Source organism: Camellia sinensis, chromosome 1, assembly GCF_055761805.1.
Source record: "Camellia sinensis isolate YWXY chromosome 1, ASM5576180v1, whole genome shotgun sequence".
In the NCBI taxonomy this organism is placed as follows: Eukaryota; Viridiplantae; Streptophyta; class Magnoliopsida; order Ericales; family Theaceae; genus Camellia; species Camellia sinensis.
Genome location: NC_138961.1, coordinates 109,115,360 through 109,187,448, shown reverse-complemented (window position 1 = coordinate 109,187,448; position 72,089 = coordinate 109,115,360). Strand labels below are relative to the sequence as shown.

At 40.9% G+C, this 72,089-nt stretch overlaps 2 protein-coding genes across 2 annotated transcripts; one reads left to right on the top strand and one right to left on the bottom strand.

Moving 5' to 3' along the window:
* Nucleotides 1-14,648: 14,648 nt before the first annotated feature.
* On the bottom strand, nucleotides 14,649-15,713 carry LOC145816182 (uncharacterized). Its single transcript, XM_082912496.1, has one exon. It carries the CDS (start codon nucleotides 15,711-15,713, stop codon nucleotides 14,649-14,651), a length of 1,065 nt encoding a protein of 354 aa, XP_082768622.1.
* Nucleotides 15,714-34,058: 18,345 nt separating this feature from the next.
* On the top strand, nucleotides 34,059-39,591 carry LOC145816158 (uncharacterized). Its single transcript, XM_082912435.1, has 5 exons — nucleotides 34,059-34,609; nucleotides 34,728-35,849; nucleotides 35,932-37,234; nucleotides 37,284-38,639; nucleotides 38,722-39,591. Exons 1-5 carry the CDS (start codon nucleotides 34,059-34,061, stop codon nucleotides 39,589-39,591), a joined length of 5,202 nt encoding a protein of 1,733 aa, XP_082768561.1.
* The last annotated feature ends 32,498 nt before the right edge of the window (nucleotides 39,592-72,089 follow it).

The window sequence follows — 72,089 nt, the reverse complement described above, 5'->3', positions numbered from 1 at the left end:
GTCAAGCTTCTTGGAGAAGCTAAAAAGGGTCAAAAGGTTCAAGCTTCTTGGAGAAGCTAAAAAAAGGGTCAAGCTTCTTGTAGAAGCTAAAAAAAGGTTCAAAAGGGTCAAGCTCCCTCAAGAAAAGGTCTCGGTCAGGACAAGTGGCCAATTGATCAAAAACAGTGGCCGCCCGACCAAACATAATGCCGACCGACCATCAATAGTGCCGACCGGCCATCACCAATGGGCGGTGGCAAGGAAACTAGGCCGGTGGCCTCAAGCCATGGCCGGTGAGGTGTGGGGATGGCCTACAAGCTACTTCCCACCCTCAGAAGCAAAACAACAAGTGTTTGGTGAAAAACTAGACACAAAACAGTCGAGTCGAGAGATCCTGAGGCAAGGGCGCGTAGCTGAGACCTCCGGGAACTCAAGACGAACACGAACAAGGATGATCACCGAGTGTTCAAACGATGACGTCCAAGTCTTAAGGACGGTCAAAAATGGGGTGTCTACACTGGGTATATATCTGTCCCACGGTTTTGTCTCAAAACCAGCACATGGTTTTAGTTTAATGGTTTTTGATTTTAGGTGGGTGCTTTACACGTGGAGCTTGAAAGGAAATTTATTTTGCTCATAAACTGATATTGTGGTTGACCCACGGAATATTTTTTTGGGCCAATTATGTTGTACCCGAACTATAGTGCAAGGGTTGGCAAAATGTGGGCTGTATGCTTTGAACATAGTTCGGATGGGCTTTGGGTTGTAACTGGTTTTAATTTCTAGCCACTTTTGTTTTATTGTCCATATATCTCCCCAAGTATCCATCTATTATTTATTGATGGTAGAGAGTACTTGGGGACAAAACTGATATATCGACAATCTTGAACTTTATGTTTTAATTATTTTATTTAATAGTTTCCCCTTTGGGGACTATGAGATTTGTTGTAATTACCTGGGGTATGCCCCTTGTAAATGTGTAATTTTTTGTCTTTAATTTATGACTTACCCACCAAAAAAAAAAAAAAACTAATCTTGCTTAGCCTCAAAGATAGAGAATTTACTGAGTAATTATCGATATTAGTTTGACTTAAGCACGTCATTTAAGGTTTTCCAAATCACCTAAGTGTTCAATTCTCAAATCCAAAAGGATGAATTTGAATTCCCATTGATTTTCTTCCTCTTTCTGTTTCTTTTCTTTAACTGTCTCTTCTAGCTCTCAAGAAAAAGGTTTCTCTATAACTTCTCAGCGCTTCTCCATCATTCTCTCTGTTTTGTTCGAGAAACTAATTAGCCTCGGCCCCCTAATTGTTTCATTTGTTCAAGTGGCGAAGTTTTTTTTGGGTAAGTAAGTAATAAAATAAAAACAATGAAATTTACAAGTTTACAAGGGGCATACCCCAGGCACGCCCAAACAACAAATAAAAACATATATAACCAACAAAACTACCACGACACCCCTAAGAAAGGGGGTAAACAAGAAACTAAAACTAAAAACACAATAACCCAACTTGGCCCATATATTCTTTTTGTCCTCAAGTAACCCCTACCATCAGAGATAATAGAAGGGAACTTGAGGTGAATATATGGGCAAAAAATACAAAACATCACAAAGTTTAAGAAACAAAACACACACACTGACAAAGCAACAACCCTCAAGCCGAAACAAAGATGATGATCAACCCCACAAGCCCCCAGTCTCTACTGCAGATAAAAGCATGGAATCCAATAAGCGTCCCACTCCTCTCAGCCGTGACATCCAAGCCACTTAACCAAAGCCAAGACGGAGGAAAAGATATACCCCAAAAGAAATCCCAGCAAAGTCACATGAAGCTAGCACGATTAAAAACCATATGCCACGGACTAGAGAGTTGAAGTAAAAGATAATAACCCCTTAGCAACGAACCAATCCACAGCCAACAAAATCATGAAATCAATCATCACATCCACCAGTCCCTACCTTGGTAGATCACAAGCCTCAAACCCCACGGCAGTGTGACCAGCACTCCATGTCAGGCGTGGCAATACGATCAATTAGGACGGGTCACATGAAGACAAGAAGCGACCAGAAAACCGGTAGCTATCCTCCCGCTCATCTCCCAGTCTCTAACTCGGCTGGTTATTGAACCACTATTCCCCATAGCAGTGACTCCCCAATCACTCTTGGCGGAGATGGCTCAAAACCACCCTCATATCGAGTCACATGAGGATCACACGATCAATCACCATAAAATAATCAACTATAAAAGATCCACTGCAAAGAGGTTAAACAAAATTTCCAAAATAACCCAATATGACTACAAGACCACGAGCACCATAAAAAGAGGCCCACGGACTGTCCACAGTGGGAAAACCAAGCTCACCGCCCACTGAAAGTGAACCCAAAATTATATAGTATAGTGGGCCCAAAACAAATACCCGTGGGTCAGAAAAACCCCACTTTGCAGCTCAACGCATGCAATATAATATGCACACCCATATAATCCACATATCCTTCAAAACTTCACGTTGTGGCGAGCCCATCACTAAAGCTGGAACCTGCTACATAAAATAGAAGCCCACACGTGGCCAAACAAGATATAATCCAATTGGGCCCCACCAATTTCTTCACAAAACCAAGTTTGCCGTGGACCAAAACAAAACAAATCAAATATCCATGAAGTAAGGTTTTGTCGGGCCCACCTCAAACCAAACACCCACTGAGTTACAAATATATTATATAAATAATATATATACCAAAACCAAAACCGTGGGCCACACAATAAAAAAATGAAACCACGTGGGTCCACCCACTCCACCTCAAAACCACGGCCAACCAAACCCACTTCCTTACAGCTCACACCAAGTTGCATTCCCTCCAAAACTTAGCCACGTGATGGAACAACAATCTATACATACATCTCGCAGAGAAGTACCAGGCTACCAGCTACATTCTGTCACCACAAGCAAGGCTAGGACAGCAACTTGACAGCACCATCCACGCCACTCGCCCATGGCGCGTCACAACTGGAGCAAAACGGACTTATCGGAGAATGACGAAGACTCACATCAAAACACATCACCGGCGCTGTACAAAAAAAAGCGCCATAACTACCGCTGGCGTAAAAACCAGGCCAATGCTCTCAATGGCTACTCTGCAAATAAAGCAAAATAGCTAGTGACAGCCAGAGATTACACAGACACGACGGCGTTGGACAGCAACCCAAACGCCGGGTAACACAGAATCGGCAAAAAAGGCCGACCATGCACTGTCAAGCCACACAAACCCAATAACCTGTAGCTACGCCAGCACAGCCACAAAAACTCAGAAACACCTGGCATAAAAGCCACTCCGACGTGAACAGATCAGTTCACACAGAACGACAGTGAGCTCGGAGTCAATGAGAGAGAGAACCGGCGAAGCTAACAACACAGCCACTCCCATGAAAGATGTGAACAACTTCATGGAGCACAAACAGAGCACCACGGTGGGAGGAGGATTCCACAGCCAAAAACGGCGAGACCACCTGCAAAACCACCACAACCAGACTACTGAGAACATACTTGACCAGTCACTTACCGGAAAGATGTCCAGCAGGAACCACAACAAGAACGAATCCCAGAGTAACATCAACGACCCATGATCTGAACACCATCCACTGGCCGAAGCTTAATCAGAAGACAGCAACGACCCAGAAAACTTCAAACCCTCCTAAATCTGGATAAAAATAAGACCAGATTCAGCAACAACACAAAAACAACCCAAACCAGACCAAGAATCTGATAAGGAACCCTCAAAACTCCATGGGTAACAACGGAGAGAGCTTTCTCTCTCTAGATTGTAGAGAGAGAAGCTCTCAACCTAATCCCCTATGTTAAACCCCAAGTGGCGAAGTTTAAATCAAACTAATCTTGCTTAGCCTCTAACAAAGAGAATTTACTGAGTAATTGTAACTTAATTTATTCACCCAAAAATTGTAACTTAACAACCATTAGTTTAACTTAAACACCTCATTTAAGGTTTTCGAAATCTCCTAACTGTTCAATTCTCATGTCCAAAAGGTTGAAGTTGAATTCCGCCTGAGAATTTACTAAGTCATTGTTGCATAACGATCTTAGTTTAACATTAAACACCTCATTTAAGCTTTCTGAAATCAATTAAGCGTTTAATTCTCAAGTCTAAAACGATGAATTTGAATTCCCTTTAATTTTCTTCCTATTTCTCTGTCTTTTCTTTTTAACTTTCTCGTCTACCTCTCAAGAAGATAGTTTTATCTCCAACTTTCTCTGTGCTTCTCCATCCTTCTATCTTTTGTTCTAGGAAACTAATTCGCTTGGGACCCTAACTGTTCCATTAGCTTAAGTGGCCAAGTTTAACTCCAACAAATCTTGCTTAGTATCTAAGAAAGAGAATTTATTGAGTAATTGCCACTTAACGATATTAGTTAAACATAAGCACCGCATTTAAGGTTATCTAAATTCCATAACTGTTCAATTCTCAAGCCCAAAAGGACGAATGTGAATTCCCTATGATTTTTTTTCCCGTTTCTCTTTCTTTCCTCTAATTGTCGCTTCTATCTCTCAAGAAAAAAGTTTCTCTCTAACGTTCTCTGCACTTCTCCGTCCTTCTCCCTTTTGTTCTAGGAACTTATTAGCATGGCCCCCTAATTGTTCCATTAGTTTAAGTGGCCAAGTTTAACTCAAACTAATCCTGCTTTGCCTCTGAGAAAGAGAATTTACTGAGTAACTGTAACTGAACGATATTAGTTTAACTTAAACACCTCATTTATGATTTTCCAAATCACATAAGTGTTCAATTCTCAACTCCAGAAGGATGAATGTGAATTCCCTTTGATTTTCTTCCTACTTCTCTTTCTTTTCTCTAACTTTCTCTTCTTCTAGCTCTCAAGATAAAAGTCACCCTCTAACTTTCTCTGTGCTTCTCCATCCTTCTCTCTTTCGTTCAAGGAACTAATTAGCTTGGGACCCTAATTGTTCCATTAGCTTAAGTGGCCAAGTTTAAGTCAAACTAATCTTGCTCAGCCTCAAAGATAGAGAATTTACTGAGTAATTATCGATATTAGTTTGACTTAAGCACGTCATTTAAGGTTTTCCAAGTCACCTAAGTGTTCAATTCTCGAATCCAAAAGGATGAATTTGAATTCCCATTGATTTTCTTCCTTTTTCTGTTTCTTTTCTTTAACTGTCTCTTCTCGCTCTCAAGAAAAAGGTTTCTCTCTAACTTCTCGGCGCTTCTCCATCATTCTCTCTTTTTTTTCGAGAAACTAATTAGCCTCGGCCCCCTAATTGTTTCATTTGTTCAAGGGGCGAAGTTTAAATCAAACTAATCTTGCTTAGCCTCTAACAAAGAGAATTTACTGAGTAATTGTAACTTAATTTATTCACCCAAAAATTGTAACTTAACAACAATTAGTTTAACTTAAACACCTCATTTAAGGTTTTCGAAATCTCCTAACTGTTCAATTCTCATGTCCAAAAGGTTGAATTTGAATTCTGCCTGATTTTCTTCCTATTTCTCTTTTTTTTTTTTTTTTTCTCTAACATTCTTATCTAGCTCTCAAGAAGATAGTATCTCTCTAACATTCTCTGTGCTTCTCCATCCTTCTCTCTTTCGTTCGAGGAACTAATTAGCTTGGGCTCCCTAATTGTTTTATTTCTTCAAGCGGCGAAGTTTATATCAAACTAATCTTGCTTAGCCTCTAACAAAGAGAACTTACTGAGTAATTGTAACTTAACAACATTAGTTTAACTTAAGCACCTCGTTTAAGGTTTTCGAAATCTCCTAAGTGTTCAATTCTCAAGTCCAAAAAGGTTGAATTTGAGTTCCGTTTGATTTTCTTCCTATTTCTCTTTCTTTTCTCTAACTTTCTTGTCTAGCTCTCAAGAAGATAGTTTCTCTCTAACTTTCTCTGTGCTTCTCCATCCTTCTCTCTTACGTTTGAGGAACTAATTAGCTTGGGCCCCCCTAATTGTTTCATTTGTTCAAGCAGCGAAGTTTATATCAAACTAATCTTGCTTAGCCTCTAACAAAGAGAACTTACTGAGTAATTGTAACTTAACAACATTAGTTTAACTTAAGCACCTCGTTTATGCTTATTGGTTTGTTGATAAACCCAAGTGGGTGAGTGATTTTTGTTTGGAAATTGGGAGGCCTTTATGCATTCTGCTATCTACTATACTTGGCTTTTCCGCTATTTGGTTGATGATCTGTACATATTCATGTGATTCGGCTTAGCGCAGTTCTCTGACCTCTTCTGGTGTGGAGTGAGGGGGACACTGCCATGGGGAATTGAGGTGTGGAATTTGCCATGGCTGGAACTGGGAGATGGGTGGTGAGTTAATTGGATGTTGATTGGCTTTTTTGTGTGGACATCTGTTTTGCATGGGCTATGCTTCTCTGTTTGGTCTTGTTGGGTATTTAGTTAGTTACATTGTATTGTGTGTTTTGTCTGTTTTGTTCTCGAGTCTGTGGTGTGTTTTGTTTAATTGCCCATATATCCATCCCAAGTTCCCATCTATTATCTTTGATGGTAGGGGTAACTTGGGGACAAAAAGGATATATGGGCAAAGTGGGGTTCTGTTCTTCTTTTCTTTTCTATTGATCTTTCGCTTTTGCGAGTGTGGTAATATGTTGTCGTATGTCCTGTGGTAGTTTGTGATGTTTTTTTTGTTCTTCATTATTGGTTGTAGGGCGTACCTGGGGTATGCCCCTTGTAAACTTGTACATTTTACGGTCTTTATTTTATGACTTACTTACCCAAAAAAAAAAAGCACCTCGTTTAAGGTTTTCGAAATCTCCTAAGTGTTCAATTCTCAAGTCCAAAAGGTTTTTTTTTTTGGGTGAATAAGAAATAAATAGAACAGAAAAAAAGGCTGAATTTGAGTTCCGTTTGATTTTCTTCCTATTTCTCTTTCTTTTCTCTGACTTTCTTGTCTAGCTCTCAAGAAGATAGTTTCTCCCTGACTTTCTCTGTGCTTCTCCATCCTTCTCTCATTCGTTCTAGGAACTAATTAGCTTGGGCCCCTAATTGTTTCATTAGCTTAAGTGGCCAGGTTGAAATCAAACTAATCTTGCTTAGCCTCTAAGAAAATGAATTTACGGGGTAACTGTAGCTTAAAATTTTAGTTCAATTTAAACATCTCATCTGAGGTTTTCAAAATCACCCAAGTGTTCAATTCTCAAGTCCGAAAGGATCAATTTGAATTCCCTATAATTTTCTTCGTATTTCTTTTTTTTTTTTTTTTTGGGTGGGTAAGTCATAAATTAAAGACAAAAAACTTACACATTTACAAGGGGCATACCACACGTAATACAATAAAACCTCACGCCCCCCAAAAGTTGGGGGGGGGGGGACTAAAGCAAATAAAAAAAAAACTAATTATTAACAACACTACAACATTATCCAACAAGATTGCTAAACAATAAATTTAAATTTGCCCATATATCATTTTTTAATCCCAAGTAACCCCTATCATCAAAAAAATAGATGAAAACTTGGAAATGATACATAGGCAAATAAACAAAAAAAACTTACTATTTATTAACCAAGTCAGCTCATAACAATGGCTGAACACGAAAAGGATTGGGCACCAATTGAAAAGTGGCTGCCACCATCTCAAAACACACCCCACCATTTGTAACAAAACCGTGGGCCAAATATAAATGGCCCCACAGATTTCTTCATATAAACCGATTACGCGTGGGCCCAAAATTCCACTTTCAACACATATATTTGCCAAAACTCACCCACGTGTGAAAAGTTGAGTTTCCCACCCAAATCAGCCACTCTTTCATTTTCTCTAACTTGGTCTTCTAGCTCCCAAGAAGAAAGTTTCTCTCTAACTTTATCTGCGCTTCTCCATGCTTCTCCGTTCTGTTCTAGTAACTACATATCTTGGGTCCCGTAAATGTGTCATTCGCTTAATTGGCCAAGTTTAACTCAACCTAATCTTGCTTAGCCATTGAGCAATAGAATTTACTGAATATTTGTACCTTAACGATATCAATTTAACATAAGCATCACATTTATGGTTTCTTAAATCATTTAAGTGTTAAATTCTCAAGCCCAGAAGGATGAATTTGAATTCCCGTTGACTCCAATTCCTCTTTCTTTTCTCTTATACTTTCTCTTCTGGCTCTCAAAGCAAAAAGTTTCTATCTTTCTCTGTGCCTCCCAATCCTTCTCTCTTTTGTTCCAGGGACAAATTAGCTTGCGCTCTTAATTGTTTCATTTGCCCGAGTGGCCAAGTTTAAATTAAACTAATCTTGCTTAGCCTCTCAGCAAGAGAATATACTGAGTCATTGTCGCATAACGATCGTAGTTTAACATTAAACACCTCATTTAAGTTTTCCGAAATCACTTAAGCGTTTAATTCTTAAGTCTAAAACGATGAATTTTTATTCCCTTTAATTGTCTTCCTATTTCTCTTTCTTTTCTTTTAACTTTCTCGTCTAGCTCTCAAGAAGATAGTTTTCTCTCCAACTTTCTCTGTGCTTCTCCATCCTTCTATCTTTTGTTCTAGGAAACTAATTCGCTTGGGACCCTAACTGTTCCATTAGCTTAAGTGGCCAAGTTTAACTCCAACAAATCTTGCTTAGCATCTAAGAAAGAGAATTTACTGAGTAGTTGCCACTTAACGATATTAATTAAACATAAGCACTGCATTTAAGGTATTCCAAATTCCCCAACTGTTCAATTCTCAAGCCCAAAAGGACGAATGTGAATTCCCTATGATTTTTTTTCCCGTTTCTCTTTCTTTTCTCTAACTGTCTCTTCTATCTCTCAAGAAAAAAGTTTCTCTCTAACTTTCTCTGTGTTTCTCCGTCCTTCTCTCTTTTAATTAGCTTGGCCCCTAATTGTTCCATTAGTTTAAGTGGCCAAGTTTAACTCAAACTAATCTTGCTTATCCTCTGAGAAAGAGAATTTACTGAGTAACTGTAGCTGAACGATATTAGTTAAAGTTAAACACCTCATTTATGATTTTCCAAATCACCTAAGTGGTCAATTCTCAACTCCAAAAGGATGAATGTGAATTCCCTTTGATTTTCTTCCTACTTCTCTTTCTTTTCTCTAACTTTCCCTTCTTCTAGCTCTCAAGATAAAAGTCTTCCTCTAACTTTCTCTGTGCTTCTCCATCCTTCTCTCTTTCGTTCAAGGAACTAATTAGCTTGGGACCCTAATTGTTCCATTAGCTTAAGTGGCCAAGTTTAAGTCAAACTAATCTTGCTTAGCCTCAAAGATAGAGAATTTACTGAGTAATTATCGATATTAGTTTGACTTAAGCACGTCATTTAAGGTTTTCCAAGTCACCTAAGTGTTCAATTCTAAAATCCAAAAGGATGAATTTGAATTCCCTTTTTTTTTTGGGTAAGTAAGTCATAAAATAAAGACAATGAAATTTACACGTTTACAAGGGGCATACCCCAGGCACGCCCAACAACAAATAAAAAAAACAAATATAACCAATATAAACTACCACTGCAACCCCTAAAAATAGGGAGGACAAGCAAGAACAATAAAAATACAGAAAAAACCCCAACTCTGCCCATATATCCTCTTTGTCCTCAAGTAACCCCTACCATCAGAGATAATAGATGGGAACTTGAGGTGGATATATGGGCAGAGATACACACAAAATAACACCACTAAGCTAATAAACAAAAGCAGATACAGACCAAACAACAACCCTCAAGCCGAGTCAAAGATAATAATCAACCCCACAAGCCCCCAGTCTCTGTTGCAGATAAAACATGGAATCCAATAAGCAACCCACTCCTCACAGCCGTGACATCCAAGCCACTTATCCCAAGCCATGACAGAGGATAAGATCTACCCCATGAGAAATCCCAGCAGAGTCACATGAAGCTAGCACGATCATAAAAACCATAAGCCACGGACCAGGGAGTTGAAGTGAAAAGACAGTAGCCCCTCAGCAACAAAACCAATACACAGCCAGCAAAATCATGAGATCAATCATCACATCCCCCAGTCCCATCCTTAGTAGATCACAAGCCTCAAACCCCACGGCAGTGGGCCCACACTCCATGTCAGGCGTGGCAATACGATCAATTAGGACGGGTCACATGAAAATAAGAAGCAACCAGAAAACCGGTAGCTATCCTCCCGCTCATTTCCCAGTCTCTAACTCGGTTGGTTATCAAACCACTGTTCCCCATAGCAGTGACTCCCCAATCACTCTTGGCGGAGATGGCTCAAAACCACCCTCATATCGAGTCACATGAAGATCACACAATCAATCATCATAAAATCACGAACTATAAATGATTCGCTGCCAAGAGTCTAAACAAAATAATAACCAAAATTAACCCAATAATAGAGCCCATCTGCCCCAAATATAGTAGCCCAAAAATGGCCACTAATATCGCCCAAGAGAAGGCCACGGACTGCCCATAGTGGGAAACAAGGGGCCCACCGCCCATTACCAAGATAATAGCCAGCCCAAGTCAACGAAAAGCCACTGAAAAGTTGGCCATCCCACATGCTTCTCACCGAATGACATCATCAAAAGCCACTTAAACATGCCCAGCCAATATATTAATATATATTAAGATATTTATATATGTAGAAGGCTACAGAAAGACCAACGGCTCACAAAGACAGCCCACGGTCCCACATGCCCATGTGCTGCCGAACATAGGTGATAGAAAAGAGAACCACGTGGGGCCCACCAACACCACCAATTTCCAAATTTGCGGCAAAAACACAACTCAAACCAAAAAATATATATAAAATATATAATGCTAATCAAGCAATTACCTTCCCAATACACATCATGCACTATCACCTTTCACTAGGTCTGTGCAGCCCATGCCGATGAACACATCTTTTGCAGGGCCTCAAAATTGCACCAACGCGTCTTCCATACTGTGAGGTAAACGCGCCAACTGCAGAACCAAAGAAACACCCGCTCACGGACAGCAAATCACCTCCTTACACACAGTAGCAACGACGCCGGAAATGAAGACCTGCATCGGAATAAACCATCTCACGTCGGAGTAAACCATCATCGGTGGACCAGAAAAGAACCAGCACACGCCGAATAAGCCATCGCCGACGAGAGCACACGATACACCCAGCTACAAATAGACGTAGCAAATACACAGGTCTGGCAGGAGCCAACATTAACAACAAAAGCTAGGCTAGCTTCGCCACCGTCGTTGGACTCCCAGAACTTGGATTACCAACCACAAACAACACACCAATATAAACAAACGGACTTGCCAGCAAGTGGTAGACCCAGCTCCGGAAAATGAAACCAGCACCATCTACACAAGCAATCCAGAAGGCATCCACTCTGAAAACTTACAACCCATGCAACTACACATTTGAAAAAGCCAGAGATGACCACGACCCCGGCAACGCAAAACCAGAGGACTACGCCGGAAATCAGGCTAGAATCCAGAATACAGTCACCGGAGACACAAACGAAATAGTGCACATGTTGACAACAAGGATACATTTCACCACAGCTAGATAGAACCCAACTATGGCAAAAGAAACTCATCCATGGAGGCCGAAGTTAACTGGGACAAGAATACCTCCAGAAACAACCGAAGAACTCCAAACAAAATTAAAACCATGAACATAGATCCTCAAGACCCAAAACCAGGGCTTAATAGATCATAATCAAACTCACTCACCCGCAAAATCTGGGTAGAGGAGCTAAACAAGCTGGCCAGAACAGCACCAGTCATTCACCATTGTGATACACCACCGGGGGGAGCTTTCTCTCTCTAGAATCTAGAGAGAGAAGCTCTGCTTTCTTCCCCTTTTCTCTAACTTTCTCTTCTACATCTCAAGAGAAGCTCTGCTTTCTTCACCATTTTCTTCCTCTTTCTGTTTCTTTTCTTTAACTGTTTCTTCTGGCTCTCAAGAAAAAGGTTTCTCTCTAACTTCTCGGCGCTTCTCCATCCTTCTCTCTTTTTTGTTCGAGAAACTAATCAGCCTCGGCCCCCTAATTGTTTCATTTGTTCAAGTGGCGAAGTTTAAATCAAACTAATCTTGCTTAGCCTCTAACAAAGAGTATTTACTGAGTAATTGTAACTTAATTTATTCACCCAAAAATTGTAACTTAACAACCATTAGTTTAACTTAAACACCTCATTTAAGGTTTTCGAAATCTCCTAACTGTTCAATTCTCAAGAAGATAGTTTCTCTCTAACTTTCTCTGTGCTTCTCCATCCTTCTCTCTTTCGTTCGAGGAACTAATTAGCTTGGCCCCCCTAATTGTTTCATTTGTTCAAGCGACGAAGTTTATATCATACTAATCTTGCTTTGCCTCTAACAATGAGAACTTACTGAGTAATTGTAACTTAACAACATTAGTTTAACATAAGCACCTCGTTTAAGGTTTTCGAAATCTCCAAAGTGTTCAATTCTCAAGTCCAAAATGTTGAATTTGAGTTCCGTTTGATTTTCTTCCTATTTCACTTTCTTTTCTCTAACTTTCTTGTCTAGCTCTCAAGAAGTTAGTTTCTCCCTGACTTTCTCTGTGCTTCTCCATCCTTCTCTCATTCGTTCTAGGAACTAATTAGCTTGGGCCCCTAATTGTTTCACTAGCTTAAGTGGCCAGGTTGAAATCAAACTAATCTTGCTTAGCCTCTAAGAAAACGAATTTACGGGGTAACTGTAGCTTAAAGATATTAGTTCAAGTTAAACATCTCATCTGAGGTTTTCAAAATCACCCAAGTGTTCAATTCTCAAGTCCGAAAGGATCAATTTGAATTCCCTATAATTTTCTTCGTATTTCTTTTTTTTTTTTTTTTTGGGTGGGTAAGCCATAAATTAAAGACAAAAAACTTAAACATTTACAAGGGGCATACCCCAGGTAATACAACAATACCTCACGAGCCCCAAAAGTGGAGGGGGGGGGGACTAAAGCAAATAAAAAAAAAAACTAACTATAAACAACACTACAACATTTTTTTTTTTTGGGTAAGCAAGTCATAAAATAAAGACAATGAAATTTACAAGTTTACAAGGGGCATGCATACCCAACAACAAATAAATAAACGAATACATAACCAACAAAACCTACCACTGCACCCCTAAGATTGGGGGAGAAACACAAGAACAACAGAAAAAAACAAAATAACCCAACTTTGCCCATATATCCTTTTGTCCCCAAGTAACTCCTACCATCAGAGATAATAGACAGAAACTTGGGAGGGATATATGGGCAAAGATACAAACAAACACCAAAAAACTTAAAAACCACAACAAGCATACTCACAAAGCAACAACCCTCAAGACAAATCAAAAATGATAACCAACCCCATTCGCCCCAGTCTCTACCGTAAATCAACACATGGAATCCAGTAAGCATCCCACTCCTCACAGCCGTGACATCCTGGCCACAATCCAGTAAGCCATAACAACACTACAACATTATCCAACAAGATTGCTAAACAACAAATTTAAATTTGCCCATATATCATTTTTTAATCCCAAGTAACCCCTATCATCAAAATATATATATATATATATATTTTTTTTTTTGGGTGAATAAGACATAAATTAAAGACAAAGGATATACAAGATTACAAGGGGAATACCCCAGGCCCTACAACAACTATACAGGAAGATCAGTAACCCAGAAAACCAAAAAGCTAACGCAAAGAGAAACCAAAATCTAAAAAAAAAATACACACTGTTCAGCAGCCATATCAAGAGAGATAGGGATAATGAACACTGCGAAGGACAGCTAAAAACCGAGACCAAAACAAACCCATAGCATCACTAAACATCGGCACCAAAACCGAGAAACAGGTTTGGTGAACAAAACAAAACCTACGCAATACATATCTAGGTGCAAGCCGCAAAGCTAAATCAAAACCAGCACCAAACAGAAAATCAAAAGTAAAGACAAAAGAATAGTCCAACATGGACTATATAATTCCTAGCACATCCCACTAGGATAGGTAAAGTAACTAACATGCGAAAGAATAGCCCAAAGCCGAGGGATGAACAGTCCCATAATAGCAAAACGAAATATAGCCTGTGGACTACCTAATCCAGAACCAACAGTAAAGCAATAAAAACAAAATAGGTCAAAGATGGACCACTTAATTCCTAGCACACCCCGCTAGGATAGGTAAAATAGCTAAAGTTGTTAAAACAGAAATGAAAACAGCTTATATCCCTGATGAAACAACCAGCGGCGCATTCAGCAGCCAGCTTCGAGCCAAATATCCCAAGAATCAAAACCAAGATGTAGACCTCCACTAGACAATATAGAACTTCCTGCCAGAATTGAGTAAACAAATCCATTAGTGATCCTGAAGGATTCCAGTAAAAACAGATAACCACAATATATGTCTCACATCACTAAACCCACAATAATCTCGCATCACTCAGTAGAATTTGGAATTTAGCACACAATATATAAGCTCTCATCACTCAACCCACACAGCAAAGCATTACTCCATAGCCTGCACATAATGCTTACAATATATATAAACATTAGATAAAACATTTGTGAGAAGCTATTTCACTCAACCCACAATTCTGTCTGTTGTAAATTTTTGGACTCACAACACTCAACCTTGACTGATCCAAGCACTTCTCATTACTACACATGAAGAAAACAGTTAGGAAAGAACACTCTGTTTGCTTACAATCACTCAACCCTCATATAGTGAACTCACATCACTCAGCAGCCCTCCCAGTGCCGAGAGCATGGGGCTTCAGGACAGTAGCAGGCAAATTCCAATGGTCAATGTACCAGTTGTCACCTGCATTTCTAGGAACATTTGTGATAGACAACAATCTACCCCGAATCAGTTGGACAATTATTTTAACCACCACTTCTTCTGGCTTGAATTCTTTGTTGAAAATTCTGTTATTCCTTTCAAGCCAGATTATATAAACAGAGCACAACAATGACAATTTGATGATTATGGATCTTAATGATCTTCTCTTAGTCTCTCTAGTAGCAAAGGGAATAATGCCAGGCCACTGAAAGTCAGGCCACTGCACATTACATTTAGCTTTGATTTCAGTCCAGATTTTAGTAGAGAAGACACAATCAAAAAAGAGGTGAGAATGAGTTTCGGTAACATGTTGGCAAAATGGGCAGGTTGGTGTAGGAGAGATGCCAAATAGCTGAAGCCTGTCACCAGTATTAAGCCTCTCCTGGACAGTCATCCAAACAACAAAACTAGCCCTAGGGATATGGTAAGCCCCCCAGATTAGTTTATGCCAAACAACTTTATCAAGCTTAAGCCTCCAATGATTCCAAACACCATTAATAGTAAATTTCCCATCAGAAAGAGACCAAGTAGGTTGATCATCCAGTAGAGGGTTAGGTCTGCAGCTAGTGGGGGTTGAAGAGATCAGCTCCCTTATTTCCCAAGAGTTGGGGACAGGCCACTTCCAAGAGTCCCCATCCATAATCTGATTGACCTTAGTCTCACTGTTAAGATTAGAGTCATACAAGATTCTGTCCCCAAATTTTTTCCATAAAGGACCAAGAGGATGCCAATTATCGTACCATAAAAAGGTAGAGTCACCCCTACCTATTTTGTGGATAATAAGGGGAGAAATTTTATCTCTAAGAGCAAGAATCTTCCTCCAAACCCAAGAAGAGTTGTGGGGAACCTTTACTCTCCAGAAACTTCTGCCCTTAAGTAAATACGATTTAACCCACTGGCACCACATAGACATCTCCCCTCCAGAGAAGAGGAACCAAATATGCTTGGTTATAGCAGCCATGTTCCAAACCTCTAAAGATTTAAAACCAAGACCACCTTCATTTTTAGGCACACAAATCTTATCCCAAGCAATTTTGGCACTATGTTTCTTAAGATCTGTGCCCGACCAGAAAAAAGCTCTAAGGATACCCTCAATCTCTCTAATAACCCTCTTGGGGACTAAAGCAAATAAAAAAAAAAAAACTAATTATAAACAACACTTTTTTTTTGGGTGAATAATTATAAACAACACTACAACATTATCCAACAAGATTGCTAAACAATAAATTTAAATTTGCCCATATATCATTTTTTAATCCCAAGTTACCCCTATCATCAAAAAAATAGATGAAAACTTGGAAATGATACATAGGCAAATAAACAAAAAAAACTTACTATTTATTAACCAAGTCAGCTCATAACAATGGCTGAACACAAAAATGATTGGCCACCAATTGAAAAGTGGCTGGCACCTTCTCAAAACACACCCCACCATTTGTTACAAAACCGTGGGCCAAATATAAATGGCCCCACAGATTTCTTCATATAAACCAATTAGGCGTGGCCCCAAAATCCCATTTTCAACACATATATTTGCCAAAACTCACCCATGTGTGAAAAGTTGAGTTTCCCTCCCAAATTAGCCACTCTTTCATTTTCTCTAACTTTGTCTTCTAGCTCTCAAGAAGAAAGTTTCTCTCTAACTTTATCTGTGCTTCTCCATGCTTCTCCGTTCTGTTCTAGTAACTACATAGCTTGGGTCCCGTAAATGTGTCATTCGCTTAACTGGCCAAGTTTAACTCAACCTAATCTTGCATAGCCACTGAGCAATAGAATTTACTGAATATTTGTACCTTAACGATATCAGTTTAACATAAGCATCACATTTATGGTTTCTTAAATCATTTAAGTGTTAAATTCTCAAGCCCAGAAGGATGAATTTGAATTCCCCTTGACTTTCTTCCAGTTCATTCCTCTTTCTTTTCTCTTATACTTTCTCTTCTGGCTCTCAAAGCAAAAAGTTACTATCTTTCTCTGTGCCTCTCCGTCCTTCTCTCTTTTGTTCAGGGAACAAATTAGCTTGCGCCCCTAATTGTTTCATTTGCCCGAGTGGCCAAGTTTAACTTAAACTAATCTTGCTTAGCCTCTCAGCAAGAGAATTTACTGAGTCATTGTCGCATAACGATCGTAGTTTAACATTAAACACCTCATTTAAGTTTTCCGAAATCACTTAAGCGTTTAATTCTCAAGTCTAAAACGATGAATTCGGATTCCCTTTAATTGTCTTCCTATTTCTCTTTCTTTTCTTTTAACTTTCTCGTCTAGCTATCAAGAAGATAGTTTTCTCTCCAACTTTCTCTGTGCTTCTCCATCCTTTCTATCTTTTGTTCTAGGAAACTAATTCGCTTGGGACCCTAACTGTTCCATTAGCTTAAGTGGCCAAGTTTAACTCCAACAAATCTTGCTTAGCATCTAAGAAAGAGAATTTACTGAGTAATTGCCACTTAACGATATTAGTTAAACATAAGCACCGCATTTAAGGTTTTCCAAATTCCCCAATTTACTGAGTAATATTTATTTTTCCAGGTGTAGTAGTGAGCTTAAAGCTAATATTTTGCACATTGCCAAATTCACTGAGGGCTCCCTCCCTGTGAAATACTTGGGTGTGCCTTTGATCACCACTAAGCTTAGAGCGTCTGATTGCCAAACTTTGGTTGATAGGATGACTAAAAGGATTAAAAGCTGGACCAATAAATTGCTATCTTATGCTGGAAGAGCCCAACTCATCCAGTCTATTCTTTTTTCGATGCAAGTTTATTGGTCCTCCATTTTTATTCTCCCTAAGAGGGTTATCCGCGACATAGAAAATCTTCTCAGATCTTTCCTTTGGTCTGGGACGGAGCTGAAAAAACATAGTGCTAAAATTGCTTGGAAGCAAATTTGCAAAAAAAAGATGAGGGTGGGCTTGGTTTTAAGGATATGGAGGTTTGGAATAAAGCGGCTATAGCCAAACATGTTTGGTACTTGTTTTCGGGTGGGGAATATTCCATGTGGTGTCAATGGGTTAAGTCCTACTTACTTAAGGGTAAGAGTTTTTGGGGTATTAAGGTGCCCAGTGATCCCTCCTGGGTTTGGAGGAAACTTTTGTCACTTAGGGATTTAATTTTCCCCCTTATCAAATTCAAACTTGGTAATGGAGGAAATGTGTTCCTCTAGTATGATAACTGGCACCCCTTTGGTTCGCTTCTGCTTCGGTATGGTCCTAGGATTTTGTATGATACCAACCTTCCTGATAGTTCTAAGGTTAGTTCTATTATCTCAAATGATTCTTGGAATTGGCCTTTTCCTAACTCTTGGGAGATACAGGAATGGATTGCTGCCACTCCTCCTTCTCTTAAACCTTCCCTTGATTCCCCTGATATTCCTGTGTGGAGCTTGACTGCTGATAGCTCTTTTTCTATCCACTCTGCTTGGGAATGTTGGAGGGACAAGGGCCCAAAGGTTACTTGGTCTAATCTTATTTTGGGTCCTCCTGTTATCCCTAGGGTTAGTTTCATTGTGTGGCTGGCTATTCATGAGAGACTTAACACCGGGGACAGGCTCCAAATCTTTGGTCTCCTTACTAGCCCTAGCTGCCCTTTATGTTGTGCTCCTGAGGAGAACCACTCCCATTTGTTCTTTGGGTGTCTCTATTCCTCTAGGATTTGGGCTGTTATCCAAGCTAAATGTAATTCCCACTGGCCTTCTCTGCCCTGGTCGGAACTTGTTGAGTTTGCTACTAAATCCATCAATGGTAAATCTCTGAAATCTGTGATTTTGAAGCTCTCTTTTCTCTGCACTATCTACCACATTTGGATGGAGAGAAATAGTAGAATCTTTAGTAAGGTTTTCAAACCTGAAGAGGTTGTCACTAACTCTATCATCCAAATGGTCAGGGGTAGACTCCTTTCTATGGAAAATGTGAAAGGTGACAACTGGTATTTGGAACAATGGAACCTGCCCTCTAAAATCCTGTTGCAATCCCAAACTACTGCAGTTGAAAGGAATTTGAGTGGTGTGAGTTATCCTACATTGAGGGTTGAGTGATGGTGAGCAGATATGGAGTGTTTTGTCTAACAAAGGGTGCTGTTTTGCAGATGGTTTTTATTCTCAGATTCTATCAGCTATTATGGACCCCAAATGTTTACAAAATATCTGGAGCCTATGAGGGGAGGGTTGAGGGATGCGAGCCAGTACAGATACTATTGTAAATGTGGGTTGAGTGGGGGGAGGAAGTACATATATGTTCTAACATGTGCCATATATTATATATATATATATATATATTTTGTGCAGGTTTATGGAATTCTCAAGTACATTGTTCAGCTGGCTGGAATGAGTGAGCACGAGATTTGTGGGCCGAGTGATGGGAGATATTACATTGAGTGGAGAGCTCTCCTTTCTTGTGGGTCGAGTGAGGGGAGGTCCTATACTGAGTGCTTGTTGTTTCTTCTTCTTTATGACTCAATATATTGTTATGGAAACTCCTTTCTATTATCTGTTGAACAGGTTAAGCAGCAACTTGTAAGGTGGGATTGCTCCTGGCAGTTTCTTTCGGATTGTTGTTGGGCTTGTTATTGGGCTGTGGCTGCAAGTAGCCTGCTGTTGGTGACTGCTTTTGGGCGTTGGCAGCAATCTGTGCCTGGTATTGCCTGGTGGTGTGACGGTGACGGCAGCCAGCGTCCCTATTTGACGTTGTACGCTATGTGGATATGCTCTTTGGTGATGGCTGCAAGTTGCCCCTTGCCTAGGCATCTCAGTGGGTTCAAAAGATGTTTTCATTTCTGTCTGTACATATACCCGTATAGTGTGTTTGTAATTTTGTATTCCATAATTTTGTCCCCTCTGTGGGCTGTTTTGTCTTTAGTTCTGGCCTTGTTTGAGACTAAGTACTGGGCTGGTGTTTTGTTGGTCTTCATGTTGGTCCTTGTACTACCCCAGTTCGGTGCAACTGCTGGGCTGGTGTTGTATTTGTGCAAGACCCTGTCTGTTGTGGGGACATGGGTTTTGAACAATTATTATGTTCTGCTTAGTTGTATTGGCTGCGTGTGTTCCCGGCCTAGTGGGTTGGTAGGTTTTGTTTCTTTTCGGTTTGGGTGTCATTGTTGTAGTTTGTGCTAGGGCCTGGGGGATGCCCCTTGTATTTGTGTAAATTTTCCTGTTTATTTATTTCTTATTCACCCAAAAAAAAAAAAAAATTCTCAAATCCAAAAGGATGAATTTGAATTCCCATTGATTTTCTTCCTCTTTCTGTTTCTTTTCTTGAACTGTCTACTCTAGCTCTAAAAAAAAAAAGTTTCTCTCTAACTTCTTGGCGCTTCTCCATCCTTCTCTCTTTTTTGTTCGAGAAACTAATTAGCCTCGGCCGCCTAATTGTTTCATTTGTTCAAGTGGCGAAGTTTAAATCAAACTAATCTTGCTTAACCTCTAACAAAGAGAATTTACTGAGTAATTGTAACTTAATTTATTCACCCAAGAATTGTATCTTAACAACCATTAGTTTAACTTAAACACCTCATTTGAGGTTTTCGAAATCTCCTAAGTGTTCAATTCTCATGTCCAAAAGGTTGAATTTGAATTCCGCCTGATTTTCTTCCTATTTCTCTTTTTTTTTTTCTCTAACTTTCTTGTCTAGCTCTCAAGAAAATAGTTTCTCTCTAACTTTCTCTGTGCTTCTCCATCCTTCTCTCTTTCGTTCGAGGAACTAATTAGCTTGGGCCCCTAATTGTTTCATTTGTTCAAGCGGCGAAGTTTATATCGAACTAATCTTGCGTAGCCTCTAACAAAGAGAACTTACTGAGTAATTGTAACTTAACGACATTAGTTTAACATAAGCACCTCATTTAAGGTTTTCGAAATCGCCTAAGTGTTCAATTCTCAAGTCCAAAAGGTTGAATTTGAGGTCCGTTTGATTTTCTTCCTATTTCTCTTTCTTTTCTCTAACTTTCTTGTCTAGCTCTCAAGAAGATAGTTTCTCCCTGACTTTCTCTGTGCTTCTCCATCCTTCTCTCTGTCGTTCGAGGAACTAATTAGCTTGGGCCCCTAATTGTTTCTTTTTTTTTTTGGGTGAATAGCCCCTAATTGTTTCATTAGCTTAAGTGGCCAAGTTGAAATCAAACTAATCTTGCCTACCCTCTAAGAAAACGAATTTACGGGGTAACTGTAGCTTAAAGATATTAGTTCAATTTAACCATCTCATCTGAGGTTTTCAAAATCACCCAAGTGTTCAATCCTCAAGTCCGAAAGGATCAATTTGAATACCCTGTAATTTTCTTCGTATTTCTCTTTCATTTTCTCTAACTTTGTCTTCTACCTCTCAAGAAAAATGTTTCTCTCTAACGTTATCTGTGCTTCTCCGTGCTTCTCCGTTCTGTTCTAGTAACTACATAGCTCGGGTCCCGTAAATGTGTCATTCGCTTAACTGGCCAAGTTTAACTCAATCTAATCTTGCATAGCCACTGAGCAATAGAATTTACTGAATATTTGTAGCTTAACGATATCAGTTTAACATAAGCATCACCTTTATGGTTTCTTAAATCATTTAAGTGTTAAATTCTTAAGCCCAGAAGGATGAATTTGAATTCCCGTTGACTTTCTTCCAATTCCTCTTTCTTTTCTCTTATACTTTCTCTTCTAGCTCTCAAAGCAGAAAGTTTCTATCTTTCTCTGTGCCTCTCCATCCTTCTCTCTTTTGTTCTGGGAACAAATTAGCTTGCGCCCCTAATTGTTTCATTTGCCCGAGTGGCCAAGTTTAACTTAAACTAATCTTGCTTAGCCTCTCAGCAAGAGAATTTACTGAGTCATTGTCGCATAACGGTCGTAGTTTAACATTAAACACCTCATTTAAGTTTTTCGAAATCACTTAATCGTTTTAATTCTCAAGTCTAAAACGATGAATTTGAATTCCCTTTAATTGTCTTCCTATTTCTCTTTCTTTTCTTTTAATTTTCTCGTCTAGCTCTCAAGAAGATAGTTTTCTCTCCAACTTTCACTGTGCTTCTCCATCCTTCTATCTTTTGTTCTAAGAAACTAATTCGCTTGGGACCCTCACTGTTCCATAGCTTAAGTGGCCAAGTTTAACTCCAACAAATCTTGCTTAGCATCTAAGAAAGAGAATTTACTGAGTAATTGCCACTTAACGATATTAGTTAAACATAAGCACCGCATTTAAGGTTTTCCAAATTCCCCAACTGTTCAATTCTCAAGCCCAAAAGGACGAATGTGAATTCCCTATGATTTTTTTTCCCGTTTCTCTTTCTTTTCTCTAACTGTCTCTTCTATATCTCTCAAGAAAAAAGTTTATCTCTAACTTTCTCTGTGCTTCACCGTCCTTCTCTCTTTTGTTCTAGGAACTAATTAGGTTGGGCCCCTAATTGTTCCATTAGTTTAAGTGGCCAAGTTTAACTCAAACTAATCTTGCTTAGCCTCTGAGAAAGAGAATTTACTGAGTAACTGTAGCTGAACGATATTAGTTTAACTTAAACACCTCATTTATGATTTTCCAAGTCACCTAAGTGTTCAATTCTCAACTCCAAAAGGATGAATGTGAATTCCCTATGATTTTCTTCCTACTTCTCTCTCTTTTCTCTAACTTTCTCTTCTTCTAGCTCTCAGGATAAAAGTCCCCCTCTAACTTTCTCTGTGCTTCCCCATCCTTCTCTCTTTCGTTCAAGGAACTAATTAGCTTGGGACCCTAATTGTTCCATTAGCTTAAGTGGCCAAGTTTAAGTCAAACTAATCTTGTTTAGCCTCAAAGATAGAGAATTTACTGAGTAATTATCGATACTAGTTTGACTTAAGCACGTCATTTAAGGTTTTCTAAGTCACCTAAGTGTTCAATTCTCAAATCATGCAAGGTTTGGAGGAATTCGGGAAATTGTCCAGTCTCACTCCTAATCCTAGTAAGAGTAATATTTATTTTTCCAGGTGTAGTAGTGAGCTTAAAGCTAATATTTTGCACATTGCCAAATTCACTGAGGGCTCCCTCCCTGTGAAATACTTGGGTGTGCCTTTGATCACCACTAAGCTTAGAGCGTCTGATTGCCAAACTTTGGTTGATAGGATGACTAAAAGGATTAAAAGCTGGACCAATAAATTGCTATCTTATGCTGGAAGAGCCCAACTCATCCAGTCTATTCTTTTTTCGATGCAAGTTTATTGGTCCTCCATTTTTATTCTCCCTAAGAGGGTTATCCGCGACATAGAAAATCTTCTCAGATCTTTCCTTTGGTCTGGGACGGAGCTGAAAAAACATAGTGCTAAAATTGCTTGGAAGCAAATTTGCAAAAAAAAGATGAGGGTGGGCTTGGTTTTAAGGATATGGAGGTTTGGAATAAAGCGGCTATAGCCAAACATGTTTGGTACTTGTTTTCGGGTGGGGAATATTCCATGTGGTGTCAATGGGTTAAGTCCTACTTACTTAAGGGTAAGAGTTTTTGGGGTATTAAGGTGCCCAGTGATCCCTCCTGGGTTTGGAGGAAACTTTTGTCACTTAGGGATTTAATTTTCCCCCTTATCAAATTCAAACTTGGTAATGGAGGAAATGTGTTCCTCTAGTATGATAACTGGCACCCCTTTGGTTCGCTTCTGCTTCGGTATGGTCCTAGGATTTTGTATGATACCAACCTTCCTGATAGTTCTAAGGTTAGTTCTATTATCTCAAATGATTCTTGGAATTGGCCTTTTCCTAACTCTTGGGAGATACAGGAATGGATTGCTGCCACTCCTCCTTCTCTTAAACCTTCCCTTGATTCCCCTAATATTCCTGTGTGGAGCTTGACTGCTGATAGCTCTTTTTCTATCCACTCTGCTTGGGAATGTTGGAGGGACAAGGGCCCAAAGGTTACTTGGTCTAATCTTATTTTGGGTCCTCCTGTTATCCCTAGGGTTAGTTTCATTGTGTGGCTGGCTATTCATGAGAGACTTAACACCGGGGACAGGCTCCAAATCTTTGGTCTCCTTACTAGCCCTAGCTGCCCTTTATGTTGTGCTCCTGAGGAGAACCACTCCCATTTGTTCTTTGGGTGTCTCTATTCCTCTAGGATTTGGGCTGTTATCCAAGCTAAATGTAATTCCCACTGGCCTTCTCTGCCCTGGTCGGAACTTGTTGAGTTTGCTACTAAATCCATCAATGGTAAATCTCTGAAATCTGTGATTTTGAAGCTCTCTTTTCTCTGCACTATCTACCACATTTGGATGGAGAGAAATAGTAGAATCTTTAGTAAGGTTTTCAAACCTGAAGAGGTTGTCACTAACTCTATCATCCAAATGGTCAGGGGTAGACTCCTTTCTATGGAAAATGTGAAAGGTGACAACTGGTATTTGGAACAATGGAACCTGCCCTCTAAAATCCTGTTGCAATCCCAAACTACTGCAGTTGAAAGGAATTTGAGTGGTGTGAGTTATCCTACATTGAGGGTTGAGTGATGGTGAGCAGATATGGAGTGTTTTGTCTAACAAAGGGTGCTGTTTTGCAGATGGTTTTTATTCTCAGATTCTATCAGCTATTATGGACCCCAAATGTTTACAAAATATCTGGAGCCTATGAGGGGAGGGTTGAGGGATGCGAGCCAGTACAGATACTATTGTAAATGTGGGTTGAGTGGGGGGAGGAAGTACATATATGTTCTAACATGTGCCATATATTATATATATATATATATATATTTTGTGCAGGTTTATGGAATTCTCAAGTACATTGTTCAGCTGGCTGGAATGAGTGAGCACGAGATTTGTGGGCCGAGTGATGGGAGATATTACATTGAGTGGAGAGCTCTCCTTTCTTGTGGGTCGAGTGAGGGGAGGTCCTATACTGAGTGCTTGTTGTTTCTTCTTCTTTATGACTCAATATATTGTTATGGAAACTCCTTTCTATTATCTGTTGAACAGGTTAAGCAGCAACTTGTAAGGTGGGATTGCTCCTGGCAGTTTCTTTCGGATTGTTGTTGGGCTTGTTATTGGGCTGTGGCTGCAAGTAGCCTGCTGTTGGTGACTGCTTTTGGGCGTTGGCAGCAATCTGTGCCTGGTATTGCCTGGTGGTGTGACGGTGACGGCAGCCAGCGTCCCTATTTGACGTTGTACGCTATGTGGATATGCTCTTTGGTGATGGCTGCAAGTTGCCCCTTGCCTAGGCATCTCAGTGGGTTCAAAAGATGTTTTCATTTCTGTCTGTACATATACCCGTATAGTGTGTTTGTAATTTTGTATTCCATAATTTTGTCCCCTCTGTGGGCTGTTTTGTCTTTAGTTCTGGCCTTGTTTGAGACTAAGTACTGGGCTGGTGTTTTGTTGGTCTTCATGTTGGTCCTTGTACTACCCCAGTTCGGTGCAACTGCTGGGCTGGTGTTGTATTTGTGCAAGACCCTGTCTGTTGTGGGGACATGGGTTTTGAACAATTATTATGTTCTGCTTAGTTGTATTGGCTGCGTGTGTTCCCGGTCTAGTGGGTTGGTAAGTTTTGTTTCTTTTCGGTTTGGGTGTCATTGTTGTAGTTTGTGCTAGGGCCTGGGGGATGCCCCTTGTATTTGTGTAAATTTTCCTGTTTATTTATTTCTTATTCACCCAAAAAAAAAAAAAAAATTCTCAAATCCAAAAGGATGAATTTGAATTCCCATTGATTTTCTTCCTCTTTCTGTTTCTTTTCTCGAACTGTCTCCTCTAGCTCTAAAAAAAAAAAGTTTTTTTTTTTTTGGGTAAGTAAGTAATAAAATAAAAACAGTGAAATTTACAAGTTTACAAGGGGCATACCCCAGGCACGCCCAAACAACAAATAAAAACATATATAACCAACAAAAAACTACCACGACACCCCTAAGAAAGGGGGTAAACAAGAAATTAAAACTAAAACACAATAACCCAACTTTGCCCATATATTCTTTTTGTCCTCAAAGTAACCCCTACCGTCAGAGATAATAGAAGGGAACTTGAGGTGAATATATGGGCAAAAAATCGGGTACCTAACAAACACAATAATAATAAAAAATCAAAAATTGTCCATATATCATTTTAATCTCCAAATACCCTCTACCATAAAAATAATAGATAGGTATTGGGGAATGATATATGGACAATTTTACCAACGTGGTAAAAACCCACAAAACAAGTTAGCACTATTGGCCCCGTGGGCCCACCGTAAATCAAAAGATGGACCATACACTTCATTACAGCGCTGCCAGCCAATATAACAATTCAAAACCATTACTGGTTTACCCAAAAACCGTGGGCCAAAAGCATACCCACCATCCCAGAATTCAAAACCCCTTGGCGGGAGAAGACCCACCCTCCACCCACGTGGTGCAACCTGCTACACAGCAACATTACAACATCACTCATCACACGTCAAAACACATCATACATAGGTGATGTAGAGCCTATGAAAGCACCCAGCTACATTTGTTAATGAATCCCACGCGCCCAAAACTCGTGAAACCCACTTCAACTCCTTCGTAGCTCACGTATTAAAAATACACCAGCATCGGAAGTCCACCATGGCCGGCGAAGCTTGATTACCTAGAACATGAGTCTGCCGTCGGAAAACCCAGCATCGCTAGCCAACTCATGTATGCCAAACATGGCAGCCAACCCGCAGAACCCCAAAAATCCACCACGTTGCTCCAAAATATAGCAGCAATGGCAGCAACCCTGAACCAGAACACCATTAACATACACGCCGGCGAGCATGTGCCAAAAAACACAAAACCACCCAGAAAAAATCTGGGCTAAAAACACGACTGTCATGAGCATCCTGCACACCGCCGTAGAAGAACAGAGCTTGATCATCATCGCCGAAGCAAACTGAGACTAGCCCCCCTTCGCATGCATACAATAATCATTAAACATGACTAGCCTCTAGCATAAAGACATCCAGCAGGTACAACACCAAGCTGCAGACCTACCGGTGACATACCCAGACGCCTCCAGGGAACTTCAACATCCTCAAACTAGCAGCTTACAAGAGAACAGTACCCACCATCGCACCATCTAACCCACCAACAAAGACCAGACCCCGTAAACACAGGCCTATAATGACCACGGTGAATCTGACCCTCGAGGGCCGACAGGTGCCATGGCTGACCGCATCTCAACATAGGCCATCTAGTTTGTAGAGAGAGAAAGTAAAGCCCAGAGACAACCAGAGAACTCCAAGAAACTTGAAATTCACGAAGATAGATCAGCACCACCCCTCAATGGGGCTTAACAGACTTGATTCATGCTCAATCCGCCCACAGATGGGGGTAAAGGAGCAAAGCAAACTGGTCAGAAATGCACCAGTACAACACTACAACCATGATACACCACCGGGGGGAGCATTCTCTCTCTAGAATCTAGAGAGAGAGGCTCTGCTTTCTTCCCCTTGTAATTGAAAAAAAAAAAAAAAAAAAAAAAAAAGTTTCTCTCTAACTTCTTGGCGCTTCTCCATCCTTCTCTCTTTTTTGTTCGAGAAACTAATTAGCCTCGGCCGCCTAATTGTTTCATTTGTTCAAGTGGCGAAGTTTAAATCAAACTAATCTTGCTTAGCCTCTAACAAAGAGAATTTACTGAGTAATTGTAACTTAATTTATTCACCCAAGAATTGTATCTTAACAACCATTAGTTTAACTTAAACACCTCATTTGAGGTTTTCGAAATCTCCTAAGTGTTCAATTCTCATGTCCAAAAGGTTGAATTTGAATTCCGCCTGATTTTCTTCCTATTTCTCTTTTTTTTTTTCTCTAACTTTCTTGTCTAGCTCTCAAGAAGATAGTTTCTCTCTAACTTTCTCTGTGCTTCTCCATCCTTCTCTCTTTCGTTCGAGGAACTAATTAGCTTGGGCCCCTAATTGTTTCATTTGTTCAAGCGGCGAAGTTTATATCGAACTAATCTTGCTTAGCCTCTAACAAAGAGAACTTACTGAGTAATTGTAACTTAACAACATTAGTTTAACATAAGCACCTCATTTAAGGTTTTCGAAATCGCCTAAGTGTTCAATTCTCAAGTCCAAAAGGTTGAATTTGAGTTCCGTTTGATTTTCTTCCTATTTCTCTTTCTTTTCTCTAACTTTCTTGTCTAGCTCTCAAGAAGATAGTTTCTCCCTGACTTTCTCTGTGCTTCTCCATCCTTCTCTCTGTCGTTCGAGGAACTAATTAGCTTGGGCCCCTAATTATTTCTTTTTTTTTTTTGGGTGAATAGCCCCTAATTGTTTCATTAGCTTAAGTGGCCAAGTTGAAATCAAACTAATCTTGCCTACCCTCTAAGAAAACGAATTTACGGGGTAACTGTAGCTTAAAGATATTAGTTCAATTTAACCATCTCATCTAAGGTTTTCAAAATCACCCAAGTGTTCAATTCTCAAGTCCGAAAGGATCAATTTGAATTCTCTGTAATTTTCTTCGTATTTCTCTTTCATTTTCTCTAACTTTGTCTTCTACCTCTCAAGAAAAATGTTTCTCTCTAGATCTGTGCTTCTCCGTGCTGTTTTAGTAACTACATAGCTCGGGTCCCGTAAATGTGTCATTCGCTTAACTGGCCAAGTTTAACTCAATCAAATCTTGCATAGCCACTGAGCAATAGAATTTACTGAATATTTGTAGCTTAACGATATCAGTTTAACATAAGCATCACCTTTATGGTTTCTTAAATCATTTAAGTGTTAAATTCTTAAGCCCAGAAGGATGAATTTGAATTCCCCTTGCCTTTTTTTTTGGGTAAGTAATTCCCCATGACTTTCTTCCAATTCCTCTTTCTTTTCTCTTATACTTTCTCTTCTGGCTCTCAAAGCAGAAAGTTTCTATCTTTCTCTGTGCCTCTCCATCCTTCTCTCTTTTGTTCCGGGAACAAATTAGCTTGCGCCCCTAATTGTTTCATTTGCCCGAGTGGCCAAGTTTAACTTAAACTAATCTTGCTTAGCCTCTCAGCAAGAGAATTTACTAAGTCATTGTCGCATAACGATCGTAGTTTAACATTAAACACCTCATTTAAGTTTTTCGAAATCACTTAATCGTTTTAATTCTCAAGTCTAAAACGATGAATTTGAATTCCCTTTAATTGTCTTCCTATTTCTCTTTCTTTTCTTTTAATTTTCTCGTCTAGCTCTCAAGAAGATAGTTTTCTCTCCAACTTTCTCTGTGCTTCTCCGTCCTTCTATCTTTTGTTCTAGGAAACTAATTCGCTTGGGACCCTCACTGTTCCATAGCTGAAGTGGCCAAGTTTAACTCCAACAAATCTTGCTTAGCATCTAAGAAAGAGAATTTACTGAGTAATTGCCACTTAACGATATTAGTTAAACATAAGCACCGCATTTATGGTTTTCCAAATTCCCCAACTGTTCAATTCTCAAGCCCAAAAGGACGAATGTGAATTCCCTATGATTTTTTTTCCTGTTTCTCTTTCTTTTCTCTAACTGTCTCTTCTATCTCTCAAGAAAAAAGTTTATCTCTAACTTTCTCTGTGCTTCACCGTCCTTCTCTCTTTTGTTCTAGGAACTAATTAGCTTGGGCCCCTAATTGTTCCATTAGTTTAAGTGGCCAAGTTTAACTCAAACTAATCTTGTTTAGCCTCTGAGAAAGAGAATTTACTGAGTAACTGTAGCTGAACGATATTAGTTTAACTTAAACACCTCATTTATGATTTTCCAAGTCACCTAAGTGTTCAATTCTCAACTCCAAAAGGATGAATGTGAATTCCCTATGATTTTTTTCCTACTTCTCTTTCTTTTCTCTAACTTTCTCTTCTTCTAGCTCTCAGGATAAAAGTCCCCCTCTAACTTTCTCTGTGCTTCCCCATCCTTTTCTCTTTCGTTCAAGGAACTAATTAGCTTGGGACCCTAATTGTTCCATTAGCTTAAGTGGCCAAGTTTAAGTCAAACTAATCTTGTTTAGCCTCAAAGACAGTTTCTCCACTCCAGAGAGAGAGCAAAGGGGAAGAAAGCAGAGCCTCTCTCTCTAGATTCTAGAGAGAGAAAGCTCCCCCCTATGGTAGTTCATTGTGTTGATGCTCTGGTGCACTTCAGGCCAGTTGTTTATCTCCTCTACCCATTAACTTGGATGTGAGTGAGTTTTGTTTTCTGTTATGTAAATTTCCGACAGAGAAGTGGAGTGATCTGCTCTCCATATTTCAGATGGAGTTTTACGGCAGATTTGCTGGGTTCTTATTGTTTCAGTCCGGCCATGTTCAGTATGGCTGGTCTTGGGTTCTCTATTGTCCCACACATCAGTTCCTTCTCTTGGATTCATAGCTCCGGTGGTTACTCCGGTTGTTTATTTGAGGCTGGAACCGAGACTGTGAGAGAAAGATAGAGTTATGTTGGTTTTGGTATACTCTAGATTCTGAAGTTTTTCAGTCCGTGAGTGGTTGCTGGGCGGTGAAGATCTCTTTAGGAGTTTTACCCCGGTGGTGATGAGATTCCCTTATCAGATTCTTTGTCTGGTTTACGGTGCTTTGTGTTGTTACTATTTCTGGTCTTAATTTGTCTAGATTTAGGTAGGCTTGAAAATTTTTGTGGTTCGTTGCTGCTCTGAAGATGAAGCTCTGGTGCTGTTTCGGCCAGATGTTTGGCCCTAATACTCGAGTCTAAGTTTGAGTGAGCTAGTTTGGTGGCTTTGCTGTGAGAGATGGGTGTTTCTGGCGCTCCATCCCATTTCATGAGTTGTTCATTTTGGCTATTTATTGGCTGGTTTGGGTGGGGTTCTTGGGTACCAAGATTGTATGAGTTCTGGGTTGTGATGTCGTCGGGTTTGCTTGACAACGTTGCTACAGTATCTCTTGTCACGGGTTAGCTCCATCGCTGGCGGTGATTCATTGGTTTTTAAGCAAGTCGGTGTTGCCGTCTCTGTCATGTTCACGTAGCGCCGTCATCGACGTCGGACCAGTTGTTGTCAGGTTGGCCGGCTGACTTGATCTAGTTGATGTTCGGCAGCATGGTTTATTTTATGGTGGGTGCTGTCGCCGGTGGTTGGTGAATGGTTCAGGTTGTATAGCTATCCCCAACACCAGTATTACAGTTGGTTGAGGTTTTTGAAGGGGACGATGTATGCCTCACGTAAGTCATAGCGCGTGGAGGTTTTATGGATGTTGTGTAGCGTGATATGGCCTGTATGCTGTGCTTGAAGTGTGTTGGGAATGGTAAAAGCTATATCAACTTTACATATATTTATATATATTTTTGGTTGATTTGTGCTTTTTGCCGCCCATTTTGGGACGTGGTGATATGGTTGGTGGGGCCCCTTGTGAGTTCAAAGTTGTATTGAAAATATTTCAGAAAAGTCTTGGTGGCCCACGTGCTTGATGATGGCATGTCTTTGGGAAGTGCATCAAGTGGGTTGTAGTTCGCCTACGGTTTTACAATACAGGTAATAGTTTGTATTATATTCAGATTATTTTATAATGGAGCTATATGTGCTGTATATGGAGTTTGATGAGCCATTGTTTTGGTTCAAATATTTACGGTTTGGTCCACCTTTTGGATATGGAGTCATCTAGTTTTGGGGCCGGCTACTGTTGGAGTGTTGTTTTTCTTGGCATTTTGTGGGCAGTCCGTGGGCCACCTCTAATGGTGCATGTGGTCTTGTTCATTTTGGGCCTATTCTTGGGTTCAAGTTGTGTTGGGTCTCAATTTATTGGTGTGCCCATATATTTTTGTTTAGCCACAATGCAGCGAACTTTTTGTAGTTGGTTACTTCATGTTGATTGATCGTGTGATCCTCATGTGACTCGATATGAGGGTTGTTTTGAACCATCTCCGCCAAGAGTGATTGGGGAGTCACTGCTATGGGGTTTAGTGGTTTGATAACTAGCCGAGTTCGAGACTGGGAGATGAGCGGGAGGATAGCTACTGGTTTTCTGGTCGCTTCTTGTCTTCATGTGACCCATCCTAATTGATTGTATTGCCACGCCTGACATGGAGTGAAGGGGACACTGCCGTGGGGTTTGAGGCTTAAGATCTACCGAGGAAGGGACTGGGGGATGTGATGATTGCTCTCATGTTTTGTTGGCTATGTATTGGTTTCCTGCAGCGAGGCTATTGTTTTTTCACTAAACTTCACAAGACCGTTGATTATGGTGATTGACTATGCAAGTTTTTTTGGGTGGATAGACTATGCAAGTTTCATGTGACTCAGCCAGGATCTTTCATGGGATAGATCTTTTCCTTCGTCATGGCTTTGGTTGAGTGGCTAGGATGCTATGAGAAGCGAGATGCTTATTGGATTCCATGTTTTCATCCAAGGTAGAGACTAGGAGCAAGCGGGGGAACTTATCATTTCCAATTGGCCTCGTTGGGTGTTTAGTTAGTTACATTTGTATTGTGTGTTTGTCTGTTATGTTTTATGAGTCTGTGATTTGTTTTTGTTTATTTGTCCATATATCCACCCCAAGTTTTCATCTATTATCTCTGATGGTAGGAGTTTACTTGGGAACAAAAAGGATATATGGGCAAAGTGGAGTTCTTTCGCTTTTGCGAGGGTGGTTTTATGTTGTAGGATATCCAGTGGTAGTTTTATGTTGTTTTTTTTGTTTGGCTATTATTTGTTGTAGGGCGTACCTGGGGTATGCCCCTTGTAAACTTGTACATTTTACTGTCTTTATTTTATGACTTACTTACCCAAAAAAAAAAAAAAAAAAAAAGCCTCAAAGATAGAGAATTTACTGAGTAATTATCGATACTAGTTTGACTTAAGCACGTCATTTAAGGTTTTCTAAGTCATCTAAGTGTTCAATTCTCAAATCATGCAAGGTTTGGAGGAATTCAGGAAATTGTCCGGTCTCACTCCTAATCCTAGTAAGAGTAATATTTATTTTTCCGGGTGTAGTAGTGAGCTTAAAGCTAATATTTTGCACATTGCCAAATTCACTGAGGGCTCCCTCCCTGTGAAATACTTGGGTGTGCCTTTGATCACCACTAAGCTTAGAGCGTCTGATTGCCAAACTTTGGTTGATAGGATGACTAAAAGGATTAAAAGCTAGACCAATAAATTGCTATCTTATGCTGGAAGAGCCCAACTCATCCAGTCTATTCTTTTTTCGATGCAAGTTTATTGGTCCTCCATTTTTATTCTCCCTAAGAGGGTTATCCGCGACATAGAAAATCTTCTCAGATCTTTCCTTTGGTCTGGGACGGAGTTGAAAAAACATAGTGCTAAAATTGCTTGGAAGCAAATTTGCAAAAAAAAAAAGATGAGGGTGGGCTTGGTTTTAAGGATATGGAGGTTTGGAATAAAGCGGCTATAGCCAAACATGTTTGGTACTTGTTTTCGGGTGGGGAATATTCCATGTGGTGTCAATGGGTTAAGTCCTACTTACTTAAGGGTAAGAGTTTTTGGGGTATTAAGGTGCCCAGTGATCCCTCCTGGGTTTGGAGGAAACTTTTGTCACTTAGGGATTTAATTTTCCCCCTTATCAAATTCAAACTTGGTAATGGAGGAAATGTGTTCCTCTAGTATGATAACTGGCACCCCTTTGGTTCGCTTCTGCTTCCTCTAGGATTTTGTATGATACCAACCTTCCTGATAGTTCTAAGGTTAGTTCTATTATCTCAAATGATTCTTGGAATTGGCCTTTTCCTAACTCTTGGGAGATACAGGAATGGATTGCTGCCACTCCTCCTTCTCTTAAACCTTCCCTTGATTCCCCTGATATTCCTGTGTGGAGCTTGACTGCTGATGGCTCTTTTTCTGTCCACTCTGCTTGGGAATGTTGGAGGGACAAGGGCCCAAAGGTTACTTGGTCTAATCTTATTTGGGGTCCTCCTGTTATCCCTAGGGTTAGTTTCATTGTGTGGCTGGCTATTCATGAGAGACTTAACACCGGGGACAGGCTCCAAATCTTTGGTCTCCTTACTAGCCCTAGCTGCCCTTTATGTTGTGCTCCTGAGGAGAACCACTCCCATTTGTTCTTTGGGTGTCTCTATTCCTCTAGGATTTGGGCTGTTATCCAAGCTAAATGTATTTCCCACTGGCCTTCTCTGCCCTGGTTGGAACTTGTTGAGTTTGCTACTAAATCCATCAATGGTAAATCTCTGAAATCTGTGATTTTGAAGCTCTCTTTTCTCTTCACTATCTACCACATTTGGATGGAGAGAAATAGTAGAATCTTTAGTAAGGTTTTCAAACCTGAAGAGGTTGTCACTAACTCTATCATCCAAATGGTCAGGGGTAGACTCCTTTCTATGGAAAATGTGAAAGGTGACAACTGGTATTTGGAACAATGGAACCTGCCCTCTAAAATCCTGTTGGAACCTGCCCTCTCTAGAAACTCCTTGTTTCTAGGGTTTTCAATATCTCATTGAGTGATGATCGGAGTTAATGCTCTAACCAAATCTGAATGCTCCCTTAGTGCACGTGTAAGTAATACTGAAATGGAAGTTTTAGGGTTGGTCAAACCTATTGAGGCTTTAGGTTTTGTGAAAAATTCGTTTGAAGTGTTGTCTTCAGAAAACATGGATCCGATGGAGGGTAGTCCTAAGGATCGTGATCTTGAGGCTGATCAAACCCTTGAAGCTTCGCGTAAAGGAGGAACCAAGAGGCAAGCGGATCTGAAATTGGGATCTATGGTTACAGCAGAAAAATTTCAAGAAGTTGCAGATCGTCTAGCGAGGCTTAAGGCTCCTATGACATCCAACGAGGGGAGGATCGCCTTTACTCCAGACCCCCCAAACCTTAGGTGGTCAGAATCTGTAGAGGAAGGAAACCTAGTACTTCAAAATCTTCCTGATAGTCTCGTTGTTACACGTAACAGAGTTGATGCTAGATCTCGTGGTGCTAGTGACAATCTAGCATCGGATCCTGCGATTGGGTTAGAAAAGGGTACAACAGCCGATGAGTCTAACAAAGAAGAGCATCCGATTGGGAACTCGGGAAACCCAGAGGTTGATAACGACTATGAGGAATTTCTGAATCAAAGAGGGGGGTTTCCACAAGGTCGTGGTGGGAGAGGGGGACGTGGTCATGGGGGGGGGGGGGGGCAGAGGACAAAAAACTTGGGCCGAGGTCGCTGCACCATCTGCTAGATCTTCCATCCCTCTCAGGTATGTACCTCCCACTCATAACGAGGGGTATGTTAGTGTTGAACTACCTCCTAGACATTACTCCCTTGGAAAATGGGACTCATGCCTAGTGGGCTATTTTCTGGATAAGAGCGTTTCCTACAATTACATGAGGAACAGTGCTCTTAGTATGTGGAAAAGCAAGGGTTTGAAGGAGATTTTAGCAAATGGGGAAGGTTTCTGGTTTTTCATCTTTGAAGATCCAGACTGCTGTAAAATGGTTCTTGAGGGTGGGCCATGGTATGTTGGGGGGTTTAACCTAATCCTAAAACAGTGGACTAGGATGATGAAACTTACAAAGGAGAAAGCTACCAAAGTCCCTGTTTGGGTTAGACTTTTTAATGTGCCTATGGAATACTGGGACAGTGATGGACTTAGCCGCATAGCTAGTGCTGTGGGAGTTCCTTTGTTTATGGACAACCTCACTGAGAAATGTAGTAGAGTCTCCTTTGCCAGAGTATGTGTTGAAATAGATGCATCATCTACACTACCAGCTATGTTTAATGTTAGCTGTGGAGGGGATACAATTGTAGTTAAAGTAGAATATCAGGGTCTCCCAGCAAAATGTGATCATTGTGTAGCTTTTGGGCATGATACAACCAGATGTGTTAAATCACAGGTTGAGAAGTTAGTCAACCTCCAAAAGGAAACTGAGGAGAATCCAGATCCTGGGTGGAGTACAGTTACAGCAAAAGGTAAGAGGAAGGTGGGGGATCCTGAAGGTGGAGAACATGGTGTGCAGAATGAAGAGACAGAGGGGCAATTGGGTGCTACTGAGACCACACCAGAAGGGGTGGAGGCCCATAATACCCAAATCCTGGTAGAGAAATCACATAGAGAAGGCGTTTCCAGTGATAGTGAACCCAGTCCTGGTGGGGAGGCCAATTCCCCTAATACTACAGATTTGGAGAATCTCCAGAAAAACCTAGTGGCAATAACAAGGCTTGCTCTTCCCCATGATACTGAATTGATTACTAAGGTGGAACGTCTAGCGGAAGCAACACAGGCAATGAAAAGCCCTACACAAAAGCAAATCCAGCAGAAATCGGCTGCAAAAGGTAACTCCTCTGGCAAGGGTAGCAAAAGCCAGAGGAAAAAGCAAAGGTAAATTCTATTTTGAGTGGTTGTGGGTTACTATTTTTGTTGATTATCTTATGACTTTTAAAATTGCATCATGGAATGTTAGAGGTTTCAATGATGCCTCTAGACATAAGGAAGTGAAAAATTTTTTGTTACATGAAGATATAAAAGTCTTAGGCATTTTGGAGACCAAAATAAAAGCTGCAAACGAAAGGGCACTTCTTTCCTCTTGTTTTCTAAATTGGTCCTTTTTGACTAACTCACAACCAACTAAAACTGGGCGTATTTGTGTGTGTTGGGATCCTGCTTTTTGTCAAATTCACTTGATTGAATCTTCCACCCAGTTTATTTTGTGTGAAATTTTTGTCTTGGGTGATAACTCTATTTTTAAAGCTTGCTTTGTATATGCTGAAAATAAGCATGCTGTTAGAAAAGAGTTTTTTGGTAACATGGTTCAAATTTCCCAGTCTCAGTCCAAAATCCCCCTGGTCTTCCTAGGGGATTTTAATGCAACCAGGTACCAATATGAGAAATTTGGGGGTACATCTGTGTGGTCTCCTGAAAAGGAGGAGTTCAACTCTTGTATTATCCACTCTGGTTTGGATGATCTCTCATATAGTGGTTGCCAATTCACTTGGGCCAATAAAAGGGATAGTGGTCAGTACATTGCAACAAAAATTGATAGGGTTCTGGTCAATGAGGTTTGGCTTGACCTGTACCCTAATTCTTGTGCTACTTTCCTTACTTCCTCTATCTCTGATCATTCTCCTGCTGTGGTTACTGTGTCTGAAGCCATTACTTCCTTTAAGAAACCTTTTAAGTTTTTTGACTTTTGGTCAAATCATGAGGGCTTCCTCCCTGCTGTTTCAAAAGTGTGGAATCAATATATTCTGGGAGTTCCTATGTTCAGAGTTTGTCAAAAACTCAGACAACTGAAACCTGTTTTTAAGGCCATGAATAAAAAGGAATTCAGTGACATTTCTACCAGAGTGTTGGCCACTAAATCTGAATTGGATTCTGTACAATGGAAGTTGGATAAGGACCCTGGTAAGCTTGCGCTTCAGAGACTTGAGAGAACTCTCTACAAACAGTATGTTGATCTGACTATGGTTGAAGAGAGTTTGGCTCATCAAAAGTCTAGGGTTCAGTGGCTGAAATTGGGGGACTGTAATAGCAAGTTCTTTTTTAAGACTATTAAGGGTAATATCAATAGGGGTAAAATTCTTAATATTGAGTTAAAGGATGGGAGTATATCTAACAAGCCTGAAGAGATTCAAAATGCTTTCACAAATTTTTACTCTGACTTGTTTGGTACCCCTATTGCTGGCCATTATGATGGGACTGAAAGAATAAATTCCCTTGTCAAATCCAGGATCTCCAATGATCAATCTGCTCTCCTTGCTAGACCAGTGACTGATCTGGAGATTATTAGTTTTTTGGTCTCTTAAACCTAACAAGGCCCCTGGTCCTGATGGTTACCCTGCGGGCTTTTTCAAAAAATCTTGGGGTATTGTTGGTAGAGAGGTTACCCAAGCCATTAGAACTTTTTTTGAGTCTGGGAAGCTTCTCTCCGAAGTCAATAGTACAATCATAGCTCTTATCCCCAAAGTTCCTAGCCCTGTAAAAGTGGGAGACTTTAGACCCATCTCTTGTTGTAATACGATATACAAATGTATAGCTAAAATTATTGCAAATAGGATTAAAGAGGTCTTACCTGACCTCATTGATCCTGTGCAATCAGCCTTTGTGCAGGGTAGGAGAATTTCTGATAATATCTTCTTGTCTCAAGAAATATTGAGGGGTTACCACAAGAATTCCACTACCCCTAAGTGTGCGATGAAAGTGGATATCATGAAAGCTTACGATAGTGTGAGATGGGAGTTTATCATTGATATCCTTAAAGCCATGGCTTTTCCGCCCATTATGATATCCTGGATCAAGGCTTGTATGACAAGTCCTTCTTTCTCTGTTTGCATTAATGGGAGCTTGCATGGTTATTTTAAAGGTGCTAGAGGTCTTAGACAGGGAGATCCTATGTCTCCTTATCTTTTCGTTCTGGCTATGGAAATCCTTGCTAGAATTTTTGCTGAAAAGTCCAATCATCCTCAATTCAAGTTCCATTGGAGATGTGAGAAATCTAAGATTGTCAATCTCTGCTTTGCTGATGATCTTATGATCTTCAGTCGTGGGGATATCCCTACTGTCAGTTTAATCATGCAAGGTCTGGAGGAGTTCTCTTCTCTTTCAGGCCTTACCCCTAGCTTCAGCAAAAGCAACATTTATTTCTCTGGCTGTAATGGGGGGTTGAAAGAAGATATCCTCAAAATTGTTCAGTTTACTGAGGGTACTCTTCCTGTTAAATACCTTGGTGTCCCACTGATTACAACCAAGCTAAGGGCTTCGGATTGTCAAATTCTCATTGATAGGATCACAAATCGTATTAAAAGCTGGACAAATAAAGCTCTTTCTTATGCTGGAAGAGCTCAACTTATCCAGACCATTCTCTTTTCTATGCAGGTTTACTGGTCCTCTCTTTTCATCCTCCCCAAGAGGGTTATTAGAGAGATTGAGGGTATCCTTAGAGCTTTTTTCTGGTCGGGCACAGATCTTAAGAAACATAGTGCCAAAATTGCTTGGGATAAGATTTGTGTGCCTAAAAATGAAGGTGGTCTTGGTTTTAAATCTTTAGAGGTTTGGAACATGGCTGCCATAACCAAGCATATTTGGTTCCTCTTCTCTGGAGGGGAGATGTCTATGTGGTGCCAATGGGTTAAATCGTATTTACTTAAGGGCAGAAGTTTCTGGAAAGTAAAGGTTCCCCACAACTCTTCTTGGGTTTGGAGGAAGATCCTTGCTCTTAGAGATAAAATTTCTCCCCTTATTATCCACAAAATAGGTAGAGGTGACTCTACTTTTTTATGGTACGATAATTGGCATCCTCTTGGTCCTTTATGGAAAAAAATTTGGGGACAGAATCTTGTATGACTCTAATCTTAACAGTGAGACTAAGGTCAATCAGATTATGGATGGGGGCTCTTGGAAGTGGCCTGTCCCCAACTCTTGGGAAATAAGGGAGCTGATCTCTTCAACCCCCACTAGTTGCAGACCTAATCCTCTACTGGATGATCAACCTACTTGGTCTCTTTCCGATGGGAAATTTACTATTAATGGTGTTTGGAATCATTGGAGGCTTAAGCTTGATAAAGTTGTTTGGCATAAACTAATCTGGGGGGCTTACCATATTCCTAGGGCTAGTTTTGTGGTTTGGATGGCTGTCCAGGAGAGACTTAATACTGGTGACAGGCTTCAGCTATTTGGCATCTCTCCTACACCAACCTGCCCATTTTGCCAACATGATACTGAAACTCATTCTCACCTCTTTTTTGAGTGTGTCTTCTCTACTAAAATCTGGACTGAAATTAAAGCTAAATGTAATGTGCAGTGGCCTGATTTTCAGTGGCCTGGCATTATTCCCTTTGCTACTAGAGAGACTAAGAGAAGATCATTAAGATCCATAATCATCAAATTGTCATTGTTGTGCTCTGTTTATATAATCTGGCTTGAAAGGAATAACAGAATTTTCAACAAAGAATTCAAGCCAGAAGAAGTGGTGGTTAAAATAATTGTCCAACTGATTCGGGGTAGATTGTTGTCTATCACAAATGTTCCTAGAAATGCAGGTGATAACTGGTACATTGACCATTGGAATCTGCCTGCTACTGTCCTGAAGCCCCATGCTCTCGGCACTGGGAGGGCTGCTGAGTGATGTGAGTTCACTATATGAGGGTTGAGTGATTGTAAGCAAACAGAGTGTTTCTTTTCTAACTGTTTTCTTCATGTGTAGTAATGAGGAGTGCTTGGATCAGTGTGGGTTGAGTGTTGTGAGTCCAAAATTCACAACTGACAGAATTGTGGGTTGAGTGAAATAGCTTCTCATAAATGTTTTATCTAATGTTTATATATATTGTAAGTTTTATGTGCAGGCTATGGAGTAATGCTTTGCTGTGTGGGTTGAGTGATGAGAGTTTATATACTGTGTGCTAAATTCCAACTGAGTGATGTGAGGTTATTGAGGGTTTAGTGATGTGAGACATATATTGTGGTTATCTGTTTACTGGAATCTTTCAGGATCACTAATGGATGTGTTTACTCAATTCTGGCAGGAAGTTCTATATGGTCTAGTGGAGGTCTACATCTTGGTTTTGATTCTTGGGATACTCGGCTTGAAGCTGGCTGCTGAATGCGCCGCTGGTTGTTTCATCAGGGATATAAGCTGTTTTCTTTTCTGTTTTAACATCTTAGCTATTTTACCTATCCTAGCGGGGTGTGCTAGGAAGTAAATGGTCCATCTTTGACCTATCTTTGTTTTTATTACTTTACTGTTGGTTTTGGATTAGGTAGTCCACAGGTTATATTTTGTTTTGCTATTATGGGGCTGTTCATCCCTCGGCTTTGGGCTATTCTCTAGCAGGGTTTTTTGTTCACCGTTCCTGTTTCTCGGTTTTGGTGCCGTTGTTTTGTGATGCTATGGGTTTGTTTTGGTCTCGGTTTTTAGCTGTCCTTCGCAGTGTTCATTATCCCTATCTCTCTTGATATGGCTGCTGAACAGTGTGTGTTTCTTTTGGGTTTTGTTTTCGCTTTGCGTTAGCTTTTTGGTTTTTCTGGGTTTCTGTTTTTCCTGTATAGTTGCTGTAGGGCCTGGGGTATTCCCCTTGTAATCTTGTATATCCTTTGTCTTTAATTTATGTCTTATTCACCCAAAAAAAAAAAACTACTGCAGTTGAAAGGAATTTGAGTGGTGTGAGTTATCCTACATTGAGGGTTGAGTGATGGTGAGCAGATATGGAGTGTTTTGTCTAACAAAGGGTGCTGTTTTGCAGATGGTTTTTATTCTCAGATTCTATCAGCTATTATGGACCCCAAATGTTTACAATATCTGGAGCCTATGAGGGGAGGGTTGAGGGATGTGAGCCAGTACAGATACTATTGTAAATGTGGGTTGAGTGGGGGGAGGAAGTACATATATGTTCTAACATGTGCCATATATTATATATATATATATTTTGTGTAGGTTTATGGAATTCTCAAGTACATTGTTCAGCTGGCTGGAATGAGTGAGCACGAGATTTGTGGGCCGAGTGATGGGAGATATTACATTGAGTGGAGAGCTCTCCTTTCTTGTGGGTCGAGTGAGGGGAGGTCCTATACTGAGTGCTTGTTGTTTCTTCTTCTTTATGACTCAATATATTTGTCACGACCCGAACCCGCCCCCGTGGGTTAAGGACATAACCGGCCAGTAATCATGAGATTACCTACGGCCTCAAACTGTTGTAAACGTATTTTAACAGAGTTAATGGGGGCCAAACGGAAGCAAAATTAAAAACTTTGTCCATAGAGCCGTGCTTATATGCACATCAAACAAACCATACTCAGATACGTTAATAACTCACATCAAAAGTACGGTTTCACAAAATTCATTACAGACAGGATCGTCCAAAACGAGTCAACCTATAACAGACTATGTACAGACATGCACTAGGTCCTTGCCAACAAGACAAAACATAGGTACATAGTAAAAGGGCAAGGATGGTCTCATGCGCGAGGCACAAGGCTGACTCTCTCAAAACTCCTGTTGTTTCTAGCAGACTTCACTGGGGCTGGGTTTGGACTTCCCTTGGCTCACCTACAAATACATGAATGAGCGTGAGCGATAGCCCAGTGAATAATATCAAATACAACAGTTACATAACAATATGTAGAACAACATGGGACCAAAGGGGAAGAAAGCAGAGCCTCTCTCTCTAGATTCTAGAGAGAGAATGCTCCCCCCGGTGGTGTATCATGGTAGTAGTGTTGTACTGGTGCATTTCTGACCAGTTTGCTTTGCTCCTTTACCCCCATCTATGGGCGGATTGAGCATGAATCAGGTCTGTTAAGCCCCATTGAGGGGTGGAGCTAATCTATGTTAGTGAATTTCAAGTTTCTTGGAGTTCTCTGGTTGTCTCTGGGCTCTACTTTCTCTCTCTAGAAACTACATGGCCTATGTTGAGATGCGGTCAGCCATGGCACCTGTCGACCCTCGAGGGTCAGATTCACTGTGGTCATTATAGGCCTGTGTTTACGGGGTTTGGTCTTTGTTGGTGGGTTAGATGGTGCGATGGTGGGTACTGTTCTCTTGTAAGCTGCTAGTTTGAGGATGTTGAAGTTCCCCGGAGGCGTCTGGTTATGTCACCGGTAGGTCTGCAGCTTGGTGTTGTACCTGCTGGATGTCATTATGTTAGAGGCTGGTCATGTTTAATTTATTGTATGCATGCGAAGGTGGGGCTAGTCTCAGTTTGCTTCGGCGATGATGATCAAGCTCTGTTCTTCTACGGCAGTGTGCAGGATGCTCATGACAGTCGTGTTTTTAGCCCAGATTTTTGCTGGGTGGTTTTGTGTTTCGGCACATGCTCGCCGGCGTGTATGTTAATGGTGTTCTGGTTCAGGTTTGCTGCCATTGTTGCTATACCATCGTCCATGCCGAAGGATTTGGTACAGATGTACAGTCCACGCGCTAGTTCTAGTTTTTTTTGGAGCAACGTGGTGGATTTTTGGGGTTCTGCTGGTTGGCTGCCATGTTTGGCATAGCATGAGTTGGCTAGCGGTGCTGGGTTTTCCGACGGCAGATTATGTTCTAGGTAATCAAGCTTCGCCGGCCATGGTGGACTTCCGACGCTGGTGTATTTTTAATACATGAGCTATGAAGGAGTTGAAGTGGGTTTCACGAGTCTTGGGCGCGTGGGATTCATTAACAAATGTAGCTGGGTGCTTTCATAGGCTCTACATCACCTATGGAATGATGTGTTTTTGACGTGTGATGAGTGATGTTGTAATGTTGCTGTGTAGCAGGTTGCACCACGTGGGTGGAGGGTGGGTTTTCTCCCGCCAAGGGGTTTTGATTTCTGGGATGGTGGGTATGCTTTTGGCCCACGGTTTTGGGTAAACCAGTAATGGTTTTGTATTGTTATATTGGTTGGCAGCGCTGTAACGAAGTGTATGGGCCCATCTTTTGATTTATAATTTACAGTGGGCCCACGGGGCCAATAGTGCTAACTTGTTTTGTGGGTCTCTACCACGTCTGTAAAATTGTCCATATATCATTCCCCAATACCCATCTATTATTTTTGATGGTAGAGGGTATTTGGAGTTTTTTGATATATGGACAATTTTTGATTTTATTATTGTGTTTGTTAGGTACCCGATTGTTACGGGTTTGTTTTAATTGTTTTTAATTAGTTATTTTTTATTAGTTCCCCTCTTTGTGGGTTACGAGATTCGTTGTATTACCTGGGGTATGCCCCTTGTAAATGTGTAAAATTTGTCTTTAATTTATGACTTACCCACCCAAAAAATGTAGAACAACATGCTCCAAACGGCCTTGGGCCCAATTCGTACTTCTGTTTAACAACCAAATATATATAACTATACGAAATGCAAGTCAAGTAACTGTAGTTCCAAACATTCTGGCCTTTGGCCCATCCGGGTTTCCATTCATGGCAAAACGGCCTTCGGCCCATTCATTCATGTCAAAACGGCCTTTGGCCCATTCATTCATGTCAAACGGCCTTTGGCCCATTCATTCATGTCAAAACGGCCTTCGGCCCATTTATTCATGTCAAAACGGCCTTTGGCCCATTCATTCATGTCAAACGGCCTTCGGCCCATTTATTCATGTCAAAACGGCCTTTGGCCCATTCATTCATGTCAAACGGCCTTCGGCCCATTTATTCATGTCAAAACGGCCTTTGGCCCATTCATTCATGTCAAAACGGCCTTTGGCCCATTCATTCATGTCAAAACGGCCTTTGGCCCATTCTTTCATGTCAAAACGGCCTTTGGCCCATTCATTCATGTCAAAACGGCCTTTGGCCCATTTATTCATTTATTCTTGTCAGACTTTTGTCCACAATCCCAATTAACAACTCATAATATTTATAGGGGAATAACAATTGGACATTGACAAGTTTTCAAATATTGATATTACTCACAGTGATCGGCTTGTGGATGCGCCCTGGAGCTTGACCCTACACATTTCATGAATACAAAAGGGTCACTAACAGTTCAATCTGTTCTTTAATTCACATATTCCTCTTTAGGCTTTGTTCTTATCTCATTAACTCATTTACAATGCTTAACATATGCCTAAGAGTGCTTACAAGTGAAAGGGAACGGAAAACGAATCACAGAATGCATGAACAAAATTCCAGGAAACAGGGTCCCCGCTCGAGCGTAAACTTCTCCGCTCGAGCGGACCCTTAAGGCCTGCAGAAGTACTGGTTGCACGAAAGATGCGCTCGAGCGTGGAATAGAGCGCTCGAGCTGAAGGCCTGTCTACAAAAATCCACGCTCGAGCGTGGAGTGTCCCGCTCGAGCGGACATCCAACTCTGCAAAAATGCTGGGACCACGATTTTCCCGCTCGAGCGGCCATTACCCCGCTCGAGCGGACCTCAAAAATCTGGGTTTCCCATATCGTGTTCTTGAGCTCCAAATCGGTTTTCCATCTACATTTCTTGCATGCAATGGTTCAAATTACACATTTACACATGCTAACATGCTACCAATGCAAGATTACAGCATTAGAAAAGCTCAATTACATGAATTATCTACATGCATGTCCCAAAATATCTCAAACCCATCATCAACATGCTCAAATTCAAACATTCAAGACTTATACTCCCATGATTTGTACATGCATGTGGGAGATGCTCATCATTCTCAACTTAGATGGTACAAATGGTGATTACAACATGAGCTTTAACCAAACTCTACATGAATCATGTGTTTCAAGCTCAAACATGCAAATTCAAAGTAATTTCTTACATGCATGAGTTCTAAGACTTCAAACTCAACAAAAATCAACTCATTACATGTTCTTGATCACAAACAACCCTTGAACTTACAAATTACAAGTAAGGTCCATGAATTCACTTACCTAAGAGCTTCAACACTCAAGCTCTAGCCAAATCTTGAGCTAGATCTTCAAATTCCCAAGTCTTGAGCCCAAATTACACAAATCTCTCCCTTTTTCTCTCCATGGCCGGCCTCTCTCTCACTCTCAATTGTCTAACTCAGATTTTGAGTTTTAAGAGAGCTAAAGGAGAGTGCAATACAAATATACAACAAGCACCACTAACAAATATTTTAATATAAAATAATGGGGTACTTAATTTATCAATTTAATCAGTTTAAATTGACCAGAATCAAATTTCAATTAAATTTCACCGTAGGCTCTAAAAATTATGCCAACCACAATGGCGTAATCAATTTCGGGTTCCGTGGCCGATAAGGCCCTCAATTAAATTTCCAAAGCAGACTACTCAAACAGATATTCCTACGATGAACAGATAAAATTCCAAACCACATATTTTCACATAGTGGAACACAAAATCATATCAAAATACATAATCACACCATGTTAAGGACCAATTAGCATATTACGGAACAGGGGTATTACAGTCTCCCCCCCTTTAGGAAGTTTGGTCCTCCAAACTTAATTTACCTTCGTCGGGAAACAAATGTGGATAGCGTAGACGCATTTCCTCCTCTTTTTCCCATGTAGCATCTGTCCCATAGTGTTCCTTCCATTCCACTTTCACCATTGGAATGGATCTGTTTCTCAATTCTTTCACTTGTCGGTCAACAATTCTTTCCGGCCATTCAGCATATTCCATATTTTCATCAATAGCAACCCGGTGATAATCAATCACATGCAACGGATCTCGGAGGTAACCCCTCAACATCGACACATGGAATACGTTATGGATTTGCTCGAATCCCGGTGGCAAAGCAACTCTATAAGCAACTGGGCCAAGCGTCTCCAAAATCTGAAACGGCCCAATGTAACGGGGCGACAACTTGCCCTTTTTCCCAAACCTGACTTGGCCTTTCATCGGAGAAACTCGGATGAACACATGGTCGCCGACCTCATACTCAAGAGGTCTTCTCCGAACGTCTGCATAATTCTTCTGTCGGTCTTGAGCTGTTTTGAGCCTTTGCCGAATAGTTTTGATCTTTTCAGAGGTGTCTTGTACAATTTCAGGCCCAAGCAAAGCTCTGTCTCCGACCTCTGTCCAACAAATAGGTGATCTACACCTCCTACCATACAAAGCCTCGTATGGTGCCATACCGATGCTGGAGTGGAAGCTATTATTATAGGCAAATTCTGCAAGTGGCAAGTAGTCTTCCCAACTCCCCTGAAAATCCAAAGCACACATGCGAAGCATATCTTCCAAAGTCTGTATTGTTCGTTCTGACTGCCCATCTGTCTGTGGGTGGAATGCAGTGCTGAACCTTAGTTCTGTTCCCATAGCTTCCTGCAAACTCTTCCACAATCTAGATACAAATTTCAGATCTCTATCCGACACAATGGATACCGGAACTCCATGTAAACGGACAATTTCATCAACATAAATAGTAGCCAACCTATAAGCGGTAAACGTAGTTTTGACAGGCAGAAAATGTGCAGATTTAGTCAGTCTATCAACTACAACCCAAACAGAATCCATACCTTGGGAAGTCCGAGGTAGGCCAACAACGAAATCCATAGTCACATGTTCCCACTTCCACTCAGGAATAGGGAGAGGTTGAAGTAGACCGCCTGGTTTCTGATGTTCAGCCTTAACCTGCTGACACTGAAGGCACTTGGACACATATTCTGCAATCTCTTTCTTCATTTTAGGCCACCAATAGGTTTGTTTTAAATCCCGATACATTTTATTGTTACCCGGATGCATAGCAAGTACGGATCTGTGGGCTTCATCTAAGACCCTCTTCTTTAGTTCCGTGATATCTGGGACACATATTCGGTTTCGAAATTTCAACATTCCATTCTCGACACCGAACTCCGCTTTTGGGCTTACTTCAAATTCATCAATTACCTTTCTGAGGAACTCATCCTCTTTCTGTTTTTGCTTGATTTCCTCAACAATTGCCGGCTCGGCTGTAATAGCGGCTATCAATCCGCCCTGTTCACACACCACCACTTCAATTTCAGACTTTTCAAAGTCTTGCAAAATCTCCCTTTGTTCAGTAAGCAAACAAGCCATACTCCCTGTTGATTTCCTGCTCAAGGCATCAGCCACTGTATTAGCTTTTCCGGGGTGATACTGAATTTCTAGGTCGTAATCTTTTATCAATTCCAGCCATCTTCTCTGACGCATATTCAACTCTTTCTGCGTGAAGAAGTATTTTAGGCTTTTATGATCTGTGTAGACTTCACACTTTGCCCCATACAAATAATGCCGCCAGATTTTCAAAGCAAAAACAACTGCGGCCAATTCTAGGTCGTGTGTTGGATAATTCTTCTCATGTGGCCTCAACTGTCGGGAGGCGTAAGCAATAACCTTTCCGTTCTGCATTAACACACAACCCAAACCCTTATAAGAGGCGTCACTGAAAATCACAAAATTTTCCGTACCTGAAGGTAGTGTCAAAATTGGTGCAGTGGTCAATCTTGTCTTCAATTCATGAAAGGCTGATTCTCTTTCACTATTCCACTCAAATGGTTGTCCTTTACGTGTCAATTGGGTAAGAGGCACAGCTAATTTCGAAAAGTCCTTTACAAACCTTCTGTAGTACCCAGCTAGGCCCATGAAACTGCGAACTTCTGTCACATTAGTTGGTGTAGGCCAATTCACAATTGCTTCTATCTTCTGCGGGTCCACTGAAATTCCTTCCTTGTTGACCACGTGCCCTAAGAAAATAACCTCATCCAACCAAAACTCACATTTCTTTAACTTAGCAAATAGTTTTCTCTCCCGAAGTATTTGTAAAACAATCCTCAAATGATGTTCATGTTCAAGTTTATCTTTAGAGTAAATCAAAATATCATCGATGAAGACTACAACAAACTCATCAAGGTAGGTTTTAAAAATTCTATTCATTAGGTCCATAAACGCTGCCGGAGCATTAGTCACTCCAAATGGCATAACAAGAAATTCAAAATGACCATACCTCGTTCTGAATGCGGTTTTCTCAACATCCTCTGCTTTAACCTTCAGCTGATGATACCCAGATCTCAAATCAATCTTAGAAAACACCCGTGATCCCTGCAACTGATCAAATAAGTCATCAATACGGGGTAAGGGATATTTGTTCTTTATCGTTACCTTGTTCAATTCCCGGTAATCAATGTACAGGCGTAAGGTACCATCCTTTTTCTTTACAAATAACACTGGTGCGCCCCAAGGCGAAGTACTGGGCCGGATAAACCCTTTATCAAGAAGGTCTTGCAACTGTTCTTTTAATTCTTTCATTTCGGCTGTAGCCATCCTGTAGGGAGTTTTAGAAATAGGTTGGGTGCCTGGCACAGTTTCAATAGTAAACTCTATCTCCCTGTCTACCAATTCCCCTGGTAATTCATTTGGAAACACATCTGGGAATTCTCTAACAATGGGAATATCATTCAATTCAACATTCACGGATTGTTCAGTCAATACATAACACAAATAACCCTGGCATCCCTTCCTGATCAATTTACATGCTTTCATTGCAGATATCAAATATGGTGGAGGTACTACCCCATTTCCCACAAACACAATTTCTTCCTGTTCTGGTGGTTTAAACACAACCCTCTTTGTCACACAATCTATAGTAGCACAATATTTGGTCAACCAATCCATGCCCAAAATTACATCGAAGTGTCTAAAGTTTAAGGGCAACAAATCTACATATAGGGTAGCATCCTCAATATGCACGTCACAAAACCGATATATATAGTCACATAACACAGATTCCCCCGATGGAGCAGACACACATAACAAATATGGCAACAATTCTAGGGGTCTTTTCAGTCTAGATGCAAATGCATATGTCACAAATGAATGCGTTGATCCAGAATCAATTAACACAAAAGCATCCTGATTACATATCGAGATAGTACCTGAGACAACGGCATTGGCATTCCGTGTATCACCCGGAACGAGTGCAAAGACTCTCCCTTGTCTCACTGTATCCCCAGTAGTAGCAGATCTCAAAGTGTTTCCCGGCTTCGGGATCGATGCAGTGGAGCTAGCAGCTATCTTCCCACTATTTTGATTACAATCTCGGGCTATATGCCCTTGTTTCCCACACTTAAAGCAGGCTCCTGATGTACGGTAACAGACTCCACGGTGCTTTTTGCCACAAGTGTTGCACATGGGAGCTGTGTCTCGGGAAGAACCGGAAGTAGTTGAGGAGCCCGTGTTTTGCTTTTTCAAAAATTTCTTCTTCGAAAAGAAGCCTTGTCTTTTGTTGCCTTTCCATCCGGTTGTTGGCTTAGCTTGTCTAGCTATGTTAGCCTCTGATATAATGGCCCGGTCAAGCACCCCAATGTAGGTCTCCAATTTCAGGACATTCACTCGCTCTAGGATGTCACTTCGGAGCCCACCTTCAAAATGCCTTGCCTTCTTATAATCAGTGTCAATCACGTGTGGTGCAAACCTGGCCAACTCAGTAAATTTGGCCTCATACTCAGCTACAGTCATGCTGTCTTGTTTGAGTTCCATGAACTCTGCCACTTTCCTGTCCCGGACACACTGCGGGAAGTACTTGTCATAGAAGATTTCCAAAAATCTCACCCAGTCAGCATCCCTGTGGTTTTCTCGCATCAACATCCACCATCTTCTCGCTTCGTCTTCTAGCATAAAAGTGGCTAGAAGCACTTTCTGTGTATCCGAGCACGGAAATACCTCAAACAGTTTTTCGATCCCAAGAACCCAAGCTTCCGCTTTCAAAGGATCCAGTCCACCATGAAACTGTGGTGGTTTCATTTTCTTGAACTCCTTGGTGAGAGCAATTATCCGATCATCATTTTGATTATCTGGCACGGGCGGTGCCTGAGGTGGAGGTGGCGGGTGTGGTTGCTGCCACTCTTGTTGTTGTCTCAAAGCTTCTGCCATTTCCTGAATCAGTCTTTCCATTCTGTCCAGTCTGGCGGCAGAGGATTCCTCTAACTCATCACCTCTGGTTCTCACCATCTGATTAAACTTGCATTATATTCCATACCAAAGGTACACAAGTACACATACACTAAGGAGCACATATTTCCAGATAATTCGTAATGCAAGTAGTTCACAACTTACACATATACTTATTCATAACAAAACATTTAAGCATATAATCAATGCTTCCAAACTCGTATTTATCACATGAGTGCATCCTAGATCTTATCTAGACGCTTATTGCTCTTTTTGGACAAGTGTGTGAGTTATTAACTCGTGCTCTGATACCACTCTGTCACGACCCGAACCCGCCCCCGTGGGTTAAGGACGTAACCGGCCAGTAATCATGAGATTACCTACGGCCTCAAACTGTTGTAAACGTATTTTAACAGAGTTAATGGGGGCCAAACGGAAGCAAAATTAAAAACTTTGTCCATAGAGCCGTGCTTATATGCACATCAAACAAACCATACTCAGATACGTTAATAACTCACATCAAAAGTACGGTTTCACAAAATTCATTACAGACAGGATCGTCCAAAACGAGTCAACCTATAACAGACTATGTACAGACATGCACTAGGTCCTTGCCAACAAGACAAAACATAGGTACATAGTAAAAGGGCAAGGATGGTCTCATGCGCGAGGCACAAGGCTGACTCTCTCAAAACTCCTGTTGTTTCTAGCAGACTTCACTGGGGCTGGGTTTGGACTTCCCTTGGCTCACCTACAAATACATGAATGAGCGTGAGCGATAGCCCAGTGAATAATATCAAATACAACAGTTACATAACAATATGTAGAACAACATGGGACCAAAGGGGAAGAAAGCAGAGCCTCTCTCTCTAGATTCTAGAGAGAGAATGCTCCCCCCGGTGGTGTATCATGGTAGTAGTGTTGTACTGGTGCATTTCTGACCAGTTTGCTTTGCTCCTTTACCCCCATCTATGGGCGGATTGAGCATGAATCAGGTCTGTTAAGCCCCATTGAGGGGTGGAGCTAATCTATGTTAGTGAATTTCAAGTTTCTTGGAGTTCTCTGGTTGTCTCTGGGCTCTACTTTCTCTCTCTAGAAACTACATGGCCTATGTTGAGATGCGGTCAGCCATGGCACCTGTCGACCCTCGAGGGTCAGATTCACTGTGGTCATTATAGGCCTGTGTTTACGGGGTTTGGTCTTTGTTGGTGGGTTAGATGGTGCGATGGTGGGTACTGTTCTCTTGTAAGCTGCTAGTTTGAGGATGTTGAAGTTCCCCGGAGGCGTCTGGTTATGTCACCGGTAGGTCTGCAGCTTGGTGTTGTACCTGCTGGATGTCATTATGTTAGAGGCTGGTCATGTTTAATTTATTGTATGCATGCGAAGGTGGGGCTAGTCTCAGTTTGCTTCGGCGATGATGATCAAGCTCTGTTCTTCTACGGCAGTGTGCAGGATGCTCATGACAGTCGTGTTTTTAGCCCAGATTTTTGCTGGGTGGTTTTGTGTTTCGGCACATGCTCGCCGGCGTGTATGTTAATGGTGTTCTGGTTCAGGTTTGCTGCCATTGTTGCTATACCATCGTCCATGCCGAAGGATTTGGTACAGATGTACAGTCCACGCGCTAGTTCTAGTTTTTTTTGGAGCAACGTGGTGGATTTTTGGGGTTCTGCTGGTTGGCTGCCATGTTTGGCATAGCATGAGTTGGCTAGCGGTGCTGGGTTTTCCGACGGCAGATTATGTTCTAGGTAATCAAGCTTCGCCGGCCATGGTGGACTTCCGACGCTGGTGTATTTTTAATACATGAGCTATGAAGGAGTTGAAGTGGGTTTCACGAGTCTTGGGCGCGTGGGATTCATTAACAAATGTAGCTGGGTGCTTTCATAGGCTCTACATCACCTATGGAATGATGTGTTTTTGACGTGTGATGAGTGATGTTGTAATGTTGCTGTGTAGCAGGTTGCACCACGTGGGTGGAGGGTGGGTTTTCTCCCGCCAAGGGGTTTTGATTTCTGGGATGGTGGGTATGCTTTTGGCCCACGGTTTTGGGTAAACCAGTAATGGTTTTGTATTGTTATATTGGTTGGCAGCGCTGTAACGAAGTGTATGGGCCCATCTTTTGATTTATAATTTACAGTGGGCCCACGGGGCCAATAGTGCTAACTTGTTTTGTGGGTCTCTACCACGTCTGTAAAATTGTCCATATATCATTCCCCAATACCCATCTATTATTTTTGATGGTAGAGGGTATTTGGAGTTTTTTGATATATGGACAATTTTTGATTTTATTATTGTGTTTGTTAGGTACCCGATTGTTACGGGTTTGTTTTAATTGTTTTTAATTAGTTATTTTTTATTAGTTCCCCTCTTTGTGGGTTACGAGATTCGTTGTATTACCTGGGGTATGCCCCTTGTAAATGTGTAAAATTTGTCTTTAATTTATGACTTACCCACCCAAAAAATGTAGAACAACATGCTCCAAACGGCCTTGGGCCCAATTCGTACTTCTGTTTAACAACCAAATATATATAACTATACGAAATGCAAGTCAAGTAACTGTAGTTCCAAACATTCTGGCCTTTGGCCCATCCGGGTTTCCATTCATGGCAAAACGGCCTTCGGCCCATTCATTCATGTCAAAACGGCCTTTGGCCCATTCATTCATGTCAAACGGCCTTTGGCCCATTCATTCATGTCAAAACGGCCTTCGGCCCATTTATTCATGTCAAAACGGCCTTTGGCCCATTCATTCATGTCAAACGGCCTTCGGCCCATTTATTCATGTCAAAACGGCCTTTGGCCCATTCATTCATGTCAAACGGCCTTCGGCCCATTTATTCATGTCAAAACGGCCTTTGGCCCATTCATTCATGTCAAAACGGCCTTTGGCCCATTCATTCATGTCAAAACGGCCTTTGGCCCATTCTTTCATGTCAAAACGGCCTTTGGCCCATTCATTCATGTCAAAACGGCCTTTGGCCCATTTATTCATTTATTCTTGTCAGACTTTTGTCCACAATCCCAATTAACAACTCATAATATTTATAGGGGAATAACAATTGGACATTGACAAGTTTTCAAATATTGATATTACTCACAGTGATCGGCTTGTGGATGCGCCCTGGAGCTTGACCCTACACATTTCATGAATACAAAAGGGTCACTAACAGTTCAATCTGTTCTTTAATTCACATATTCCTCTTTAGGCTTTGTTCTTATCTCATTAACTCATTTACAATGCTTAACATATGCCTAAGAGTGCTTACAAGTGAAAGGGAACGGAAAACGAATCACAGAATGCATGAACAAAATTCCAGGAAACAGGGTCCCCGCTCGAGCGTAAACTTCTCCGCTCGAGCGGACCCTTAAGGCCTGCAGAAGTACTGGTTGCACGAAAGATGCGCTCGAGCGTGGAATAGAGCGCTCGAGCTGAAGGCCTGTCTACAAAAATCCACGCTCGAGCGTGGAGTGTCCCGCTCGAGCGGACATCCAACTCTGCAAAAATGCTGGGACCACGATTTTCCCGCTCGAGCGGCCATTACCCCGCTCGAGCGGACCTCAAAAATCTGGGTTTCCCATATCGTGTTCTTGAGCTCCAAATCGGTTTTCCATCTACATTTCTTGCATGCAATGGTTCAAATTACACATTTACACATGCTAACATGCTACCAATGCAAGATTACAGCATTAGAAAAGCTCAATTACATGAATTATCTACATGCATGTCCCAAAATATCTCAAACCCATCATCAACATGCTCAAATTCAAACATTCAAGACTTATACTCCCATGATTTGTACATGCATGTGGGAGATGCTCATCATTCTCAACTTAGATGGTACAAATGGTGATTACAACATGAGCTTTAACCAAACTCTACATGAATCATGTGTTTCAAGCTCAAACATGCAAATTCAAAGTAATTTCTTACATGCATGAGTTCTAAGACTTCAAACTCAACAAAAATCAACTCATTACATGTTCTTGATCACAAACAACCCTTGAACTTACAAATTACAAGTAAGGTCCATGAATTCACTTACCTAAGAGCTTCAACACTCAAGCTCTAGCCAAATCTTGAGCTAGATCTTCAAATTCCCAAGTCTTGAGCCCAAATTACACAAATCTCTCCCTTTTTCTCTCCATGGCCGGCCTCTCTCTCACTCTCAATTGTCTAACTCAGATTTTGAGTTTTAAGAGAGCTAAAGGAGAGTGCAATACAAATATACAACAAGCACCACTAACAAATATTTTAATATAAAATAATGGGGTACTTAATTTATCAATTTAATCAGTTTAAATTGACCAGAATCAAATTTCAATTAAATTTCACCGTAGGCTCTAAAAATTATGCCAACCACAATGGCGTAATCAATTTCGGGTTCCGTGGCCGATAAGGCCCTCAATTAAATTTCCAAAGCAGACTACTCAAACAGATATTCCTACGATGAACAGATAAAATTCCAAACCACATATTTTCACATAGTGGAACACAAAATCATATCAAAATACATAATCACACCATGTTAAGGACCAATTAGCATATTACGGAACAGGGGTATTACAGTCTCCCCCCCTTTAGGAAGTTTGGTCCTCCAAACTTAATTTACCTTCGTCGGGAAACAAATGTGGATAGCGTAGACGCATTTCCTCCTCTTTTTCCCATGTAGCATCTGTCCCATAGTGTTCCTTCCATTCCACTTTCACCATTGGAATGGATCTGTTTCTCAATTCTTTCACTTGTCGGTCAACAATTCTTTCCGGCCATTCAGCATATTCCATATTTTCATCAATAGCAACCCGGTGATAATCAATCACATGCAACGGATCTCGGAGGTAACCCCTCAACATCGACACATGGAATACGTTATGGATTTGCTCGAATCCCGGTGGCAAAGCAACTCTATAAGCAACTGGGCCAAGCGTCTCCAAAATCTGAAACGGCCCAATGTAACGGGGCGACAACTTGCCCTTTTTCCCAAACCTGACTTGGCCTTTCATCGGAGAAACTCGGATGAACACATGGTCGCCGACCTCATACTCAAGAGGTCTTCTCCGAACGTCTGCATAATTCTTCTGTCGGTCTTGAGCTGTTTTGAGCCTTTGCCGAATAGTTTTGATCTTTTCAGAGGTGTCTTGTACAATTTCAGGCCCAAGCAAAGCTCTGTCTCCGACCTCTGTCCAACAAATAGGTGATCTACACCTCCTACCATACAAAGCCTCGTATGGTGCCATACCGATGCTGGAGTGGAAGCTATTATTATAGGCAAATTCTGCAAGTGGCAAGTAGTCTTCCCAACTCCCCTGAAAATCCAAAGCACACATGCGAAGCATATCTTCCAAAGTCTGTATTGTTCGTTCTGACTGCCCATCTGTCTGTGGGTGGAATGCAGTGCTGAACCTTAGTTCTGTTCCCATAGCTTCCTGCAAACTCTTCCACAATCTAGATACAAATTTCAGATCTCTATCCGACACAATGGATACCGGAACTCCATGTAAACGGACAATTTCATCAACATAAATAGTAGCCAACCTATAAGCGGTAAACGTAGTTTTGACAGGCAGAAAATGTGCAGATTTAGTCAGTCTATCAACTACAACCCAAACAGAATCCATACCTCGGGAAGTCCGAGGTAGGCCAACAACGAAATCCATAGTCACATGTTCCCACTTCCACTCAGGAATAGGGAGAGGTTGAAGTAGACCGCCTGGTTTCTGATGTTCAGCCTTAACCTGCTGACACTGAAGGCACTTGGACACATATTCTGCAATCTCTTTCTTCATTTTAGGCCACCAATAGGTTTGTTTTAAATCCCGATACATTTTATTGTTACCCGGATGCATAGCAAGTACGGATCTGTGGGCTTCATCTAAGACCCTCTTCTTTAGTTCCGTGATATCTGGGACACATATTCGGTTTCGAAATTTCAACATTCCATTCTCGACACCGAACTCCGCTTTTGGGCTTACTTCAAATTCATCAATTACCTTTCTGAGGAACTCATCCTCTTTCTGTTTTTGCTTGATTTCCTCAACAATTGCCGGCTCGGCTGTAATAGCGGCTATCAATCCGCCCTGTTCACACACCACCACTTCAATTTCAGACTTTTCAAAGTCTTGCAAAATCTCCCTTTGTTCAGTAAGCAAACAAGCCATACTCCCTGTTGATTTCCTGCTCAAGGCATCAGCCACTGTATTAGCTTTTCCGGGGTGATACTGAATTTCTAGGTCGTAATCTTTTATCAATTCCAGCCATCTTCTCTGACGCATATTCAACTCTTTCTGCGTGAAGAAGTATTTTAGGCTTTTATGATCTGTGTAGACTTCACACTTTGCCCCATACAAATAATGCCGCCAGATTTTCAAAGCAAAAACAACTGCGGCCAATTCTAGGTCGTGTGTTGGATAATTCTTCTCATGTGGCCTCAACTGTCGGGAGGCGTAAGCAATAACCTTTCCGTTCTGCATTAACACACAACCCAAACCCTTATAAGAGGCGTCACTGAAAATCACAAAATTTTCCGTACCTGAAGGTAGTGTCAAAATTGGTGCAGTGGTCAATCTTGTCTTCAATTCATGAAAGGCTGATTCTCTTTCACTATTCCACTCAAATGGTTGTCCTTTACGTGTCAATTGGGTAAGAGGCACAGCTAATTTCGAAAAGTCCTTTACAAACCTTCTGTAGTACCCAGCTAGGCCCATGAAACTGCGAACTTCTGTCACATTAGTTGGTGTAGGCCAATTCACAATTGCTTCTATCTTCTGCGGGTCCACTGAAATTCCTTCCTTGTTGACCACGTGCCCTAAGAAAATAACCTCATCCAACCAAAACTCACATTTCTTTAACTTAGCAAATAGTTTTCTCTCCCGAAGTATTTGTAAAACAATCCTCAAATGATGTTCATGTTCAAGTTTATCTTTAGAGTAAATCAAAATATCATCGATGAAGACTACAACAAACTCATCAAGGTAGGTTTTAAAAATTCTATTCATTAGGTCCATAAACGCTGCCGGAGCATTAGTCACTCCAAATGGCATAACAAGAAATTCAAAATGACCATACCTCGTTCTGAATGCGGTTTTCTCAACATCCTCTGCTTTAACCTTCAGCTGATGATACCCAGATCTCAAATCAATCTTAGAAAACACCCGTGATCCCTGCAACTGATCAAATAAGTCATCAATACGGGGTAAGGGATATTTGTTCTTTATCGTTACCTTGTTCAATTCCCGGTAATCAATGTACAGGCGTAAGGTACCATCCTTTTTCTTTACAAATAACACTGGTGCGCCCCAAGGCGAAGTACTGGGCCGGATAAACCCTTTATCAAGAAGGTCTTGCAACTGTTCTTTTAATTCTTTCATTTCGGCTGTAGCCATCCTGTAGGGAGTTTTAGAAATAGGTTGGGTGCCTGGCACAGTTTCAATAGTAAACTCTATCTCCCTGTCTACCAATTCCCCTGGTAATTCATTTGGAAACACATCTGGGAATTCTCTAACAATGGGAATATCATTCAATTCAACATTCACGGATTGTTCAGTCAATACATAACACAAATAACCCTGGCATCCCTTCCTGATCAATTTACATGCTTTCATTGCAGATATCAAATATGGTGGAGGTACTACCCCATTTCCCACAAACACAATTTCTTCCTGTTCTGGTGGTTTAAACACAACCCTCTTTGTCACACAATCTATAGTAGCACAATATTTGGTCAACCAATCCATGCCCAAAATTACATCGAAGTGTCTAAAGTTTAAGGGCAACAAATCTACATATAGGGTAGCATCCTCAATATGCACGTCACAAAACCGATATATATAGTCACATAACACAGATTCCCCCGATGGAGCAGACACACATAACAAATATGGCAACAATTCTAGGGGTCTTTTCAGTCTAGATGCAAATGCATATGTCACAAATGAATGCGTTGATCCAGAATCAATTAACACAAAAGCATCCTGATTACATATCGAGATAGTACCTGAGACAACGGCATTGGCATTCCGTGTATCACCCGGAACGAGTGCAAAGACTCTCCCTTGTCTCACTGTATCCCCAGTAGTAGCAGATCTCAAAGTGTTTCCCGGCTTCGGGATCGATGCAGTGGAGCTAGCAGCTATCTTCCCACTATTTTGATTACAATCTCGGGCTATATGCCCTTGTTTCCCACACTTAAAGCAGGCTCCTGATGTACGGTAACAGACTCCACGGTGCTTTTTGCCACAAGTGTTGCACATGGGAGCTGTGTCTCGGGAAGAACCGGAAGTAGTTGAGGAGCCCGTGTTTTGCTTTTTCAAAAATTTCTTCTTCGAAAAGAAGCCTTGTCTTTTGTTGCCTTTCCATCCGGTTGTTGGCTTAGCTTGTCTAGTTATGTTAGCCTCTGATATAATGGCCCGGTCAAGCACCCCAATGTAGGTCTCCAATTTCAGGACATTCACTCGCTCTAGGATGTCACTTCGGAGCCCACCTTCAAAATGCCTTGCCTTCTTATAATCAGTGTCAATCACGTGTGGTGCAAACCTGGCCAACTCAGTAAATTTGGCCTCATACTCAGCTACAGTCATGCTGTCTTGTTTGAGTTCCATGAACTCTGCCACTTTCCTGTCCCGGACACACTGCGGGAAGTACTTGTCATAGAAGATTTCCAAAAATCTCACCCAGTCAGCATCCCTGTGGTTTTCTCGCATCAACATCCACCATCTTCTCGCTTCGTCTTCTAGCATAAAAGTGGCTAGAAGCACTTTCTGTGTATCCGAGCACGGAAATACCTCAAACAGTTTTTCGATCCCAAGAACCCAAGCTTCCGCTTTCAAAGGATCCAGTCCACCATGAAACTGTGGTGGTTTCATTTTCTTGAACTCCTTGGTGAGAGCAATTATCCGATCATCATTTTGATTATCTGGCACGGGCGGTGCCTGAGGTGGAGGTGGCGGGTGTGGTTGCTGCCACTCTTGTTGTTGTCTCAAAGCTTCTGCCATTTCCTGAATCAGTCTTTCCATTCTGTCCAGTCTGGCGGCAGAGGATTCCTCTAACTCATCACCTCTGGTTCTCACCATCTGATTAAACTTGCATTATATTCCATACCAAAGGTACACAAGTACACATACACTAAGGAGCACATATTTCCAGATAATTCGTAATGCAAGTAGTTCACAACTTACACATATACTTATTCATAACAAAACATTTAAGCATATAATCAATGCTTCCAAACTCGTATTTATCACATGAGTGCATCCTAGATCTTATCTAGACGCTTATTGCTCTTTTTGGACAAGTGTGTGAGTTATTAACTCGTGCTCTGATACCACTCTGTCACGACCCGAACCCGCCCCCGTGGGTTAAGGACGTAACCGGCCAGTAATCATGAGATTACCTACGGCCTCAAACTGTTGTAAACGTATTTTAACAGAGTTAATGGGGGCCAAACGGAAGCAAAATTAAAAACTTTGTCCATAGAGCCGTGCTTATATGCACATCAAACAAACCATACTCAGATACGTTAATAACTCACATCAAAAGTACGGTTTCACAAAATTCATTACAGACAGGATCGTCCAAAACGAGTCAACCTATAACAGACTATGTACAGACATGCACTAGGTCCTTGCCAACAAGACAAAACATAGGTACATAGTAAAAGGGCAAGGATGGTCTCATGCGCGAGGCACAAGGCTGACTCTCTCAAAACTCCTGTTGTTTCTAGCAGACTTCACTGGGGCTGGGTTTGGACTTCCCTTGGCTCACCTACAAATACATGAATGAGCGTGAGCGATAGCCCAGTGAATAATATCAAATACAACAGTTACATAACAATATGTAGAACAACATGGGACCAAAGGGGAAGAAAGCAGAGCCTCTCTCTCTAGATTCTAGAGAGAGAATGCTCCCCCCGGTGGTGTATCATGGTAGTAGTGTTGTACTGGTGCATTTCTGACCAGTTTGCTTTGCTCCTTTACCCCCATCTATGGGCGGATTGAGCATGAATCAGGTCTGTTAAGCCCCATTGAGGGGTGGAGCTAATCTATGTTAGTGAATTTCAAGTTTCTTGGAGTTCTCTGGTTGTCTCTGGGCTCTACTTTCTCTCTCTAGAAACTACATGGCCTATGTTGAGATGCGGTCAGCCATGGCACCTGTCGACCCTCGAGGGTCAGATTCACTGTGGTCATTATAGGCCTGTGTTTACGGGGTTTGGTCTTTGTTGGTGGGTTAGATGGTGCGATGGTGGGTACTGTTCTCTTGTAAGCTGCTAGTTTGAGGATGTTGAAGTTCCCCGGAGGCGTCTGGTTATGTCACCGGTAGGTCTGCAGCTTGGTGTTGTACCTGCTGGATGTCATTATGTTAGAGGCTGGTCATGTTTAATTTATTGTATGCATGCGAAGGTGGGGCTAGTCTCAGTTTGCTTCGGCGATGATGATCAAGCTCTGTTCTTCTACGGCAGTGTGCAGGATGCTCATGACAGTCGTGTTTTTAGCCCAGATTTTTGCTGGGTGGTTTTGTGTTTCGGCACATGCTCGCCGGCGTGTATGTTAATGGTGTTCTGGTTCAGGTTTGCTGCCATTGTTGCTATACCATCGTCCATGCCGAAGGATTTGGTACAGATGTACAGTCCACGCGCTAGTTCTAGTTTTTTTTGGAGCAACGTGGTGGATTTTTGGGGTTCTGCTGGTTGGCTGCCATGTTTGGCATAGCATGAGTTGGCTAGCGGTGCTGGGTTTTCCGACGGCAGATTATGTTCTAGGTAATCAAGCTTCGCCGGCCATGGTGGACTTCCGACGCTGGTGTATTTTTAATACATGAGCTATGAAGGAGTTGAAGTGGGTTTCACGAGTCTTGGGCGCGTGGGATTCATTAACAAATGTAGCTGGGTGCTTTCATAGGCTCTACATCACCTATGGAATGATGTGTTTTTGACGTGTGATGAGTGATGTTGTAATGTTGCTGTGTAGCAGGTTGCACCACGTGGGTGGAGGGTGGGTTTTCTCCCGCCAAGGGGTTTTGATTTCTGGGATGGTGGGTATGCTTTTGGCCCACGGTTTTGGGTAAACCAGTAATGGTTTTGTATTGTTATATTGGTTGGCAGCGCTGTAACGAAGTGTATGGGCCCATCTTTTGATTTATAATTTACAGTGGGCCCACGGGGCCAATAGTGCTAACTTGTTTTGTGGGTCTCTACCACGTCTGTAAAATTGTCCATATATCATTCCCCAATACCCATCTATTATTTTTGATGGTAGAGGGTATTTGGAGTTTTTTGATATATGGACAATTTTTGATTTTATTATTGTGTTTGTTAGGTACCCGATTGTTACGGGTTTGTTTTAATTGTTTTTAATTAGTTATTTTTTATTAGTTCCCCTCTTTGTGGGTTACGAGATTCGTTGTATTACCTGGGGTATGCCCCTTGTAAATGTGTAAAATTTGTCTTTAATTTATGACTTACCCACCCAAAAAATGTAGAACAACATGCTCCAAACGGCCTTGGGCCCAATTCGTACTTCTGTTTAACAACCAAATATATATAACTATACGAAATGCAAGTCAAGTAACTGTAGTTCCAAACATTCTGGCCTTTGGCCCATCCGGGTTTCCATTCATGGCAAAACGGCCTTCGGCCCATTCATTCATGTCAAAACGGCCTTTGGCCCATTCATTCATGTCAAACGGCCTTCGGCCCATTCATTCTTGTCAAAACGGCCTTCGGCCCATTTATTCATGTCAAAACGGCCTTTGGCCCATTCATTCATGTCAAACGGCCTTCGACCCATTTATTCATGTCAAAACGGCCTTTGGCCCATTCATTCATGTCAAACGGCCTTCGGCCCTTTGATTCATGTCAAAACGGCCTTTGGCCCATTCATTCATGTCAAACGGCCTTTGGCCCATTCATTCATGTCAAAACGGCCTTTGGCCCATTCATTCATGTCAAACGGCCTTTGGCCCATTCATTCATGTCAAACGGCCTTTGGCCCATTCATTCATGTCAAAACGGCATTTGGCCCATTCTTTCATGTCAAAACGGCCTTTGGCCCATTCATTCATGTCAAAATGGCCTTTGGCCCATTCATTCATGTCAAAACGGCCTTTGGCCCATTTATTCATTTATTCTTGTCAGACTTTTGTCCACAATCCCAATTAACAACTCATAATATTTATAGGGGAATAACAATTGGACATTGACAAGTTTTCAAATATTGATATTACTCACAGTGATCGGCTTGTGGATGCGCCTGGAGCTTGACCCTACACATTTCATGAATACAAAAGGGTCACTAACAGTTCAATCCGTTCTTTAATTCACATATTCCTCTTTAGGCTTTGTTCTTATCTCATTAACTCATTTACAATGCTTAACATATGCCTAAGAGTGCTTACAAGTGAAAGGGAACGGAAAACGAATCACAGAATGCATGAACAAAATTCCAGGAAACAGGGTCCCCGCTCGAGCGTAAACTTCTCCGCTCGAGCGGACCCTTAAGGCCTGCAGAAGTACTGGTTGCACGAAAGATGCGCTCGAGCTGAAGGCCTGTCTACAAAAATCCACGCTCGAGCGTGGAGTGTCCCGCTCGAGCGGACATCCAACTCTGCAAAAATGCTGGGACCACGATTTTCCCGCTCGAGCGGCCATTACCCCGCTCGAGCGGACCTCAAAAATCTGGGTTTCCCAGATCGTGTTCTTGAGCTCCAAATCGGTTTTCGATCTACATTTCTTGCATGCAATGGTTCAAATTACACATTTACACATGCTAACATGCTACCAATGCAAGATTACAGCATTAGAAAAGCTCAATTATATGAATTATCTACATGCATGTCCCAAAATATCTCAAACCCATCATCAACATGCTCAAATTCAAACATTCAAGACTTATACTCCCATGATTTGTACATGCATGTGGGAGATGCTCATCATTCTCAACTTAGATGGTACAAATGGTGATTACAACATGAGCTTTAACCAAACTCTACATGAATCATGTGTTTCAAGCTCAAACATGCAAATTCAAAGTAATTTCTTACATGCATGAGTTCTAAGACTTCAAACTCAACAAAAATCAACTCATTACATGTTCTTGATCACAAACAACCCTTGAACTTACAAATTACAAGTAAGGGTCCATGAATTCACTTACCTAAGAGCTTCAACACTTAAGCTCTAGCCAAATCTTGAGCTAGATCTTCAAATTCCCAAGTCTTGAGCCCAAATTACACAAATCTCTCCCTTTTTCTCTCCATGGCCGGCCTCTCTCTCACTCTCAATTGTCTAACTCACATTTTGAGTTTTAAGAGAGCTAAAGGAGAGTGCAATACAAATATACAACAAGCACCACTAACAAATATTTTAATATAAAATAATGGGGTACTTAATTTATCAATTTAATCAGTTTAAATTGACCAGAATCAAATTTCAATTAAATTTCACCGTAGGCTCTAAAAATTATGCCAACCACAATGGCGTAATCAATTTCGGGTTCCGTGGCCGATAAGGCCCTCAATTAAATTTCCAAAGCAGACTACTCAAACAGATATTCCTACGATGAACAGATAAAATTCCAAACCACATATTTTCACATAGTGGAACACAAAATCATATCAAAATACATAATCACACCATGTTAAGGACCAATTAGCATATTACGGAACAGGGGTATTACAATATTGTTATGGCAACTCCTTTCTATTATCTGTTGAACAGGTTAAGCAGCAACTTGTAAGGTGGGATTGCTCCTGGCAGTTTCTTTCGGATTGTTGTTGGGCTTGTTATTGGGTTGTGGCTGCAAGTAGGCTGCTGTTGGTGACTGCTTTTGGGCGTTGGCAGCAATCTGTGCCTGGTATTGCCTGGTGGTGTGACGGTGACGGCAACCAGCGTCCCTCAATGACGTTGTACGCTATGTGGATATGCTCTTTGGTGATGGCTGCAAGTTGCGCCTTGCCTAGGCATCTCAGTGGGTTCAAAAACTGTTTTCATTTCTAGTGTGTTTGTAATTTTGTATTCCATAATTTTGTCCCCTCTGTGGGCTGTTTTGTCTTTAGTTCTGGCCTTGTTCGAGACTAAGTACTGGGCTGGTGTTTTGTTGGTCTTCAGGTTGGTCCTTGTACTACCCCAGTTCGGTGCAACTGCTGGGCTGGTGTTGTATTTGTGCAAGACCCCTGTCTGTTGTGGGGACATGGGTTTTGAACAATTATTATGTTCTGCTTAGTTGTATTGGCTGCGTGTGTTCCCGGTCTAGTGGGTTGGTAGGTTTTGTTTCTTTTCGGTTTGGGTGTCATTGTTGTAGTTTGTGTTAGGGCCTGGGGGATGCCCCTTGTATTTGTGTAAATTTTCCTGTTTATTTATTTCTTATTCACCCAAAAAAAAAAATTCTCAAATCCAAAAGGATGAATTTGAATTCCCATTGATTTTCTTCCTCTTTCTGTTTCTTTTCTTGAACTGTCTCCTCTACCTCTCAAAAAAAAAGTCTCTCTCTAACTTCTTGGCACTTCTCCATCCTTCTCTCTTTTTGTTCGAGAAACTAATTAGCCTCGGCCGCCTAATTGTTTCATTTGTTCAAGTGGCGAAGTTTAAATCAAACTAATCTTGCTTAGCCTCAGGGTAGGCAAGATTAGTTTGATTTCAACCTGGCCACTTAAGCTAATGAAACAATTAGGGGCCCAAGCTAATTAGTTCCTAGAACGAAAGAGAGAAGGATGGAGAAGCACAGAGAAAGTCAGGGAGAAACTATCTTCTTGAGAACTAGACAAGAAAGTTAGAGAAAAGAAAGAGAAATAGGAAGAAAATCAAACAGAACTCAAATTCAACCTTTTGGACTTGAGAATTGAACACTTAGGCGATTTTGAAAACCTTAAATGAGGTGCTTATGTTAAACTAATGTTGTTAAGTTACAATTACTCAGTAAGTTCTCTTTGTTGGAGGCTAAGCAAGATTAGTTTGATATAAACTTCGCCGCTTGAACAAATGAAACAATTAGGGGCCCAAGCTAATTAGTTCCTCGAACGAAAGAGAAAAGGATGGAGAAGCACAGAGAAAGTTAGAGAGAAACTATCTTCTTGAGAAAAAATAGAAATAGGAAGAAAATCAGGCAGAATTCAAATTCGACCTTTTGGACATGAGAATTGAACACTTAGGAGATTTCGAAAACCTTCAACGAGGTGTTTAAGTTAAACTAATGGTTGTTAAGTTACAATTTTTGGGTGAATAAATTAAGTTGCAATTACTCAGTAAATTCTCTTTGTTAGAGGCTGAGCAAGATTAGTTTGATTTAAACTTCGCCACTTAAACAAATGAAACAATTAAGGGGCCGAGGCTAATTAGTTTCTCGAACAAAAAAGAGAGGGGGATGGAGAAGGGCCGAGAAGTTAGAGAGAAACCTTTTTCTTGAGAGCTGGAGGAGACAGTTCAAGAAAAGAAACAGAAAGAGGAAGAAAATCAATGGGAATTCAAATTCACCCTTTTGGATTTGAGAATTGAACACGTAGGTGACTTGGAAAACCTTAAATGTCGTGCTTAAGTCATACTAATATCGATAATTACTCAGCAAATTCTCTATCTTTCTGGCTAAGCAAGATTAGTTTGACTTAAACTTGGCCACTTAAGCTAATGGAACAATTAGGGTCCCAAGCTAATTAGTTCATTGAACGAAAGAGAGAAGGATGGAGAAGCACAGAGAAAGTTAGAGGGAGACTTTTGTCTTGAGAGCTAGAAGAAGAGAAAGTAGAGAAAAGAAAGAGAAGTAGGAAGAAAATCAAAGGGAATTCACATTCATCCTTTTGGAGTTGAGAATTGAACACTTAGGTGATTTGGAAAATCATAAATGAGGTGTTTAAGTTAAACTAATATCGTTCAGCTACAGTTACTCAGTAAATTCTCTTTCTCAGAGGCTAAGTAAGATTAGTTTGAGTTAAACCTGGCCACTTAAACTAATGGAACAATTAGGGGCCCAAGCTAGCTAGTTCCTAGAACAAAAGAGAGAAGGACGGAGAAGCACAGAGAAAGTTAGAGAGAGTTTTTTCTTGAGAGATAGAAGAGACAGTTAGAGAAAAGAAAGAGAAACGGGAAAAAAAATCATAGCGAATTCACATTCGTCCTTTTGGGCTTGAGAATTGAACAGTTGGGGAATTTGGAAAACCTTAAATGCGGTGCTTATGTTTAACTAATATCGTTAAGTGGCACTTACTCAGTAAATTCTCTTTCTTAGATGCTAAGCAAGATTTGTTGGAGTTAAACTTGGCCACTTAAGCTAATGGAACAGTTAGGGTCCCAAGCGAATTAGTTTCCTAGAACAAAAGATAGAAGGATGGAGAAGCACAGAGAAAGTTGGAGAGAAAACAATCTTCCTTAGAGCTAGACGAGAAAGTTAAAAGAAAAGAAAGAGAAATAGGAAGACAATTAAAGGGAATTCAAATTCATCGTTTAGACTTGAAAATTAAACGCTTAAGTGATTTCGGAAAACTTAAATGAGGTGTTTAATGTTAAACTACGATCGTTATGCGACAATGACTCTGTAAATTCTCTTGCTGAGAGGCTAAGCAAGATTAGTTTAAGTTAAACTTGGCCACTCGGGCAAATGAAACAGTTAGGGGCGCAAGCTAATTTGTTCACGGAACAAAAGAGAGAAAGATGGAGAGGCACAGAGAAAGATAGAAACTTTCTGCTTTTGAGAGCCAGAAGAGAAAGTATAAGAGAAAAGAAAGAGGAATTGGAAGAAAGTCAAGGGGAATTCAAATTCATCCTTCTGGGATTGAGAATTTAACACTTAAATGATTTAAGAAACCATAAATGTGATGCTTATGTTAAACTGATATCGTTAAGGTACAAATATTCAGTAAATTCTATTGCTCAGTGGCTATGCAAGATTAGGTCGAGTTAAACTTGGCCAGTTAAGCGAATGACACATTTACGGGACCCAAGCTATGTAGTTACCAGAACAGAACGGAGAAGCATGGAGAAGCACAGATAAAGTTAGAGAGAAACTTTCCCATGTGGGATGTACATGGGTTTATGTTTCCAACTTTTGCTACTTGCTATCGGGTGTGTTCATATTCCTCATCACATTTTTATGCGGCATATGAACACTCTTTTTGCCTGTCTCTTATTATGTATGGTTACATTAGTTTAGTTTCTGTCTTTTCTTTGTATATAGCTAGCTTTTGTTTTCTTTTGGTTTATTGTATAGTGTTTGGGTTAGGGCCTGGGGTATGCCCCTTGTCTTTGGTGTAAGTTTTTTGTCTTTTATTTTATGACTTATCCACCCAAAAAAAAAGAAATACGAAGAAAATTACAGGGAATTCAAATTGATCCTTTCGGACTTGAGAATTGAACACTTGGGTGATTTTGAAAACCTCAGATGAGATGTTTAAATTGAACTAATATCTTTAAGCTACAGTTACCCCGTAAATTTGTTTTCTTAGAGGGTAGGCAAGATTAGTTTGATTTCAACCTGGCCACTTAAGCTAATGAAACAATTAGGGGCCCAAGCTAATTAGTTCCTAGAACGAAAGAGAGAAGGATGGAGAAGCACAGAGAAAGTCAGGGAGAAAACTATCTTCTTGACAGCTAGACAAGAAAGTTGGAGAAAAGAAAGAGAAATAGGAAGAAAATCAAACGGAACTCAAATTCAACCTTTTGGACTTGAGAATTGAACACTTAGGCGATTTCGAAAACCTTAAATGAGGTGCTTATGTTAAACTAATGTTGTTAAGTTACAATTACTCAGTAAGTTTTCTTTGTTAGAGGCTAAGCAAGATTAGTTTGATATAAACTTCGCCGCTTGAACAAATGAAACAATTAGGGGCCCAAGCTAATTAGTTCCTCGAATGAAAGAGAGAAGGATGGAGAAGCACAGAGAAAGTTAGAGAGAAACTATCTTCTTGAGAGCTAGACAAGAAAGTTAGAGAAAAAAAAAAAACAGAAATTGGAAGAAAATCAGGCGGAATTCAAATTCGACCTTTTGGACATGAGAATTGAACACTTAGGAGATTTCGAAAGCCTTAAATGAGGTGTTTAAGTTAAACTAATGGTTGTTAAGTTACAATTTTTGGGTGAATAAATTAAGTTACAATTACTCAGTAAATTCTCTTTGTTAGAGGCTGAGCAAGATTAGTTTGATTTAAACTTCGCCACTTAAACAAATGAAACAATTAGTTTCTCGAACAAAAAAGAGAGAAGGATGGAGAAGCGCTGAGAAGTTAGAGAGAAACCTTTTTCTTGAAAGCTAGAGGAGACAGTTCAAGAAAAGAAACAGAAAGAGGAAGAAAATCAATGGGAATTCAAATTCATCATTTTGGATTTGAGAATTGAGCACTTAGGTGACTTGGAAAACCTTAAATGACGTGCTTTTTTTTGGGTGAATAAGACATAAATAAAAAAAACAGAGATTACACAGCAACAAGGGGCATACCCCAGGACCTAACGAAAACTATACAAGAATAAATGAAAAGACCAAAACACACAACCAGCAAACAAACCAAACTAAACAGGACTAGAAACTAACAAGACATAAGAATTAGAGAAAGGACATGGGAAAATATAAACCCCCAAAAATGTGTTCATGAGCCGCATAATTCGAATGAGGATCATGAACACATCCAACAGCGACCCAACTCTGTAATAAAACCACCCCACAAAACAGCTAAAACCAGCAGAAAAAACAAAACTAGCAACCATGTACATCCCACACGGCTAGGCCAAAAAAAGTGACAACCCATAAAAATATTCATAGTCCATACAAGCAGACCATCTAAATTCCAAACATAAGTATCTGAACAAAATGTAAAAATTAAGTAAGAACAAGTTTCCACAAAGGCGCTCCAAGCAGCCATCACACCAAATACATAAACTCTCGAACACAACCTGCGCAGCAAATGAGTACCGGCATAGCCACAGTCATCAAACAAAACGCAGTTTTTCCTTCCCTTACATGCCCAGCAGAAATGGAGCATTGTAGCAAAACCTGAGGAGCCATGAACCATTGAGTCCAAGAGCCAGTCACCACAAGATAAGTGACGCCAGTGCTGACCCATGCAGTCCAAGTCATGCTCATACATTATAGTAGACCCTGTAAGAACAGCCATGAATAAGTACCTCCAGCAAATAAGATACAATCTGCTATGAATTAAATCAGTAACAGTGCCCTCAATATAGGATCTCACACCACTCGACCCACAATTTAGAGACTCACACCACTCGACTTGAGCTTCCTTACCCTGCAAATAAAGAATTATAATATATATTAACATAAACAAATATGGTGGCTGACAACACTCAACCCTCATGTAAAGTGACAATTTAACTTCTCTCATCACTCAACCCTCAAAGATATGTATGCAACCACAGTGAACTCTGAACAAACCTGCACAAGACCAAACCATTATGCAAACACACAATGTTGCTCACCTACACTCAACCCACATATATGGAACTCACATCACTCAGCAGCCCTCCCATATCTGATAATATGGGGCTTCAATATCGTTGTTGGCAGGTTCCATTGGGCAAGAAACCAGCTGTCACTAGCAGAGTTAGGCAAATTCTTAATGGATAGCATTCTACTTCTCACCATCTGGATTACAGATTTAATAACCACCTCTTCAGGCTTACATTCTTTGTTAAAAACACGATTATTTCTCTCAATCCAGATGTGGTAGATAGAGCACAAGAAAGCATTGCTAAGAATATTAGCCCTAAGAGAATTACCCTTGGTTTCTTTTGTAGCATATGTAACAATATCAGGCCAATCCAAAACAGGCCACTTCATGTTACATTTGCCTTCAATAGCACCCCAAACTCTATTAGTAAAACTACACTTAAAAAAGAGATGAGAATGACTCTCTCCAGGGTCAAGGCAAAAAGGACACTGTGAATGAGGAGAAACCAAACAGCATTAGCCTATCTCCAGTGTATAACTTGTTATGGATAGCAACCCAGACAATAAAACTAACTTTAGGAATCCTATGAGGGCCCCAAAGGAGTTTATGCCAGACCACTCTGTCAGACCTACTTCTCCAATGATTCCAAGCTGAGTGAATGGAGAACTTACCATCCGTAGTGAGTTTCCAGGTAACTTGGTCACACTTAGAAGGGTTAGGTTTGCAGCATTCGGGAGTAGATGAGATCAACTCCTGAATTTCCCAAGAATTAGGGATAGGCCACTTCCAAGAATGACCACTGATGATTTGACTGACTTTGGTCTCACTGTTGAGGCAGGAATCATACAAAATCCTGTCCCCAAACTTTTTCCATAGAGGACCAAGAGGATGCCAATTGTCATACCAAAGGAATGTAGAATCACCACAACCAACTTGGTGGTTAATTAGAGGAGACAACCAGTCTCTAAGAGACAATAACTTCCTCCAAACCCAGGAAGGGTCAGGGGGAATTTTGACCCTCCAAAAGCTTTTACCCTTGAGTAAATAGGATTTAACCCACTGGCACCACATAGACTTCTCGCCACCAGAGAAGAGGAACCAGACATGCTTAGCTATAGCAGCTCTATTCCAGATACCAAGAGATTTAAACCCAAGACCCCCCTCATTTTTAGGAACACACACAGAATCCCAGGCAATCTTAGCACTATGGGTTTTGAGCTCACTGCCAGACCAAAGGAAAGCTCTAAGAATACTTTCAATCTCCCTAATGACCTTCTTAGGGAGAATAAACAAGGAAGACCAGTAAACTTGCATAGAAAAAAGGATGGATTGGATGAGCTGGCTCCTCCCCGCATAAGACAAGACTCTGTTAGTCCAATTCTTAACTCTTTTGGTGATTCGGTCAATGAGAGGAGCACAATCCGTGGCCCTCAATTTGGTTGTGATAAGGGGAACTCCAAGATATTTAACCGGGAGAGTGCCCTCTTTGAATTTTGCAATGTCAAGGAGAGAGGTGCGCAACCCCATCTCACAACCAGAAAAGTAGATATTACTCTTGCTAGGATTAGGGGTAAGGCCCGAAAGGTTAGAAAACTCCTCAAGGCCTTCCATAATAAGTTTAACAGTAGGTACATCACCTTTGCTAAAAATCATGAGATCGTCAGCAAAACAAAGATTTATAATCTTAGTCTTCTCACATCTCCAATGGAACTTAAACATAGGATGCATAGACTTCTCAACCAAAATTTTAGCAAGAATTTCCATAGCTAGAACAAATAAATAGGGGGACAGAGGGTCACCTTGACGCAAGCCTCTAGCCCCTTTGAAGTAACCATGGAGGCTCCCATTGATGCAAATAGAAAAAGAGGGACTAGAGATGCAAGCCTGTATCCATGAAACCATGACAGGAGGGAAGGACATAGCCTTAAGAATATCGATGATAAATTCCCACCTCACACTGTCATAGGCTTTCATGATGTCCACTTTCATGGCACACTTCGGGGTAGGAGACTTCCTATGATACCCTCTCATAAGCTCCTGGGATAGGAAAATATTGTCAGATATTCTCCTACCTTGAACAAATGCGGATTGAACGGGATCAACAAGATCAGGGAGAACAGTTTTAATCCTGTTTGCAATGATCTTGGCGATGCATTTGTAAATAGTGTTACAGCAAGAGATGGGTCTAAAGTCACCAACTTTAATGGGATTGGGGACCTTAGGAATAAGGGCAATGATGGTACTATTGACTTCGGATAGGAGTTTTCCCGACTCAAAAAAGGTTCTAACAGCTTGGGTGACCTCTCTCCCAACTATATTCCAAGAGCTTTTGAAAAAACCAGCAGAAAAGCCATCAGGGCCAGGGGCCTTATTGGCTTTAAGAGACCAAAAAGTGTCTTTAATCTCTTTATCAGTCACAGGGCTAGCAAGCAACAACGATTGATCAGGAGATATTTTAGACTTAACAAGAGACTGAACTCTATCAAAACCATTATAATGGTCATCAATAGGGGTACCAAATAAACCAGAGAAAAAATCTATGAAAGCATTATGAATGTCCTTAGGTTTTGAAGATTTTTGGCCATCCATCATCTCCAAATTAAGGATTTTTCCCCTATTGATGTTACCCTTAATGGTTTTGAAAAAGAACCTACTATTGTTATCACCCTGACTAAGCCACTGGACTCTAGATTTTTGGTGAGCCAGACTCTCCTCAACAACCAGAAGATTTTTTTTGGGTAAGTAAGTCATAAAATAAAGACAAAAAATTTACAAGTTTACAAGGGGCATACCCCAGGCATACCCAACAACAAATAAATAAACGAATACAATACCAACATATCCTACCACAGCACCCCCTAAGAATGGGGGAGAAACACAAGAACAACAGAAAAAACAAAGTAACCCAACTTTGCCCATATATCCTTTTGTCCCCAAATCAGAGATAATAGACGGAA

Bases quoted from the DNA above. Each gene is read 5' to 3' on its own strand.
- LOC145816182 (XM_082912496.1), bottom strand. From the start codon at position 15,713: ATGGCTGCTATAACCAAGCATATTTGGTTCCTCTTCTCTGGAGGGGAG.
- LOC145816158 (XM_082912435.1), top strand. From the start codon at position 34,059: ATGGAAGTTTTAGGGTTGGTCAAACCTATTGAGGCTTTAGGTTTTGTG. The intron at 34,610-34,727 runs GTTTCCACAAGG...CATCCCTCTCAG, and splicing joins TTTCTGAATCAAAGAGGGGG to GTATGTACCTCCCACTCATA. The intron at 35,850-35,931 runs GTAAATTCTATT...ATGGAATGTTAG, and splicing joins AGCCAGAGGAAAAAGCAAAG to AGGTTTCAATGATGCCTCTA.